Raw genomic sequence first — 72,089 nt, 5'->3', positions numbered from 1 at the left:
CACCCCTTTGAACTTTGCATAGAAACACGTCAAAAATTACTTCAAGCATCTTTTCTCATCACAATGGCATGAAACTAGAAATCAATCACAGAAAAAGAAATGACAAAAAGCCAATTACATGAAGACTAAACAACATGCTACTTAAAAAAAACCAGTGGGTCAGTGAGTAAATCAAATGGGAAATTAAAAAATACCTTGAGCCAAATGACAATGAAAACACAACCACACAAAATCTATGGGATGTAGCAAAATTAATCCTTAAAGGAAGTTCATAGTGATACAGCCCTTCCTCAAGAAAACAAGAAAAATCTCAAATAAACAACTTGACCTACCACTTAAAAGAAACAGAAAAAGAAGAACAAACAAAACGTAAAGTCAACAGAAGGGAGGAAATAATAAAGATCAGAGAGGAAATAAATAAAAATAGAGATTAAAAAACAATAGAGGGCGAGAGGGGGAAGATGGCGGAAGAGTAAGACGCGGAGATCACCTTCCTCCCCACAGATACATCCGAAATACATCTACACGTGGAACAACTCCTACAGAACACCCACTGAATGCTGGCAGAAGACCTCAGACCTCCCAAAAGGCAAGAAACTCCCCATGTACCTGGGTAGGGCAAAAGAAAAAACAGAGACAAAAGAATAGGGACGGGACCTGCACCAGTGGGAGGGAGCTGTGAAGAAGGAAAGGTTTCCACAAACTAGGAAGTCCCTTTGCGGGCGGAGACTGCAGGTGGCAGAAGGGGGAAGCTTTGGAGCTACGGAGGAGAGAGCAGCAAAGGGGTGCAGAGAGCACAGCGGAGAGATTCCCGCACAGAGGATAGGTGCTGACCAGCACTCACCAGTCCGAGAGGCTTGTCTGCTCACCCGCCGGGGTGGGCGGGGGCTGGGAGCTGAGGCTCGGGCTTCGGAAGTCACATCCCAGGGAGAGGAGTGGGGTTGGCGGAGTGAACACAGCCTGAAGGGGTTAGTGCGCCACGGCTGGCCGGGATGGAGTCCGGGGAAAAGTCTAGACCTGCCGAAGAAGCAAGAGAATTTTTCTTCCCTCTTTGTTTCCTGGTGCGTGAGGAGGGGGGATTAAGAGCGCTGCTTAAAGGAGCTCCAGAGACGGGCGCAAGCAGCGGCTAAAAGCAGGGACCACAGAGACGGGCATGAGACGCTAAGGCAGCTGCTGCTGCCACCAAGAAGCCTGTGTGCGAGCACAGGTCACTCTCCACACCTCCCCTCCCTGGAGCCTGTGCAGCCCAACACTGCCAGGGTCGCGTGATCCAGGGACAACTTCCCCGGGAGAACACAAGGTGCACCTCAGGCTGCTGCAATGTCATGCCAGCCTCTGCCGCCACAGGTTCGCCCCACATCCGTGCCCCTCCCTCCCCCCAGCCTGAGTGAGCCAGAGCCCCTGAATCAGCTGCCCCTTTAACCCCGTCCTGTCTGAGCGAAGAACAGACGCCCTCTGGCGACTTACACGCAGAGGCGGGGCCAAATCCAAAGCTGAGTCCCAGGAGCTGTGCTAACAAAGAACACAAAGGGAAATTTCTCCCAGCAGCCTCAGGAGCGGCGGATTAAATCTCCACAATCAACTTGATGTACCCTGCATCTGTGGAATACCTAAACAGACAAAGAATCATGTCAAATTGAGGAGGTGGACTTTGAGACCAAAATATATTTTTTCCCCTTTTCCTCTTTTTGTGAGTGTGTATGTGTATGCATCTGTGTAAGATTTTGTCTGTATAGCTTTGCTTTCACCATTTGTCCTAGGGTTCTGTCTGTCCATTTTTTTTATTGTTGTTTTTACTTAAAAATTTTTTTTCTTAATAATTATTTGTTATTTTAATAACTTTATTTTATTTTATCTTACTCTATTTTATTTTATCCTCTTTCTTTCTTTCTACTTTTCATCCCTTTTGTTCTGAGCTGTGTGGATGAAAGGCTCTTAGTGCTACAGCCAGGAGTCAGTGCTGTGCCTCTGAGATGGGAGAGCCAACTTCAGGACACTGGTCCACAAGAGACCTCCAGCTCCATGTAATATCAAACGGCGAAAACTTCCCAGAGATCTCCATCTCAACACCAACACCCAGCTTCACTCAACGACCAGCAAGCTACAGTGCTGGACACACTATGCCAAACAATTAACAAGACAGGAAAACAACCCCACCCATTACCAGAGAGGCAGCCTAAAATCATAATAACGCTACAGACACCCCGAAACACACGACCAGATGTGGACCTGCCCACCAGAAAGACAAGATCCAGCCTCACCCACCAGAACACAGGCAGTAGGCCCCTCCAACAGGAAGCCTATACAACCCACTGAAACAAATTTAGCCACTGGGGACAGACACCAAAAACAAGGGGAAGTACGAACCTGCAGCCTGCAAAAAGGAGACCCCAAACACAGTAAGATTATCAAAATGAGAAGACAGAAAAACACATAGCAGATAAAGGAGCAAGATAAAAACCCATCAGACCTAACAAATGAAGAGGAAATAGGCAGTCTACCTGAAAAAGAATTCAAAATAATGATAATAAAGATGATCCAAAATCTTGGAAATAGAATAGAGAAAATGCAAGAAACATTTAACAAGGACCAGGAAGAACTAAAGAGGAAACAAGCAACGAAGAACAACACAATAAATGAAAATAAAAATACTCTAGAAGGGATCAACAGCAGAATAACTGAGGCAGAAGAACGGATAAGTGACCTGGAAGATAAAATAGTGGAAATAACTATTGCAGAGAAGAATAAATAAAAAAGAATGAAAAGAACTGAGGACAGTCTCAGAGACCTCTGGGACAACATTAAACACACCAACATTAGAGTTAGAGGGGTCCCAGAAGAAGAAGAGAAAAAGAAAGGGACTGAGAAAATATTTGAAGAGATTATAGTTCAAAAATTCCTTAATATGGGAAAGGAAATAGTTAATCAAGTCCAGGAAGCAAAGAGAGTCCCATACAGAATAAATCCAAGGAGAAACATGCCAAAACACAAATTAATCAAACTGTCAAAAGTTAAATTCTAAGAAAACATATTAAAAGAAGCAAGGGAAAAACAATAAATAACACACAAAGGAATCCCCATAAGGTTAACAGCTGATCTTTCAGCAGAAACTCTGCAAGCCAGAAGGGACTGGCAGGACATATTTAAAGTGATGAAGGAGAAAAACCTACAACCAAGATTACTCTACCCAGCAAGGATCTCATTCAGATTTGATGGAGAAATTAAAACCTTTACAGACAAGCAAAAGCTGAGAGAGTTCAGCACCACCAAACAAGCTTTACAACAAAGGCTAAAGGAACTTCTCTAGGCAAGAAACACAACAGAAGGAAAAGACCTACAATAACGAACCCAAAACAATTAAGAAAATGGGAATAGGAACGTACATATCGATAATTACCTTAAATGTAAATGGATTAAATGCTCCCACCAAAAGACACAGACTGGCTGAACAGATACAAAAACAAGACCCATATATATGCTGACTACGAGTGACCCACTTCAGACCTAGGGACACATACAGACTGAAAGTGAGGGGATGGAAAAAGATATTCCATGCAAATGGAAACCAAAAGAAAGCTGGAGTAGCAATTCTCATATCAGACAAAATAGACTTTAAAATAAAGACTACTAGAAGAGACAAAGAAGGACACTACATAATGATCAAGGGATCAATCCAAGAAGAAGATATAACAATTGTAAATATTTATGCACCCAAAATAGGAGCACCTCAATACATAAGGCAAATACTAACAGCCATAAAAGGGGAAATCGATAGTAACACATTCATAGTAGGGGACTTTAACACACCACTTTCACCAATGCACAGATCATCCAAAATGAAAATAAATAAGGAAACACAAGCTTTAAATGATACATTAAACAAGACGGACTTAATTGATATCTATAGGACATTCCATCCAAAAACAAAAGAATATACAATTTTCTCAAGTGCTCACGGAACATTCTCCAGGATAGATCATATCCTGGGTCACAAGTCAAGCCTTGGTAAATTTAAGAAAATTGAAATTGTTTCAAGTATCTTTTCCGACCACAATGCTATGAGACTAGATATCAATTACAGGAAAAGGTCTGTAAAAAATACAAAAACATGGAGGCTAAACAATACACTACTTAATAACTAAGTGATCACTGAAGAAATTAAAGAGGAAATTAAAAAATACCTAGAAACAAATGACGATGGAGACACGACGACCCAAAATCTATGGGATGCAGCAAAAGCAGTTCTAAGAGGGAAGTTTATAGCAATACAATCCTACTTTAAAAAACAGGAAACATCTCAAATAAACAAGCTAACCTTGCACCTAAAGCAATTAGAGAAAGAAGAACAAAAAAAAACACAAAGTTAGCAGAAGGAAAGAAATCATAAAAATCAGATCAGAAATAAATGAAAAAGAAATGAAGGAAATGATAGCAAAGATCAATAAAACTATAGGCTGGTTCTTTGAGAAGATAAAAAAAATTGATAAACCATTAGCCAGACTCATCAAGAAAAGAAGGGAAAAGACTCAAATCAACAGAATTTGAAATGAAAAAGGAGAAGTAACAAGTGACACTGCAGATACAAAAGATCATGAGAGATTACTACAAGCAACTCTGTGCCAATAAAATAGACAACCTGGAAGAAATGGACAAATTATTAGAAATGCACAACCTTCCAAGACTAAATCAGGAAGAAACATCAAATATGAACAGACCAATCAAAAGCACTGAAATTGAAACTGTGACTAAAAATCTTCCAACAAACAAAAGCCCAGGACCAGACGGCTTCACAGGCGAATTCTATTAAACATTTAGAGAAGAGCTAACACCTATCCTTCTCAAACTCTTCCAAAATATAGCAGAGGGAGGAACACTCCAAACTCATTCTACAAGGCCACCATCACCCTGATACCAAAACCAGACAAGGATGTCACAAAGAAAGAAAACTACAGGCCAATATCACTGATGAACATAGATGCAAAAATCCTCAACAAAATACTCAGAAACAGAATCCAACAGCACATTAAAAGGATCATGCACCATGAAAAAGTGGAGTTTATTCCAGGAATGCAAGGATTCTTCAATATATGCAAATCAATCAACATAATACACCATATTAACAAATTGAAGGAGAAAAACCATATGATCATGTCAATAGATGCAGAGAAAGCTTTTGACACAATTCAACACCCATTTATAATAAAAACCCTGCAGAAAGTAGGCATAGAGGGAACTTTTCTCAACATAATAAAAGCCATATATGACAAACCCACAGCCAAGATCATCCTCAATGGTGAAAATCTGAAAGCATTTCCACTAAGATCAGGAACAAGACAAGGTTGCCCACTTTCACCACTCTTATTCAACATAGTTTTGGAAGTTTTAGCTACAGCAATCAGAGAAGAAAAGGAAATAAAAGGAATCCAAATCGGAAAAGAAGAAGTAAAGCTGTCACTGTTCGCAGATGACATGATACTATACATAGAGAACCCTAAAGATGCTACCAGAAAACTACTAGAGCTAATCAATGAATTTGGTAAAGTAGCAGGATACAAAATTAATGCACAGAAATCTCTGGCATTCCTATACACGAATGATGAAAAATCTGAAAGATAAATTAAGAAAACACTCCCACTTACCATTGCAACAAAAAGAATAAAATATCCAGGAATAAACATACCTAAGGAAACAAAAGACCTGTGTGCAGAAAATTATAAGACACTGATGAAAGAAATTAAAGATGATACAAATAGATGGAGAGATATACCATGTTCTTGGATTGGAAGAATCAACATTGTGAAAATGACCCTACTACCCAAAGCAACTACAGATTCAATGCAATCCCTATCAAACTACCACTGGCATTTTTCACAGAACTAGAACAAAAAATTTCACAATTTGTATGGAAACACAAAAGACCCCGAATAGCCAAAGCAATCTTGAGAACGAAAAATGGAGCTGGAGGAAGCAGGCTCCCTGACTTCAGACTATACTACAAAGCTACAGTAATCAAGACAGTATGGTACTGGCACAAAAACAGAAAGATAGATCAATGGAACAGGATAGAAAGCCCAGAGATAAACCCACGCACATATGGTCACCTTATCTTTGATTAAGGAGGCAGGAATATATAGTGGAGAAAGGACAGCCTCTTCAGTAAGTGGTTCTGGGAAAACTGGACAGCTACATGTAAAAGTATGAGATTAGATCACTCCCTAACACCATACAAAAAAATAAGCTCAAAATGGATTAAAGACCTAAATATAAGGCCAGAAACTATCAAACTCTTAGAGGAAAACATAGGCCGAACACTCTATGACATAAATCACAGCAAGATCCTTTTTGACCCACCTCCTAGAGAAATGGAAATAAAAATAAACAAATGGGACCTGACGAAACTTAAAATCTTTTGCACAGCAAAGGAAACCATAAACAAGACCAAAAGACAACCCTCTGAATGGGAGAAAATATTTGCAAGTGAAGCAACTGACAAAGGATTAATCTCCAAAATTTATAAGCAGCTCATGCAGCTCAATAACAAAAAAACAAACAACCCAATCCAAAAATGGGCAGAAGACCTAAATAGACATTTCTCTAAAGAAGATATACAGATTGCCAACAAACACATGAAAGTATGGTCAACATCATTAATCATTAGAGAAATGAAAATCAATACTACAATGAGATACCATCTCACACCAGTCAGAATGGCCATCATCAAAAAATCTAGAAACAATAAATGCTGGAAAGGGTGTGGAGAAAAGGGAACACTCTTGCACTGCTGGTGGGAATGTGAATTGGTTCAGCCACTATGGAGAACAGTATGGAGGTTCCTTAAAAAACTACAAATAGAACTACCACATGACCCAGCAATCCCACTACTGGGCATACACCCTGAGAAAACCAAAATTCAAAAAGAGTCATGTACCAAAATGTTCATTGCAGCTCTATTTACAATAGCCCGGAGATGGAAATAACCTAAGTGCCCATCACCGGATGAATGGATAAAGAAGATGTGGCACATATATACAATGGAATATTACTCAGACATAAAAAGAAACGAAATTGAGTTATTTGTAATGAGGTGGATAGACCTAGAGTCTGTCATACAGAGTAAGTCAGAAAGAGAAAGACAAATACCGTATGCTAACACATATATATGGCATTGAAGAAAAAAAAATGTCATGAAGAACCTAGGGGTAAGACAGGAATAAAGACACAGACCTACTAGAGAATGGACTTGAGGATACGGGGAGTGGGAAGGGTGAGCTGTGACAAAGCGAGAGAGAGGCATGGACATTTATATACTACCAAACGTAAGGTAGATAGCTAGTGGGAAGCAGCCACATAGCACAGGGAGATCAGCTCGGTGCTTTGTGACCTCCTTGAGCGGTGGGATAGGGAGGGTGGGAGGGAGCGAGACGCAAGAGGGAAGAGATATGGGAACATATGTCTATGTATAACTGATTCACTTTGTTATAAAGCAGAAACTAACACACCATTGTAAAGCAATTATACTCCAATAAAGATGTAAAAAAAAAAAAAAAAAATACCACAAAAACCAAATGTTGGCGAGGATGTGGAGAAGAGAACACTTGTACACTGTTGGTGGGAATGTAAACTGGTGCAGTCACTATGGAAAACAGTATGAAGGTCCCTAAAATAACTAAAAATAGAACTACCATATGACCCAGCAATTCCACTCCTGGGTATATATATGAAAAGAAAAACGTGAACTTGAAAAGACATATGCACCCCAATGTCCATAGCAGCATTATTTACAATATCCAAGATATGGAAGCAACCTAAGGGTCCATCAACAGATGAATGGATAAAGAAAATATGAGATATATATATATATATATATGTAATGGAGTACAACTTAGCCATAAAAAAGAATGAATTTTTGCCAATTGCAACGACATGGATGGACTTGGAGGTTATTATGCTTAGTGAAGAAAGTCAGACAAAGACAAATACTGTATGATATCACTTATATGTGGAATCTAAAAAATACAACAAACTAGTGAATATAACAAAAAAAAGAAGCAAACACAGATACAGAGAACAGTAGTGGTTACCTGTGTGGAGAGGGAAGAGGGGAGAGACAAGATAGGAGTAGGGAGTTAAGAGGAACGAACTACTATATATAAAATAAATAATTTGCAAGGATATATTGTATAGCATATGGAATACAGCTAGTATTTTAGAATAGCTATAAAGGGAGTATAATCTTTAAAAACGGTGAATCACTATGTTATACATCTGAAACTTATATAATATTGTAAATCAAGTATACCTCAACTTAAAAAAAAAAGAAAAAGAGCATTTTAGAAAAGAAAAAAAAGTAAAAAGGACAAGGTTAGAGGACTTGCACCACCCAATCTCAAGATTCATTATAAATCTACAGTAATCAAAACAATGTGGTATTGGTAAAAGGACAGACATACAAATCAATAGAAAAGAATAGAGAGTCCAGGAATAGACCCATACAAACATGGTCGATTGATTATTGCTAGGGAGCTCCCTGGTTGCCTAGTGGTTAGGATTCCAGGCTTTCACTGTCATGGCCCAGGTTCAATCTCTGGTTGGGGAACTGAGACCCTGTAAGCTGCATGGCGCAGCCAAAGGAAAAAAAAAATGATTACTGCCAAAGGTACAAATGCAGTTCAATGGAGAAAGGGTAGTCTTTTCAGCAAATGATGCAAAAAAAAATGTATCTTGATACATACCTCACATCTTATATAAAAACTTAAAATGTACCACAGACATAAATATAAATACAAAACTCTAAAACTTTTAAAAGAAAACATAGGAGAAAAATTTATGACCTTGGGTTTGGCAAAGAGCTTTTAAATATGACACCAAAAGCATGTTCCAATTATAGATTGGACTTTATCAAAATTAAAAATTTTTATTCTGTGAAAGACACTCTTAAGAGAATAAAAAGATAAGCCACAGATTGGGAGAAAATATTTGCAAATAAAGGACCTGTGTCCAGAATACATAAAGAATTTGCATAATTCAACAATAAGAAAACAAACAACCCAAATTTTTAATGAAAACAGATATTCAGATGGAAAATGAATATGGAAAATGATATTTCAGATGGAAAAAGCATATGAAAAGATGTTCAACATCATTAGACTTTCGGGAAATACAAATTAAAACTACAGCAATATACCACTTTATACCTATTAGAATGGCTAAAATCTTAAAAACTGATAATACCAAGTACTGAAAAAAATGTGAAGCAACTGGAACCCTCATGCACTACTGGTGGGAATGCAAAATAGTACAGTCGCTTTGGAAAAAGTTTGGCAGTTTCTTATAAAGTTAAACATATACTTATTGTGCAACCCAAGAATGCCACTCCCAGGTACTGACTCAGGTGAAATAAAATTTATATTCACATAAAATCCCATACATAAATGTTTATAGCAGCTTTATTCATAATCACTAAAACGTACCAAAATGCCTCTCAACAGGTAAATGAATAAACAAACTGTAACTACATCCATACAATGTAATACTTAGCAATAAAAAGGAACAATCTATTGACTTATGCAACTACATGGATGAAGCTTAAATACATTTTGCTAAGTGAAAGAAGCCAGACCCCAAAGGCTACAAAGAATATATTTACACTTATATGACATTTTGGAAAAGACAAAACTATAGAAGCAGAAAACAGGTCCACTGTTTCCAGGCTTTGGAAGTAGAGAGAGGGGTTGACTACAAAGGGTCAACACTAGGGAACTCTAGGGGTGATGGAACTGTTCTGTATGGTTCTGTAATGCTGGATATATGAAACTCTATTTGTTAAAACCTGCACATCACTGCACACCACAAAGAAGTTTTACTTCTTAAAAATCAATCAGGAATTCAGATAAACTCAAGATGAAATGCAGATGACCACAAATGAATCTGACTGCTTTATAAATGAGTGACATAATCACAATCAAGGGGGTAGGGAAGACAGGAGCTATCCTAAGTAACTTTGGAAAACAGTGTTTTGACTGGATACTCTAATACTATATACTATATAATAGGCTAGAAAATATCTCCCCAAAGATACCCAGGTCCTATCCCCTGGAACCTCTGAATGTTACTTTATATGACAAGAAAAAGGGGGAGGGTCTTTCAGATGTTATTAAGATTTTGAAATGAGAAGATTATCTGAATTATCCAGGTGGACTCTAATGCAACGACGTGTTCTTATAAAAGAAAGGCAGAGGGAGATTTCACACACACAGAGAAAGCCTTGCGAAGGCAGAGCAGAGAGAGATTTGAAGATGCTGGCTGTGATGGTTAATTGCATGTGTCAACTTGGCTAGGATTTAGTATCCAGTTGTTAGGTCAAACACCATTCTAGATATTGTTGTGAAGGTATTTTTTAATGTGATTAACATTTAAATCAGTAGACTTTTCAGCAAAGCAGATTACTCTGGCTATGGCTTTATCCAATCAGCTGAAGGCCTTAGGAGCAATGACAGGTTTCCCAAAGAAGTTTTGGCCTCAAGACTGTAACATCGAAACCCTGCCTGAGTTTCTAGCCAGCCAGGTCTCCCTGCAGATTTCAGACCCAAATTGCAAAATCAACCCTTACCTAAATTTCCAGCCTGCCAACTTGTCCTACAGATTTCAGAAGTGCAACCTGAATAATCATGAAAACCAGTTCCTTAAAATAAATCAAGATGATAGATGAGAGACAGAAAAGGGAGGAAGGGAGGAAGGAAGAGGGGGAGGGAGGAAAAAGGATGGTGCTATTGGTTCTGTTTCTCTGAAAACCTAACATAATGACCTTGGAAAATTGGAGTGATGTGGACACAAGCCAAGGAATATCAGTAGCCACCAGAAGCTGAAATATGCAAGGAATGGATTCTCCCATAGCCTCAGGAGAAAGCATGGTCTTGCCTCGATTGTGGCCCAGTAAAACCGATTTTGGACTTCCAACTGTAAGAGAATAAATTCCTGTTGTTTCAAATCCACCAAGTTTGTGGTAATTTGCTACAGCAGCCATAGAAAACTATTATGACCTATAATAAATTTCTCACAAGGTCTGAGTTCACAATCCTGAAACTACATGTATCCTAGGGTTGAACAGAAAATAAATAAGTTGTAGATAATAAAAGCCAGATTTCTCACTGCCAGAGAAAGGAGTTATACAAATAAGCAAAAGGGTAATACTAAAATGAGCCTCATGTTGCTGAAGTTATCCGTATAAGCTCATGTTTGTTTTGTTTTGTTCTGAGCATTTAGTCAGTTAGATAGACACATGTATGTACAGATAGATTAGTAAACATTCATCTGTTTCCTAGCTCTGTCTACTGAGAGATCCTGGCTTTGTCCACTGAGTAGTGATACCCCAGTAATTATTGTGTGCTCCTTTGAGGATAAATCAGAGTCTTGACTGATTTTGGAATATTCCTCTCATCTACTGAGAATACCTTTCATAATTGTAGAGAAAAAATTATTCTAAACATATTAAAATAGCTTTTTTCTTAAACATGATAAGATATGCAGTGTTAGTTGTTAACTAAATGAGAGAGGGTTCTGGAACTGGACCTCATATTTCTGAAATTTTGTTGAGTAGAAGTAGAGACAAATTGCTGTTCTGAAGATTACAGCAGATTTCATCTATCTTTAGGAGAATACCGCTCTTTAAAAAATTACCTTTAGGGCTTCCCTGGTGGGGCAGTGGTTGAGAGTCCGCCTGCTGTTGCAGGGGACACGGGTTCGCGCCCCGGTCCGGGAAGATCCCACATGCCACGGAGCGGCTGGGCCCGTGAGCCATGGCCGCTGAGCCTGTGCATCCGGAGCCTGTGCTCCGCAACGGGAGAGGCCACAACAGTGAGAGGCCCGCGTACCGCAAAAAAAAAAAAAAAAAAAAAAAATTACCTTTAGAAGGCTATTTGATCATACAAAGTTATTTTTGTGATCTGTATTAGAAACACTGTACTTGCCTTCACCAGTTGGAGGACCTGTGACATTCAAACACAACCAAATAACTGATTCCTTCCTCCTCTTACCTTATACCTAGATGGTATTCAATCAAATGTACTTAAGGTATACTTTTCCAATTTTAGGTGTTAGGAGTATCAAACAACAAGACAATGTTATTATCACCTGGAACTTAACACTGCATAATGCCTCCTAATTGGTTTAACTCTAATTTCTCCCAACTCTAACTGTATTGTCTGTTTAATCTTTCTTAGCCATTTCTTTTTTCTTGCAACTCTGGCATTTAAGATTAAGTTCCTTATTGGCCTCAGAAATCAAGTCAAAACACTTGAAGATCCTCTACAAATCAGTACCATATCTATTAAACTCAATTTCCTACTACGTATTATTCTCCACTCCAATTAGGCCTATTCTTGAATTTCTTCCACATACATTAAATTTGTGATTGCATTTTTCTTCTGCTCATCATATTGTCTCCGTTACGTAGAAAGTGCTCCCTGCCTCCTTTACCAATTCAGTTCAACTCTATAAATTCAACAAGCATTTAATGAAATCCTACTAAACACTAGCCAGTGAAGTTAAGCAATAAAAAATGTAAACTAGAAAAGGCATCAACCTTATACGCAAGACTTTTATCATCTACATACTTTTAAAGTCCTAATTCAAGTCCTACCTCTTCAATGAATCCTTCCTAGGCTTTCCAGTCCATGATGGACTTTCTTTTCTAATTCTTAAAGCACTCAATCTCTTCTCTAGCAGAAACCAAGTTATAAGCTGTAGAATCTGATTATCAACTATTTTATTCGCATGTGCTTTTGTTTCCTAAGTTTTGTCTCCTCAACTAAATTATAAGTTCCTTGGGTATAAGACTGTATCTTTTGGCTCTTTTATATGCCCTCAAAATGTCACACACACTACAGATACTTTAAAAGCACTTATTTTATTTTACTTCTTTTATTGATACATGATAAATCTAACCATACTGGTTTGCTAGACATTTCTCTATTTAAGGTAAAAATAAACCATGGAATCAGTGGGTTTTCCAAGGCTAAAACCAGTTTTGAACCTCTTACTAAATAATAAGCCAGTTACAACATTTTTATCCTTTCTCATATATAGTAAATGTCTTTATTACATCAAAACTACCAATTAATTAAACCATAGGAACAATAAAATTAATAGTTGGTATAAGAAGAAAAATTCCAGGTTTTTAACTGAAATTTTCATCTTTCAACCAGCTGTTGAAGGTTTTTTAAAACACAATCCAAAGTTTCCTTAAATTCTTCCTATCATTAGTTACATTGACTTCTAAAAAGTTTGGGAAGGTTTACTTTAATACAATTGTGATATGTTATGGATACCCTGAAGAAGCAAGATTGATTCTCACCCAAAATTTGGTTTGAATATTGAGACTGATGACACCACACATTCCAATAGGGTATGAAAAAGTTATTACTCATATAATAACATTTTCTGGGGAGAGCAGACCAGGCCTCACAAGCTGGTCTGAAAATGGCTTGATAGAGCAGAGAAGGGAGACTGGCTTTGGGTTTTTATGGTGGTTAGGGGTGAGCCATGGCAAAAGTTCCTATACATGGTTTGAACTTCCCACTGATGCCAAAGAAGGAAACACCTGTGCTTTCTTACCAGCTTGACCAGATGTGGGGCAGAAGGGGAAGAAAACAGGGTGAGGCTCAAAATCTTTCAGCAGTCACACATCAAGATATGGATCAGACTCTTTATTTCTTGATAACTCAATACAACTAATTTTAAAAAGCACAAATACAAAGATATTGAGCAATTATGTTTATATAATTTCATCAAATTTTAATTATCTTCATTTAAGCTATATAATTGACAAGCAAATACTACATATAAAACATAAAGGTGAATTTTTTGTTGAAGACAGGAAACAAAATTTTAAATGTTCTTCAAAAAAGTTTAAGCAAAAATATTAATGGTATCACAATTAATGCAACCAACCAATTTTCAGAAATTACTCTAGCCTTTCACATTTAATTTCCTTCTACTAAAGCTATTAGAATAAATGATAATATTTTAATTTTTGTTGTATTAGAAGAAAATAACACATTTTATTCACTATCAATAACATAAATTCTTTGAGATCATTATTAAAGTACCACTCTTTTACTGCAGCAGTGAAGCATAGGTTCTGTATGAATATAACTTGCAAAATCAAAACCAAAATAAATAATGATAGTTAATGCTGCAAATAAAAACAAAAGTAGATGACACAGTCTTAATTTCCTTCAATATTTAAATAAATATAATCAAATAATGTTACTATGGTAACCATTTCTTTAATCAACAAAAGAAAGTGGTCTTCATAGTTTAAGTAATAATGTAAATTTCTGCCCTAGATGATTACAGAGTAGTAAAATAATTCAATAAATTAGTAACTAGTTCAAAATAAAGTAAATTGTGTGGTATTTTGTGAGGAGGATGAAAACTCTTTTTCAGAAGAAGGTGTTGAGTTTTGATCCTGTTCAAATGGAAACGCAAAACTAAAATCATCTCTTCCAGCTCCCAATGTATGAGTTGAAGAGTCCAATGGAAAAGAAAAAGTAAAGGTATCTTCTCCTTCTGGTTTCCCAAATAAGTTTCCTGAGGAAGATAAATATTACAATATCATGCTATTCATGTTACATAATATGATTAATTTGGTTATAATCTACCAAATTACAGTATACTGCACACAATAAATAGGGTAACATTGAATCACATACTTAACTGTTTTTCTCTTATGTGTAAAGCATTGTCCTTTGTACTGTGGAAGGTTAAACAGGTCCAAACTTAAACCCCACTTACATGCAATTTGAATTCAAGTATATAAAGAACTAGTATATAAGGTAGATAGAGGAGTAATAAATGTCAAAAGGAGAGAATAACACAGAGGAACAGAAATAGGTGTACATAGGAAATATAAGGGTAACAGAAGTCAATTCAGCTTATCAGAACCATTGAGAAATAACGAAGAGTTATTAAAATGGAATTAATAAAGATGAGCTTGTAAAGACTGCTGAACTTCCAGCTATAGGATCTGGACTTTATTTGATAGATAAGATGAACTCATTAAAAGTTTAAAAGCAGAAGGGCTTCCCTGGCGGCGCAGTGGTTGAGAGTACACCTGCCGATGCAGGGGACACGGGTTCGTGCCCTGGTCCGGGAAGATCCCACATGCCGTGGAGCGGCTGGGCCCGTGAGCCATGGCCGCTGAGCCTGCGCGTCCAGAGCCTGTGCTCCGCACGGAAGAGGCCAACAGTGAAAGGCCCGCATACCGCAAAAAAAAAAAAAAAAGTTTACAAGCAGAGATATGACAAGATTTGAACTGCTTTATAAGGATTACTCAGGAGAGAATGTGTAGAAAGCCTGGAACAGGAAAATGTTTAGAAATGGGGCTAACAGGAAAGAGATGATGAAAGCTTGGCATTACCTACAATCATAGAAAAGGGAATGGAGAAAGAAATGCTAGATTTGAGACATACTGTATAAGTCAAATTTATTCAACTATTACTTATTGCATAACTACAACATACTGTTTATGGCATTGTTCAAGGAAATTGACAGAACAGTGAAAAGGATTTCACAGTTTTAAAAGGAATTTTTGAAATCAACTTTACATAAAGAATTACTTGGTTAATGATCCCCAGAATTGCCTTTAAGGAAAAATATTGTTTTTCATTCATTATATTATTTAAGACTACAATTATAAAAATATATTTTCAACATCTTAATTAGAATTTTTAATTACTATTAAACAATTTCAAATGTACGGTAATCCAAAGACTTACTTGAAATAAGTCTTTTAAAGCATCTATATTTTTTCCACAGAGAACCAATTCAATTAATATGTTAAGCAAAACAATTTACTTTGTGCCACTTTGAAATTTCATATATTTTCAAATATCTCAGTTATTTTACCCTAAATAAAGCTGAGCCAACCAGCAATAGGGTGGGTGGGTAGATGGATGGCTGGAGGGATGGACAGATCAGGATGGACTGATCCTTGGGTTCTTCCTCTCTCCCTTTCTCACTTCAGTACATATCCATAAGACTTAAACAAAGGAAAACAGCTATAACATAGCTATAGATCCAGAAAGAACTAAAAATCTTGAATCTCCCTTTGAAAAATGAATTTGACATTATTTTAATTTCAGAACAAAAGAAGTTCATATGAAGTCTTCATAAAACTCCTGTGATCACCTTAAATAAAATAATAGATTACTGTACAAGATTACTGTGTAGTCTAGGTGCTGTGGAGAATTCAAAGGTAAACAAAACAAGAGTCCCTGTCCTCAAAGAACCTATGATTAGAAAAGATTTTATATATATTCATAAATAATGACAGTATAATAATGGTATAGATACAAAAAAGTATTTTAAAAAAGACATTCAGGAAAGTGAAAGAGCTTTTTTTTTCAAAATAGAAAATAAATTTTATTTCTATGATAACGATGACTAAAAATTCAGAAAAATATCTTAAAAATTTATAATTTGTGATAGTATGTGCAGAAGTCATATACCTAGAAATAACCTAATTAAATATGGCTACTTTACTTTTACCATGTTTTAAAAATGACTAACGGAAAGTCAATTCCAATTGCTGTCTGTCTGTTGTTGATCTGGGAAGTTTTCATAGACTCAGTTACTTAGTCTTCAGATAATATCCTCTTTACTTTCTGTTAGGCAACCAGAGCCCCAAGTTGTACAGCTTGGGGAATAGTCTTCATCTAGGCCCTTTTAGGGAGAGACCTTTTTGGAATGGAATGTCAAAGGGGAAAAATAAAAGGTTCTGTGGAAGAGAACTTGGTCTTGAAAAGATGGTTAGAAAGTGATAGAAGTTGAGGATTTCAGGAAGAAAAAGTGGGTAAGAAAGTGTGGGCAGATTTGGGATGCAGTGAGTTCTTCAGTATGGCTAAAGCACAGATTATTTTTATAGGAGAAAAGGTTTAGGAGCTAGGTGAGAAAACTGGGAGCATAATTTGCTACTCCAGGGGAGCCACTAAAGGTATTTATTTAACCAGGGCAATGAGATGGCCAACATTATGCATAAGGAGAGTAACTGGGGTATGATCTATAAGTAAGCTAAAAGGATGAAAAGACCAATCACAATGTTACTGCAATAGCCCAGGTGAATGGTAATAAGACTTTGAAATATAATGATTTCCATATAATGAAAATAGAAAAGAAAATAAATATTTCAGAGAGAGAACTGATAAAACTTAATGACTAGCTGAATGTAGTCACAGGCACAGAAAGAAGTTAAAATTAACCCTGAAGTTCTGAGTCTTGGCAACTAGAATAATGGAGAGACCATTAGGTATATCAGAAAGAGAACAAGTTTGATTTCAGATATACTGAGTTTTTAATGTCAACAGATGCCTTAGATATAAAGAGATATCAATTATACAATTATAAATAAGGTCCTACCAGACGACTTCACTGGTGAATTTTACCAAACATTTAAAGAAGAATTAATTGTCAATCTTTCTCAAGCTCTTCAAAGAAATCAAAGAGGGAACATTTCCAAACTCATTTTATGAGGCCAGCATTACCTTCGTACCAAAGCCAGAAAAGGACACCACCAGAAAAAAAACTACAGACCAATATCTCTGATGAATATAGATGCAAAAATTCTCACTAAAATACTTGCAAACTGAATTAAGCAGCATGTTAAAAGGATCATTCATCATGCTCAAGTGGGATTTATACCTGGGATGCAAGGATGGTTTGATGTATGCAAATCAATCAACATGATACATCACATTAATAGAATGAAAGAAAAAATCATATGATCATCTCAATAGTTGCAGAGACAGCATTTGACAAATTCAACTCATTCATGATAAAACTCTTAAAAAATTACGTATAGAAGAAACTCACCTCAACATAATAAGCATAATAAAGGCTATATGCGATAAGCCCATAGCTAACATGATACACAATAATAAAAGATTGAAAGCTTTTCCTCTAAGATCAGGAGCAAGACAAGAGTGTCCACTCCCATTCAACATAGTATTGAGAGTCCATGTCAGAGCATTCAGGCAAGAAAAAGAAATAAAAAGCCTCAAAACTGGAAAGTATGAGGTAAAATTATTTCTATTTGCAGATGGCATGATTTTATATATAGAAAATCCTAAAGACTCCACCAAAAACTTGTTACATCTAAACAACAAATTCACTAAAGTTGCAAGATACATAATAAACATCCAAAAATCAGCAGCATTTCTGTACGCTAAAAAGGAATAAAGGAAATGATCCCATTTACACCAAAACAATTAAATACTTAGGAATAAACTTAACCAGAGAGGTAAAAGACCTCTACTCAGAAAACTACAAGACACTGGTGAAAAAAACTGAAGACAGAAATAAATGGAAAGGTATCCCATGTTCACAGAAAAAAATTGAAGACAGAAATAAATGGAAAGGTATCCCATGTTCACAGATTGGAAGAATTAATATTGCTAAAATGCCAATACTACCAAAAGCCATCTATAGATTCAGGATGATCTCTATCAAGATTCTAATGACATTTTTTACAGAAGTAGAAAAAAAATCCAAAAATTTATATGGAACCACAAAAGAAAAGCCAAAGCAATCCTGAGAAAGAACAAGGAGGGAGGCATCACACTCCTGATTTCAAGCTATAGTAATCAAAACAGAATGGTACTGATATAAAAACAGACAAATAGATCAATGGACCCGAACTGAGAGCCCAGAAATAAACCCAAGCACACACAATTAACTGATATTTGACAGGGGAGCCAAGAATACTCAATGGAGAAAAGATAGTCTCTTCAATAAATGGTGCTGGGAAAATAGGATATTCATATGTAAAAGAACGAAACTAGACTCACTACCTTACATCACTCACAAAAATTAACTCAAAACAGAGTAAAGACTTAAATGTAAGACCTGACACCATGAAACTCCTAGAAGAAACTATAAGAAAAAAGATCCTTGATATGAGAGTCTTGGCAACAATATTGGATATGACACCTAAAGCACAAGCAACAGAATGAAAAATAAATGGGATTGCATCAAACTAAGAAGCTTCTGCACAACAAAAGAAACAATCAACAATGTGAAAAGACAACTTACAAAATGGGAAAATATATTTGTAAACCATATATCCAATAAAGGGTTAACATCCAAAATATATAAAGAACTTATACAACACAACAGCAAACAAACAAATAATTCAATTAAAAAATGGGCAGGGCTTCCCTGGTGGCACAGTGGTTGAGAGTCCGCCTGCCGATGCAGGGGACACGGGTTCGTGCCCCGGTCCGGGAAGATCCCACATGCCACGGAGAGGCTGGGCCCGTGAGCCATGGCCGCTGAGCCTGTGTGTCTGGAGCCTGTTGCTCTGCAACGGGAGAGGCCACAACAGTGAGAGGCTCGCGTACCACAAAAAAAAAAAAAAAAAAAAAAAGGGCAAACAATCTGAATGGGCATTTTTCCAAAGAAGATATACAAATGGCCAACAGGTACATGAAAAGATGCTCAATGTCACTAGTCACTAGGAAAATGCAAATTAAAAACACAATGAGGGACTTCCCTGGTGGTCCAGTGGTTAAGAATCCGCCTGTCAATGCAGGGGACATGGGTTCGATCCCTTGTCCAGGAAGATCTCACATGCTGTGGGGCAACTAAGCCTGTTCACCACAACTACCGAAGCCCATGCACTCTAGAGCCCACGCACCACAACTACTGAGCCCATGGGCCACAACTACTGAATCCCGCGCACCTAGAGCCCATGTTCCACAACAAGAAAAGCCACTGCAATGAGAAGCCCGCACACCGCAACAAATAGTCCCCGCTTGCCACAACTAGAGAAAGCCTGCGTGCTTTCTCTGCGGTCTTTCTTCAACGAAGACCTGGTGCAGCCAAAAAGAAAAAAACAACAACAGAAACACAATGAGATATCTTCTCATACCTGTTAGAATGACCATCATCAAAAAGACAAGAAATAAAAAATGTTGGAGAGGATGTACAGAAAAAGGAACTCTTGGGCTTCCCTGGTGGCACAGTGGTTGCGAGTCTGCCTGCAGGTGTGGGGGACACGGGTTCAAGCCCTGGTCTGGGAAGGGCCCACATGTTGCGGAGCAACTATGCCCATGAGCCACAACTACTGAGCCTGCGCGTCTGGAGCTTGTGCTCTGCAACAAGAGAGGCCGCGACAGTGAGAGGCCCACGCACTGCGATAAAGAGTGGCCCCCACTTGCCGCAACTAGAGAAAGCCCTCGCACAGAAACGAAGACCCAACACAGCCAAAAATAAATAAATAAATAAATAAAATTTAAAAAAAGAAAAAGAAAAAGGAACTCTTGTGCACTATTGGTGGGATTATAGACTGCTAAAGCCACTATGGAAAACAGTATGGAAGTTCCTCAAAAAATTAAAAATAGAACCACTATATGATCCAGCAATTCCACTTCTGGGAATATATCCAAAAGAAATGAAACACTAACTTGAAAAGATATCTGCGCCCCTATGTTCACAGCAGCATTATTTATAATAACCAAGATATGGAAATAACCTGTGTGTGAAATGATGGATGAATGGATAAAGAAGTTGTGAGATATCTAAATATGTATACATGCATATACAAATATTATTCAGCCATAAAAAAGGAGAAAATCCTGTCATTTACAACCACATGGATGGACCTTGAGGGCATTATGCTAAGTGAAATAAGTCAGACCTGTATGATCTCACTTATAAGTAGAAACTAAAAAATTAGAAAAGAAAGAAACCAAACTCCCAGAAAAAGAGATCAGATTTGTGGTTACCAGAGGTGAGGGTATGGAGAGGGGAAATTGGGAGAAGGTGGTCAAAAGGTACAAACTTCCAGTTATAAGATAAATAAGTACTAGGGATGTAATGTAAAACATGATGCCACAGTTAACATTACTGTGTTATACATATGAAAATTGTTAAGGGATTAAATCCTAAAAGTTCTCATAACAAAGAAGAAAAAAATTTTTTAATTGTATCTATATTTGATGATAGATGCTAACTAAACTTACTGCAGGAATCATTTCACAATATAAGTACTTCAAACCATTATGTAACGCACCTTAAATTTATACAGTGGTGTATGACAATTTTATCTCAGTAAAACGTGGGGGGAGACTAAGAAAAGTAAGGTCCAGGAGTTTAAGAGAGTTAGGAGAAGTCAGGGAGGGAAGATATGTATTATAATATTTGAAAATGCTGAAGTGAATGAGTGTCAAATGAGAGTGTCAAAGGGGAGAATGTAAATAGATTTAATATTTTAGATAGTCGCATTTAAAGAATGTCTACAATTGCTGGATTCATTCTGGTCTTATGGCATTTAATAACCATTTATGACAATTCCAAAATTTATGTCTCACCCCAATGAATTCCAGGTTCATATATAAAATTTCCTACTTACTTTCACTCAGATATCTAATATAGGCTTTTCAGTGATAACACTTCTAAAATTAAACTCCTGTCAATCTCAAATCAACTTCTACAGCCTTCTATATTTCAACAGATGTTAATTCCATTCTTAAAATTATTCAGGTCAAAATCTTGGCATCATCCTTCTTTCTCTTAATCCTTACATCCAGTCCATAAGCAGATCCTTACAACTCTACCTTCAGAAAACTTAATAACCAAAATCTGATCTTTCTCACCACTTCCACTGACATCATCCGCACTATTATCAGTTCTCACCTGTACTATTTCAATAGCTCCCTGATCAATCTCCCTGATCTCCCCCACGTTTCCATATGGTCTGTTCTCCGTATAGGAGCCAAACAATTCTTTTAAAACCTGTCAGATCATTTCAGTCCTTGCTGAAAACTCTCCAATAGCTTCCCATCTCAAACAGAGAAAAAACACCCCAAAGTCCTTAAATGGTCTAAGTGTCCCCTATAGTTTGCTCTCCCTCCAACTTCTCTGATTTAATTTCTTACCAGTTTTTCCTTCCTTATTTTATTCCAATCATATCAATTAAGCTGCTGTTCAATGAACACGCTGAGCACACTCCCATCTCAAGGCCTTTGAACCCTCTGCCTAGAACAGTTATCCCAGTAGCTTGTACCTGCACCTCCTTCAGGTCTCTGCTCAAATGCTGCCTTTTAGTGATGCCTTCTCTGATTCCCTTGGAACACAGCAACTATCTTCCCAATCCAAATACTCCCTATTTCCCTTACTCTGCTTTAGTTTTCTTCATAATATTTAACCCCACAAGTGAGTAGAGTTAACATCAGGCCTGTGCTGATCCAGGCCCACCTGGAAGAATGACCTTGGAGTCTGACTCCTCACAGCACTGTTTTCTTAGAAAATAAGAATTAAGGTAAATGTATAATGATGTATTTGACTAGTCTACTGGGTGGGACTACACCTGAATTAGAGGACCTGTGACTCGGTATATAGTCCTTCCTAGCTTTCAGGTGGGAAACCAAGCCTGCAGCTTTTGTGTGTCAAGGTGATTTACCTGCATCATGCCTTTTGTCCTAGCAGCTTTACATATCCCATGTAGACGAGGTAGCAAAAGAAAGCTTATTATTTGGGTTGCCGGTGGGCCTCTCAATAAGATAAAGACGCTGTACATGCTGTTATCTCCTATCCTGTATCTTTCTATAAAGTTAAGTAAATCTAAGACTAGAAATTGTGACAGTGAGTCTGACTGCCAATTCAAATCCATATCAACTGTTTTTTAGTGCATTACCTTACATATAATCATTGTCTATTTTCAGTTTATCCCACTAGAACATAAACCCTATGAGAATTTTGCATTCTTGTCCACTATTCTATCACCAGAGCCAGAAGTGGTACCTGATATAAAATATACTATATATAAATACATTTATTTTTATATGTTGAATAAATGAACTAATCAACGGATAAATGAAGAAAGAAGGTCCAATAAAAAGTAAGCCCCAGCGAGACAAGACAAAATCCAAAAACTCCAGAAGGGAGATGGGAATAGTCAACAATATCAAATGCTGCAAAGTGACCGAATATGATAATAAAAATAAAATACTCATAATGTTTGATAATTAGTAAGTCATTAGTAATATTGGAAAAAGCAAGTTTTGGTAGAGTAGTGAGAGAAGAAGCTAAATTGCTAAAAAATAATAATTAGTGAATGGTGCAGAAGTAACGGATATTTTTAAAGAATAAACTGAGTGCCTAAGAAAATCAGAGACAAACTAAACACAAATGGTGAAAGTTAACATGGTTTTATATATAGCAAACTTCAAATCACTTACCAATTTCTTGTTGTGATGAGAGAAGATTTAAATTTCCTGCAGAATAATGTTCATGAAACTGAAAAAAATTTCCATTAAATATTACTCATGAAATCAGTAGAACAGTAGGTATAGCATTTATATTAGACTCTAAAGCCTAGTTTGTCTAATAAGCATAATTAGAGTAGACAAAATTGCAACATTCTTTATAGCGCATTATTGTAATTAAAAAGAGATCTATCTTCAAAACTATCATTGACTTATATTAAAATAAGGTTTATTGATTTGACTCTGGCAATAGATAAAATATTAATAGGCTATATATATATATATTATACCAAGGATACTTCCTACTTTGGAATATTAATATAACCTAAAATTCTAATTAACTTTGTTTTATTCTGAAGGCCTTTTACAAATCAGGTTGTTGTTACTGCTTTCCTGACTATAAAAATAATACAAAGTATTACAGCTTCATGTCAGTTCAAATAAAGTTTTGCTGCCAAAAGAGTCCATTTTCTCTGTAAAACAGGGTTTTCAAAAAATGGGATCATGAAACATAGTTTTCTGTCCTCTTTTTTTTCCTCTTAACATTGCTTTATGAGCATTTTTCCACATAACTATTCTTCCAAAACCTTATTTTATGGCATTTTATTATTCCTCTAATATGGACATACAATATAGTTTCAATCATGCTTTTGTTTAAAACATTTAGGTTGTTTCTATTTTTTTCTAATATAAATCACACTTGAATATATACTATTATGCACAGATTTATACTTCTTTGACAATTAATAAGGAAAGCTGATTTTCCCAGAGATTTTATAAGGCACTTGAATTTCTTTTTTGGTGAATTATCTATTCACCAAATAGACTCTGTCCATAACTCTATTGAGGCAGTAATTTTCTTGCTGGTACATATAAGCTCTTTATACAATAAAGACCTTAACTGTTTGTGATATTATTGCAAATATTTTATAACACATTATCATTTTGCCTTTAAATTTTTTTAACATATAAAATTTTGTATGTAACCAAACCAAAACCCTCTTTATTTTCTTTTGGCTCTTCTTCCACTGTTTTCATGCTTAGAGAATACTTCCTTCTCTTAAGATCTGGTAAATATTCATGTATATTTCTTCTGAAATATTTTATGGTTAACATTTTAAAATGTAATACATCTATAGTATCTATTGGTGTACAGTGTAAGACAAATGCCTAATTTATCCCCACTAATTTGTGGTCCTATCTATATTGCATTCTAAATTCTTTTGTTTCAAGGCATTTCCCATGCCATTGATCAATCAATCAATCCTTGTACCTTTACCACACTATTTTGATTGCTCTAGGCTTATAGGATATTTTAATATGTAGAAGTGAAGTTCCCCCTTATCAGTCTTCTATTTCATACTATTCTCTTATTATTAAAATCAGTAGGAGCCATAATAATATCCTCTCTTTCATTCCTAATACAGGTAAATCTTATCTTTTTATCTGTCAATCTAGTAAGTTTATAAATTTTGTCAATTTTTTTCAACCAACCAACTCTGGCTTTGCTAATTTTCTCTATTGTTTGTTTTCTATTTCATTGACTTCTTATTCTTCGTAGTTTTTCATTCTACTTACTTTGGGTTTACTTTCTTCTTTTTTTAGCTTTTCAAGGTGGAACTTTAGGTCACCGATTACAGACCTTTCTTCTTTTCTATTAATTTAATTATTTAAATGGTTAATTAAATTATTTAAAGTTATTTTGCTCTCGTTTTGGCAGCAACCTACAGTTTCTGATATGCTGAATTTTCATAACCATTCATTTCAAAATCTTTTCTAATTTCTTCTTTGATCCATGGCCTAAATATTTAGGACTTTCCTAATATCTTATTGATTTCTAATTTAATTCCATTATGATCAGATAACATACTCCGTATAATTTCTATCCTTTTAAATTTATTAGGAACCATTTAATGGCCCAGAATATGGTCTATCTTGGTGAAAGTACCATCAGTGCTTGAAAAGAATAAATATGCTGCAGTTGTTAGATGTGGTATTCTATAAATGTCTGTTAGGTCAAGGGGGTCGATGGGGTTGTTCAGATTTTATATGAGATCTTTCTTGATTGTGTTGCCTAATTCTATCAATTGCTGAGAAAGGAGTATTAAAAACTTCCAACTAAGTTTGTGTTTTTGTCTATTTCTCCCTTTAATCCTGTCAATTTTTGTTTCTACATACACATGTAGTTGAAAAGACCAACTACCTACCTGAAAATTTTTTCACACTGAGAATATATGAAGTTTGTTTAGAATTACAAAGCCAAATTAATTTTTAAACTGCCTTTAACTGCAATTTAAATCATTGCTATCCTGAGATTCTGTTTTATGAACTGATGTCAATTTGAGCCACCTGAGGTTGAAAACATAAAGATAATGGGGGGAACGTTGTTATGCTATCAATACTCAGAATCTTTTAAAAACTGCCTCTGCAAGTGGTATTGGGAAAGTTGGAGAACTACATGTAAATCAACGAAGTTAGAACACACCTTCATGCCATACACAAAAATAAACTCAAAATGGCTTAAAGACTTAAATATAAAACAAAACACCATAAAACTCCTAGAAGAGAACATAGGCAAAACATTCTCTGACATAAATCATACCAATGTTTTCTTAGGTCAGTCTCCCAATGTAATAGAAATAAAAGCAAAAATAAACAAATAGAACCTAATCAAACTTACAAGCTTTTGCACAGCAAAAGAAACCTTAAACAAAACGAAAAGACAACCTACAGACTGGGAGAAAATATTTGCAAATGATGTGACCAACAGGGCTTAATTTCCAAAACATACAAACAGCTCATACAACTCAACAACAACAACAAAACAAAAAAGCCAATCAAAAAATGGGCGGAAGAATTAAACAGACATTTCTCCAAAGAAGACATACAGATGGCCAATAGGCACACGAAAAGATGCTTAATATCGCTAATCATTAGAGAAATGCAAATCAAAAGTACAATGAGATACCACCTCACACCAGTCAGAGTGGCCATAATTTAAAAGTTGACAAATTACAAATGCTGGAGAGGCTGTGGAGAAAAGGGAACCCTCCCACACTGTTGGTGGGAATGTAAATTGGTGTAGCCACAATGGAAAACAGTATGGAGGTTCCTCAAAAAACTAAAAATAGAGTTGTCATACGATCCAGCAATCCCAGTCCTGGACATATATCCAGACAAAATTGTAATTCTAAAAAATACATACACCCCTGTGTTCACAGCAGCACTACTTATAATAGCCAAGACGTGGAAACAACCTAAATGTCTACCAACAGATGAATGGATAAAGAAGATGCGGCATATATATATATACAATGGAATACTACTCAGTCATTAAAAAGAATGAAATGATGCCATGTTGCAGCAACATGGATGAACCTAGAAATTATCATACTAAGCGAAGTAAGTCAGAAAGAGAAATACAAATACCATATGGTATCACTTACATGTGGAATCTAAAATATGACACAAGTCAACATACCTACAAAACAAAAACAGACTCACAGATATAGAGAACGGACTTGTGGTTGCCAAGGAGGCGGGAGGGGAGGGAAGGATTGGGAGTCTAGGATTAGCAAAGGCAGACTTTGTATATAGGATGGATAAACAACAAGTTCTGACTGTCCAGCACAGGCAACTATATTCAATATCCTGTGGCGAACCATAATGGAAAAGAATATGAAAAAGAATATATATATATATATAACTGACTCACTTTGCTGTACAGCAGAAATAAACACAACACTGTGAATCAAATATACATCAATAAAAAATTTTTTAAATAAAATAAATTGCCTCTGTTTTGTACTGTGCTCCAAGGAAGTTTAGTATTAAAGAATTAAACTTTTTGAGGTTTCAGCATACAATTTTTTTAGAAATAAAACTTTAGCTTCTCGTATTACCTGATGTGATGAGATTTCTGAATCAAATACAGAAGAATCAAATAAATTCAATCCAGGAGATCTAGAAGTATAACTCATAAGAAAAGAAAATCCAGGGGATTCCTTTTGTGTTTGACATTCAGTAGCTGTATTTCTATTTCTGATACAGAGAAATAAATCATCAAAATGTTAAATACATATTATTAAATATTGCAGACTGGTAAGCACCATAGGCAATGGCATAGAGGTAAGAATTAGCATAGCAGGAAAAGGGAGGAAGTAGTTATTGAAGTGACAAACCTATGGAGAAAAAAACAAACCTATGGTTTTGGGTGGAGAATAATATTAACTAAAGTAGAATAATCAATTATGAAATGATAATAAAGAATTCCTACTAAGAATATACTGTCAGGCTCTATTCTATGTATTTTCATTATCATTAATTTACTTATTCCTCACAATAACCCTATGAGATATCTACCATTATTATCATCTCCATTTCAGAGAAGAGGATTTTGAAGCATAGGAAGATTAAATGATTTGCTCAAAAGAATGTAAGTGCCAGAGTTGGGATTTGAATGTAGCAACAAAGATTCAAAGTCTAAGCTCTTAAGCCTGATGCTATACTGTCCCCAAGATCTTGAAAGCAGTCACAAAATTTTAGTCTTAATGAGAAGCCAGCCATGACAGATTGCTTCATAAGGGAGTTAAGTTATAAAATGATTTGGGAAAAATAATTAGACAAGACAGTATATAACACGTGGTTAAAACATGAATTCTGGAGGCAGAACTGCCTCGGTTTAAATCTCAACTCTGCCACCAATGCGTTGTATCACCTGTGATTCTATTTCCTCATCTATAAAATAAGGATAATAATGTACTTGCATCTCATAAAGCCGTTGTGAATATGAAAGGAGCAATATTTATTAAATGCTTACACATAGTGTTATTAAGTGCGTGTTAAATAATAGAAGTCTGAAGATACTTCTATAACTCTCTCCATGACCATTAATGAGTCACTTTACAGATTGGTTTTCTCATCCATAAAGAGAGGTTTTAGTATACGATTGCCACATACTTTTACAGTTCTCAGATTTGATGATGAGTTCCACTTTGAACATGCTGTGTTTGAGTCAACAGCATGACATTCATATATAAAAATCTTAGTAGCAATTTAAAAAACAGAGTAGAACACAGGTGAGAGATTCCTGATGAAGTGAAATCTGTTTAACATACATTTTAGAAGAATCTCAGGGTTCAGATTTAAGAAAAGATTGAACTAAACAGAGAGCTTGAATGCAGCACTATTTTCTTGGCTGTAAACTACAAATCTGTATTTTCCAAAGTTAAATAATGATGTTACAGATATTTATGCCTACTAAGGTTACTTAAAAGAATGGTAACTCTTGTTTTAGACACTATAACATTAAGGAAAAATGACTGCTGGAACATTATTCAATGATGTACACAACCTACCAAATGTGATAGTAACTTTTTAGCTCGACGTTTAAAATTTTTCCATACATTTTTTTATTCTTCCGAAAATCTTAAATCTTATACTATTGAACTTGATAAGTACTCATGATCTAGTCCACCTTCAGCTAAATGTTTCAGGGAAAATGGGGAAGAGGATCTATGAAACGAGATGGCAGAATGTTTATAACTGTTCCAACAGAGTGATAGGTACATGAGAGTTCATTATACTTACTCTCTCTCTCTCCTTTGTATATTTGAAATATTCCATAATAAAAATTTTTAAAAGTTACAGGTATTAGGCATTTTACTATTCCTATCAATTACTTACATAACTCAATATGTAGATTCTTTCATTATAATTACTAATTAAAATCTTACATTTCAAATGAGGGGGTTTTAGGTAATTTCTCCACAGAGTCAGGTGTTCTCACAGCTTCAGGAGTCCTTAAAAATAAAGGAATTTCAGGAGTTCGTGGAAAAATCTCAGCCCTTTCTTCTACTTCATCACTATTACTTTCAATTGGCTTTCCCAAATGTTTGGCATATGTAACCTGCAAATTCAAAGTAACAGAAAACTATAAAAATGAATGTTATTGCATTAATAAACTCATATATGTAAAAATATGAGGTTAAAAACATCCTATTAACATACGATGTTATCATTTCATAGACAAAATAAGTAAAATAATAATAATTGGTGAAAGTGATATCAAAATATATCTGTTCAAAAAACAGGAAAATAATTATTTTTGATTTTCCAATTTTTCTTTTCTTCCCAGCTCTATCTCACCTACCCCTACCTGAAAAAGTAACTCATAACCAGGACATACTCAGATTGATGAAGAAAAATGGTTAGGAATGATTTTTCTTTTAAAATTTCCACATCATGCTCTGGGTCAAGATTTGTATACGATATCCCCTTGAAAGAAAAGAGCAATCTTGCTCTCACTTCTTATGTTCTTTGCACTTTTTGCCCTAATAAATTCATTATACTACTTTCCCTGCAAAGATTGAGAACTTGAATACTAATTTTCCTTTATATCATTTTGTAGGCTTAGGAATATGATTTCTCAAATGTTTTGTTAACAAATCCCATTACGGAAACAGTTTGGGTCCCTCCAGCAAAAAAATGAAAATGTGCTTTTTACCTGTATTTCTTTACAGCAGAATACTACTCTTGTTTCTCCTGTCTTATCCCTTAGTAGCTACGGTACATTGCCTACACCTATCATCACTAAAGCTTTCCACTATTAAAAAATATTTTGAAGATACTTTTGTGGCAGCCTGGGCAAATAATTCAATCTTACCAAACAAAATTGTTTTCTTTAGTTATGATTTAGTTGTTGTGGTATCAATTATATATAGTCAATTATTAATGACAATTTTTTGTGTAAATTTTCATGTAAACTTTTTGTGGCTTCATTTTTAAATCTATAACTCCTCCAAGGGATAGAATCTGTAACATCACAGCAACTTGATTACCAAACTAATAAGATCTAGACCTCACATAAATAATCTTCATTATACCAAATTGAAATTAAAATGGAAACAGAATACTTTAAATTGTAATATTTTGCTTAGAAATTAGAAACCAAACATTTGACTTACTTGTGAAGTACATTTTGATTCTCTCAATTGTTTTACCGTCTCTTTATCTCCACACTCAGCATCTGTTTGTTATATGAGAACAAAATATATTTTCTGTTTGTAATTTAATTGTAAATAAAACATATTAGCCAAACCATATGAAATTGCCAATATTTAACTATTCTGGGTCTATAAAAATGGAAATTTTAGGGCTTCCCTGGTGGCGCAGTGATTGAGACTCTGCCTGCCAATGCAGGGTACACGGGTTTGAGCCCTGGTCTGGGAAGGTCCCACATGCCGCGGAGCAACTAGGCCCGTGAGCCACAACTACTGAGCCTGCGCATCTGGAGCTTGTGCTCCGCAACAAGAGAGGCCGCGACAGTGAGAGGCCCGTGCACCGCGATGAAGAGTGGCCCCCGCTCGCCACAACTAGAGAAAGCCCTCGCACAGAAACGAAGACCCAACACAGCCAAAAATAAAATAAATAAAATTTTTTTAAAAATGGAGATTTTAGATAGTTCAACCCAATACATAAAGAGAATAAAACCTATATGAACAGTTTAACGAACGAAATTATAAAGAGAACACCCCATGTAACCACCACCTAGGTAAAGAAATAGAACATTATGAATTCTCCATAAGGCCCCATATTCCACATATCTTCCTCCTCATCGGTAAACACTAACCTGACTTCTGTAATAATCAATACTCTGATTTGCTTTATACAGTTTTATCACCTAAGCAATATAGTTTTTTTTCCTGTTTTAAAATGTTATATGATGAAATAATAATACATTTGTCGTGCTTTTTTGTTTAGTATACACTTATGAGATTCGTTATGTATTGTTGCATATAGACATAGTTTGCTTCCTTTTACGGATGTATTCCATTGTACAAACACAATATATCTATCTATCCATTCTATTGCAAATGGACATTTGGGGTGTTTCTGCTTTGAGGCTATTACAAACAATGTTGTTAACATTCTTCTATATATATACTTGTATATATGTACTTGTATTTCTCTAGGTATATACCTAGGAATGGAATTACAAAATATAGGGTAGTGTATCTTTCATTTTACCAGATGTTAAACTATTTTCTAAACTTTAGTTTTGAAACTATTCACCAATTTTTGTTGTGGCAGCTAGCCATCCTGAGCTATCCTAGGAAATCATTCGATTTCACCAGACAAAATTACTAGTTCCAATTATAATTTAGTTATATGACAATATATTTCATTTATAAATGACAGTCCCTACCAATAGTTATGAGAGTTCTAACTGTCCTACATTCTCATCAACATCTACTATTGTCAGACTTTCCGAATTTTGCTCATCTGATGGGTGTATAATATTTCACTGTGGGTTTATTTTTCAGTTTCCTGATTTGTTGAACATCTTTTCATGTTTATCTGCCACAAAAGTTTCTCTATTTGAAGTGCCTATTCATTTATTTTGCACATATTTCTTACTGGGTTGTCCATATTTTTATTCTTGGTTTGTAGAAGTTTTTTATACATTTTTGGAAACTAGTCCTTTGACAGTTTTATGTATTGGAAATATATTCTCTTGCCTCCCATTCTTTTCATAGTGTCTTTTGATGAACAGAAATTCTTAATTTTAATATAGCCAAATTTATCAATTTTTCTTTTATGATTTGGCTTTTTAATTCTTTTTAAGAAATTCTTTCCTATCTTGAATAAATGTTTCCCTATTTGGTCATCTGAATGTTTTATAGTTTTGTCTCTTGAGTTCAGTCACAGTACTATTTTCACAACATATTAACTTCTTCAAAAGATAGGGTTGGAGATTGTTGAAGAGTCTTTTCTTCTTGGAAGATAATTATATGCCTTCTTGGGTGTGAAGCCTCACCATACATGCTCAATGGCAACTAGGACTATGCCAGATACATGCATTTCCCCATATATCTGTATTAGGGGGTATATTGTTCCTAGAGATTATCTGTTCCTCCCTTGTCTAACACTCTGTCAGCTTAGCATATATAGAGGATTATAAACAGGTGAAATATATCACCTGGGCAGATAAGATATAATTCTTTTCTCCAGAAGAAAGCAGGAAGACTATCCATCTGCATTAAATAAGCATATTGTCTTGGTTGAATCCTATATTGAGAGTGAGAGGAATAGACTCATAGTATATTATATGACCATTCTGAATGTGCATATATTTGCAGAAAACTACACTGTCAGAATGAGCCATTTTTTAAATTTCAAAATAAGTCAGTAATCCACATGCTATAGACAAGAAGAGGTAAAGACTTTTATATAGCCTAATGAATAGAATAATTACTATGCGTTATTGGGCTACCAAAAAAATATATATATATATACATATCTATGTGTCTCTATGATATATTATATATTTTATATATACATATACATACATGTATACATATACATATACATATATACATAGAGACAGAGAATGAGTCTCTGTCTCTCAAGGGTGCATCAAAGTTCCAATAGCTAGTTGATTCTAGGATAAAAAACTCATACATATATATTCTGTGACCTTTCTATGATTTTATTCAAAGAAAATAATCCAAGATAATAAAATATTTATATAAAAGAATATAGTAGCGTTATTTATAACAGCAAAAAACCTGGAAATAACAAAATATTCACTGTGAGAGAATGGCTAAATAAATTACAGCATACCGATGCAAAGACCTATTATAAGTCATCACAAATAAAATCTATTTAATGGCATGGAAAAATATCCTTAACAGTACATCAAGTGGAAAGAAAAGGATACACAATAATATACATAGTATGCTTCAAATTTGGAGGAATAAACTAAAAGAACAAAACACAGATATGCATAGAAAAAAATATAAGAATATACAACAGTATTATGTAGTGTCAGTTATATCTGGGTGGTCATATTTTTGTTTCTTTTATATTTTTCTCCATTTTCCAAATTTTCTACAATAAAATGTATTTGTTTTATATTTAAGAAAAATGTATTTAAAAACCAGGCATGCATGGTCAGTTAACCAGAGATGCAACCAATACAAATAATTTATTTGACTAGTATAAAAACCTGATATAACTTGTTACTACCATTTCTTAGGAAAAATATAAACAGCAAATACCTGTATCTCCCTTTTCCAACCATTGATTGCAATCTGATTGTTTCGGTGGAGTTAATCTAAAATACAATAAACAAAATTTTTATATTATTTACTGAGCGATAAATTATTTCAGAAATTAAAGCATTTTCTTATTTTTAAAGGTTACCTGAACTGCATAAAATTTTGTGAACTTTTAGAAGCCGTAACATGTGAACACTTTGAATGGTTATTCACAGCAGAGTCATTCAATACCTGAACAAAAGAAATTAAGCATTAGAATTGACTACACAAAACAACAGAATGTTTTGCTTGCCATGGATACTCAGGGCTCTCCAAGAACACTGTCATCTTCCTCATCCTCACTGTTATTATCAACATCAACAACAACTACAAACAAAACATTAAATTAAATGAAACAACTACATACAAAACATTAAGTCAAACACTGGGAAACAAAAAAGGTTTAACTCTCAAGGAATTTGATGTTTTTGAAAAGTATAATAACTATGCCTGATAGTATTTCTTCATTTAAGGTAAACTTTAAAATTTTTCTTCCTTATTCATGATTAATCAAGTGAATCTTACCATTTTCTCAACTAATAACCTGATGTCTGTGTCTCTCCATCCCCTATAATCTCACAAATTGACTATAGGAAAGGAAAGCAGTAGGTTAAAAGATTAAAGCCTGAAACTTTCTTTTTAAAATATGTATGACAAAGCTAATATTTCATTTTTAACTTTATTTAATACTAACATTATTTATTTATTTTAACATCTTTATTGCAGTATAATTGCTTTACAATGGTGTGTTAGTTTCTGCTTTATAACAAAGTGAATCAGTTATACATATACATATGTTCCCATATCTCTTCCCTCTTGCGTCTCCCTCCCTCCCACCCTTCCTATCCCACCCCTCTAGGTAGTCACAAAGCACTAATACTAATATTTAAATCGCTACTTTACTAATGTTTGTATTGTCTGTTTCAAGTCTTTCATTCTCCCTGAGTCACTCATTTTGAAGAGTCACTGATTTTTCTTATTTGACCTGAAATTAAAATACCTTTAATAGGAAAGTTTATCCATTTATATTTGTTATAACAGCCACTGGTCTTAACTCTGTCATCTTATGTGCCTTTAGATCATAAGAAAAAGACCTTGTCCCTCAAAGAACACTTGGCCCTTAAAGAACAAGTGTTGTTACAGTTTTGATGTATGTTTTTTTGTTTGTTTTTTTTTTTTTTTGCTGTACGCGGGCCTCTTGTGGCCTCTTCTGTTGTGGAGCACAGGCTCCGGACACGCAGGCTCAGCGGCCGTGGCTCTCGGGTCCAGCCGCTCCGCGACATGTGGGATCTTCCCGGACCGGGGCACAAACCCATGTCCCCTGCATCGGCAGGCGGACTCTCAACCACTGCGTCACCAGGGAAGCCCTTGATGTATGTTTTAAACAATATACATGTTTGTATATTCCTCCTGGTACAAGTATTTGTACAAGTATTTCAAGTAATTGTTTAGAGTAGGTGCCAAGAAGTGAAATTGCTGAGTATGTGCATTTTTATTTTTAATGAGTACTGTGAACCAGTCCTCTAAAGCAGTTGTCCCAAATTATACTCCCACTGGTGTTGACTTCACTAGACATTATCAAATGTTTTAATGTGTGCAAATCTGACAGGTGAAACCAGGTATCTCATTGGTTTAATTTGCATTTCCCTGTTCTCCTGAGGTCAGGCATCTTGTTATGTTTAGTGACCCTTAGTCTTTCCTTTTATGTAAGCTGACTTATCCTCTGACCATTTTTATAGTTTTTTAAATTAATTTTTAAGAATTATTATGTATTTCTTTGTATATTATACATTACAGATACCAATCCCCTAAGTGACAATTCTGTCGCTCTTTTAACTCTGTTAGTGTCTTTCACCATACAAAAGCTTTTTTATTTTGATATACTCCATTGATCAATTTGTCTTTTATTGTACCACACTGTTATAATAACTGCATTTTGATAATGTTTAAAAATGTTTGGGAATGATGAAAATGTTCTGAAATTACAGTGATGATGGTTACACTATCTTGTGAATATACTAAAAACCACTGAATCGTACACTTTAAAACAATCAATTTTATATGTGAATTATATCTCAGTAATGAAAGTTTAAAAATAAACATTTTAGGACTTCCCTGGTGGCGCAGTGGTTAAGAATCTGCCTGCCAATGCAGGGGACACGGGTTCAAGCCCTGGTCCGGGAACATCCCACATGCCGCGAAGCAACTAAGCCCGTGTGCCACAACTACTGAGCTTGTGCTCTAGAGCCCGCGAGCCACAACTACTGAGCCCACATGCCACAACTACTGAAGCCTGTGTGCCTAGAGCCCGTGCTCCACAACAAGAGAAGCCACTGCAACGAGAAGCCTGCGCACCGCAACGAAGAGTAGCCCCCGCTCGCCCCAACTAGAGAAAGCCCTCGCGCAGCAACGAAGACCCAATGCAGCCAAAAATAAATAAGTTATTTAAAAATTAATTAATTAAAAAATAAAAAAAAACCTTTTAATATCTGGTAGTAAGAGTCTCCCTAACATTCTTTTAAAAATCTTTATTTAAAATCATTTATTAATCTATTAATATAGGAAATCATATTGTTAGATTTTTCTTAATGCTAAACAATCATTGTATTCTTTGGGAAAACCAAGGTTAGTCACAATATATTACTCTTTCAATGTTACATTGCAAAATTTGGTTTGCTAGTAACTTATTTAGGATTTTTACATCTATGTTCATTCTTGAGACTTACATACCATAATTTTTCTTTTCTTTCACTATCCTTGTCCTTGCTATCTAATGGATTATTCATTTATCATTTGTTGGATAGTTTCCGACTCTTTTTATACTCTGGAATTGTTTGTATAAAAAGATTATTTAATCCAATGGTTCTCAGCTGGGGGCAATTTTGCCTCTTAGGAGACATTTGACAATGTCTGGAGATATTTTTGATTGTCATAATTTGGGGATGAGGTGCTACTGGACTCTAGTGGGTCACAAGACGACCCCACAACAAAGAATTATCTGACCCAAAATGTCAACAGTGCCACTATTGAGAAACTCTGATCTAATCCTTAACAGTTTGGTAGAATTCAGCTGAAAAATTGAGTCTGGCGTGTTCTGAAGGGCATGTGTGGTGGAGGGAAAAGGGAGGGAAATAAGGGAGAAAAGAGGGAAATAGGTATTTATATACACTTCCATTTCACTTACATCAGTTTCTTCTAAGTTATTGATCTATTCATGTTTTTCTTTTTCAGTCTATTTAGCAATTTATATTGTGCTAAAAACCTGTCCATCTTACCTAAATTTTCAAATTTATGGGTATTTGGTTTTATAGTATCCTTTTAGGACTTAGAAAAGATGTCTTACATAAGTGTAGAGATATGCACCTTTCCCCCTTTTTATTATTTTCTTTTGTTGGGGGATATTCTCTTTTTTCTCTACACTTGCTGAAACTTATTAGCTTTTGGCTATATTAATTAACCCAACTTTTAAATTTCATTAATTTCTACTTTCTTTGCATTTATTATTTTATTTCTGTATTTTGAGTTAAGCTTTTCATACTTTGAGTGCAACTTTTCATACTTAAAGTTCAGCTAATTTTAATCTTTCTTATTTTCTAGTATATTTGTTTTCAAATATAAATGTCTCTCTGAGGACCAATTTGGCTACTTTTCACAGGTTTGGGTTTATAGTATTCTTTTAAGTAGTTTTTAAATTCTATTTTGATTTCTTCTATAACCCAAAAGTAATTTCAAAGTATGTGAATTTCTTTATTCTCAGCCAAATAGTTTTTTGAGGAGAGGGCTATGTTTTCGTTTAACTTGTATTTTTTTATGCTGTGGTTAGTGAAGAGAGCAGCTTTTTAGAATTGGTTGAGATATCCTTTTTGTTCTAGTAAATAGTCAATTTTGGTGAATACTGCAAACAAAATTTAACTGAATTTTGTGTATGTTGGGTAAAAAGTTTGCTAATTGTGCTACTCAGATCCTCTACATCCTTACTTATTTTTCATCTATTTGATTTGTTCTTATGACAGAAGCTGCCAGTTTTCTATCCTATCCAATATCTACATTTCCTTTGTGTTGTGATTTTAAAAGCAAACAAACAAAAAACCCATCATATTTCTCAACCTTTCTGCAGATAGAGGTAGCCATGTTACAAAGTTCTGGCCAATGAAACATTAACATAAATTGTTTAAGAAGCTTCCATAAAAGATCCCTAAAATGAGGCTGACTCAACTAGCCTTTCTTCCCTTCTTCTTTCCTGCCTAGAAGGAAGATATGATGACAAGTTGTAATGGTTAGCTTCTGACCATGAAATAACCTTGAGGTGAAAGCTTAGCATTAAGGATAGCAGGGAAAGAAAACACCAATGGAGCTTGAGAAATGATGACATTGTGGAGATGGTGCCACAATTTCCCTCTTCAACACAATTCCTTTAGAAATGTCTTACCGTTTTTGGTCTACTGGGTACAGAGATTGGTATTTTCAAGTATCTTTTATTTTTAGAAGTAAGGGAGAAGGCTACAGTATGTGCTCAGGCTGCCATATTGAAACTCTTTTAAGTCTTTTAGATCCTGAGATTGAACTAATGGCTACTTTAATATATTTATAACACACACACACACACACACGTCCTAAATGCAATACATTCACTATCTCATTTAATGCAAGCACTTAATTTGTACTATTAAAAAAGAAATACCTACCTGAGTATCACTTTCTTTTTGTCTGAAGTCAATACTGGCAAGTTTTGACTGCTTCACAGAACTTTCTTCTTTTTTATCTAGGTTATTAAATGGTACTACTTCAAATCAATTCCAGAAATAGAATCAAATAGCATGCCCAATATTTAACCTAATCTTGTAATTTTAAAAAATCAAGTTACATTAATATTTAATTTAAATTAAAATAAAGAATTATGAATCACTACATATTCTTAATTCCTCAATATATATAATAGCTATTACAATAACCATGAACGTAAAATGAAAAACAGCTGACAAAAATAAATAAATTAAATTTAAAAAAACAGCTGACAGGGCTTCCCTGGTTGCGCAGTGGTTGAGAGTCCGCCTGCCGATGCAGGGGACGCGGATTCGTGCCCCGGGCCGGGAAGATCCCACATGCCGCGGAGCGGCTAGGCCCGTGAGCCACGGCCGCTAAGCCTGCGCATCCGGAGCCTGTGCTCCTCAACGGGAGAGGCCACAACAGTGAGAGGCCCGCGTACCGCAAAAAAAAAAAAAAAAAAAAGGGAAAAAAAATAAAATAAAAAAACAGCTGACAAAACTACATCTTTATAATGGGACTACATCTTTATAATGGGGAACCAAAGAACAAAGAGTGGTGATATTAATGACTGGGGGACTAAAACAGCCAATACAGTTAACCTAACACAATGTAGTTAATCTATCCATTGAATGAAACATTCAAATATCTCAGTGACTAAGTCATAAATATCATTATCACAAGTCTGCCACTCACTTTAATCATACATACTGATAATACAACCTCTCAAATGAAAAATATATAATTATTCATCCTCCCCTGACAGCTGGAAACCAGGCTGAAACACTTTTTAAAAAAATATCGAAAAAAAAAAAAGAAAAAAAAAATACCGTATGAGTGATTTCTTTCTCAAAGAGAAAAATGTTATGTATAGAAGGCACATCTTGTTTGCTCTCAGAAAAAATCAAAGTGGCACTTTACTGAGTCTATAGGTCTCCAGTATTGTTTGCTCTTGCTTACACCAAATGATAACTAAAGTTGCTCCTTTCTATTTCTTCTTTTAAGTGTTTTCAAAGAAAACTAAGTTTTTGAATAATAAACAGATACTGTACCTTTAACTCTTGGTTCTGAAGGATGCATCTTTATTGGTTTGACTAATTTCTGAGATTCATATGGAAGAAATAATTGACTGCTTTGAGGGGTTTTATTCAACACAAGTACATGCTGTTCATCTTTTTCAAAAATTCTAAAGAGTGAATTATAAATATTAGCTAAGTGAAAAATTAACATATTTTAAAGCTAGAAGAGATACTTAGATATTATATAGTTAAAACTCCTCAATTTGCAGATAATGAAAAGAAGTTCCAGAGAATTTAACAAACCTGCCCAATATTATTAAATTACTTACTAGTGTCACAACTAAAATACACGTTTCCTGATTAAGTCCAGTGCTCTTCTCAATGTACCACACCCTCATTTTTAAAACATAATCATTTTAAAAGACTTTCTAAACCTGTGAAAAACATTTTAAACCAAAACTGTATTTGCAAATAGCATGCTTTAGATTTTGAAGTACTACTTCAAACTTTAAAAAGATTTATTCAGAAAAAAATCAACTAGCATGAACACAGACATCATTAAAGCAATATTACAATCATAAATGGATCTCTTAAGTATTTTACTGGAAGAATAATTCCATTGAATTTTTCCTAAATTAGAGAAATAATTTATATTATTGATAGTTAAATAATAATGTAAATACTGGTATTATTTGATAATAACTAGGAAAATATAAGTAAAAATAACTAAAGTTATATAAGTTTCTCTCAACAGAGAATTTTTATATTAAAAAGTTATCAATAAAGTGAAATTCTGTACATTTCTGTATTTTTCTAATCAATTTCATTATAAAATTAAAGACACATTACCATGGATGTGAGACGTGGGAGTGGGGAAATCAATAAAAATAACAGATCCAACGAAATAAGATAAGGGAAATTAACTTGGGAGAAGAGTGTGTTGAAAAATCAGATTAAGAGCAATATAGCCTGAGAAGAGGAATTTAAGATTTTAAAAGGGTATAGGCAGAAAGAGAAAAAGTAGAAAGTTTATCAAAAACAGCAACAGTAATACATCTATTTTTCTGTCACACAATAACAGACAAAATCAATCTTTTCTTTTTAAGTGCCTCCACCACTGATGTCTATTTTATCACCATTAGGATGAAAGACAAGGAAACATATGATGCCACAGATTCAGTAACATTTTGTTTTTGATTTTGTTTTTGCAGTATGCGGGCCTCTCACTGTTGTGGCCTCTCTCGTTGCAGAGCACAGGCTCCGGACGCGCAGGCCCAGCGGCCATGGCTCACGGGCCCAGCCGCTCCGCGGCATGTGGGATCTTCCCAGACCGGGGCACGAACCCGTGTCCCCTGCATCGGCAGGCGGACTCTCAACCGCTGCGCTACCAGGGAAGCCCTCAGTAACATTTTGATTCATCTTCACTCTCTGTGGCAAAGGAGAACTGGTCAAGCTGGTGACAGGATGATAAAAAGGCAAATACATTGCTGTTCCCATCATTTTTCCTCTTGTTTTACTCCTTTTGGTGACCCATAATGGAAAACTGGATGAAATGTACAACTGACAGGTTACAGAACAGCAAATGGGCTGCTGCTACCCTATTTCTCTCTACACATTATCCTTTACCTTACTAAATAATAAGCAATTTTGAATATTAGTCCATAATATTTAAAGGTATAAATTAATATTTTTTGTAAGAAATGAATAGAAAACAGCCTGCACAATAAATGTTTATAGATACTATGTAAATATTAGTGGCTTGGGCTAGAATATGTAATCAAATTTTAAATGCAGAATAACTGTTCATATAAAATCCCATTTTAAAGTTTACTTATACCTTTCTTTCGATTCCTTTCTCTTTTCTATATTTTTATTTTTTTCTTCCCGAGTTTCTGAAAGATTCTTCATTTCATAAAGTCTTGTAATCTGCTAAAAGGAAAAATGATAAAGCAAAACAAAATAATTACCTGCAAAGCATTAAGGATAAACATATGGTTTATCCTAACTAATGAATATGATTTTTTCTACATAATCACAAGACATATTTTTGGTAGTATTAGCAATCTTTTAGTGAAAAGAGTCAAAATTAACAATAAATCATACTCCTTTTTTCTTACAACTCCATTAGCAAACCTATTAGATTTCAATGAACTTTCATCTTCTTTTTTAAAAAGGACAGTCAGAAGCAAAGTAGACATTGATTACCTACATAGAGATGTAGTTACCATATATTTTAAAGAAAGTAGCATCCACTTTCTTCTCATTACTAAAATGATATTAATACTACTTGGAACCTCATGCCTATGAATGATAAATATACCATCTTTACACACTTTTCAGAAAATTTAGAAAATCAGCTATTCAACTTTTTTTCAAGATTTGGAAGTGACTTTGATGGGTTCTCATATCCATCAATGAAAGCCACATTTCAATACAATACTAAAAATGTATTCATGAAGATATCATGCACCATCAATCTTAAAGGCTAAACTAGCTTTATAAAGATTATAGTCATAAATTTTCTAGATTAAGTCTTTTAAATTATTTACTGCCTTGTTCTCTTTTTTGACAACACTGTTGTAAGCTCTGCTAATGCCTTTAAATACCTATTATTAAGCTCCATCTTGTTCCTTCCTATCTTCTTTCCTTAGCACCCAAAGAAAGTTAAACTATTTCCCAAAACTCAGAGCTGAATACACTCAATACCTAAAACACATTTTGGCTTCAATGGTAATCTGAGGCAAATAAATTATTATAAGCTCTTCTCCATATCGAGGCTCTTTAGAAACAGCTCTTCTTAGACATTCATCTAACACACCATTACACTTATACATTAACACATATATTAGAAACATATAACAAAATTAATACCTGGTTTAAATAATTAATTTCTATTTCCACATCATCTACTTCTTTCTTCAATTCATATGATCTTTTGGAAAATTTGTTGGCATGTTTAAGAGTATCTTGTGTCTTACATCTCAAATTAACCCTTTTATGTTAAGGAACTATGTTATACAAGTAACTTTCACACTTACATACACTATATAAAAATAATTAGTATTATGTAACATTATTTGTATATGTACCATATAAGCAATATTAATAACAATATCTGAAAATAGCTGTAAGACTAGTACAAACATTTGGCAAACTGACAAAGACAATTTATTGTTCATCTATGTTATATATTTAGCTTAAAAATAACATTTCTTCAAAAATATGTGTCAGGATTTTTTCTTTCAGTTAAATATTTCCACAGGGTGGTTTTTTTACTTTTGGTTTTTACCCAACTTTATCATGTCCTTTGGCATGATGAACATAATCAATTCAGGTCCAAACTTAACATCTTGTGTTTCTATAATTTATTTGTTCCAAAGTTAACATTAAAAATCCACTCAATTTTCCTTTTCTTGCTGTTTAAGGCCCATCAGTGCACCCTGCAGAACTCAAAAGAGAGCTGCATCTTCTATCTGAACTTTCTGCTTGAACTGGATTTATACCCAATTTCAAGTAGAGAATTTCTCAGCTGTTAATAGACACCCTGCATGGTTATTAGCTACTACCATTTCCTAAGTTACTCTACAATCCATTTAGGAGAATTTAAAAATGAATAAAACAGTGTCAATGAACAAGAATTCCAGAGAAAATCTTTATCAGACCTTTCCTATTTCGCTAAAACTTATGATTTATATGCTAGCACATGAAATTTCAGATGAACATTATTTATAATGCTATGCTGTTATCAAAAGTATCAATTTAAAATTTCAGATATAGACATTTAAATCCTAATCTTCAATTCTCCCTACCTCCATCACCTCTTCATGTCATGTAATCTTATGTCTCATCCGTTTCTACATCCAACTCCCTAAACCCCTGCTGTGCCTTATGCATCTACCAACCTCTGCCTCTTCCTAAACACAGAAGGGCAGCAAATGAACAACTAAGTACAGAATAAGCTAAAACCCAAACATGGAGAGAGCAAGCAGCAAAGGAGTTAAAAGGATGATTTGGGATGAAGTAGAATGAAGCAAGGTAGAATGCAGGGATAAAGAAGACTTAGTACAAACAGTGGAGTTATAATCTGATAGGAAAGCATATGAAGGATTGTGGAGGTTGGAAGAGGATTAAAGTTCCAAGTTCATCATCAGGGAAGGTCTCCTTGACAAACAGATGAGACTTAGACCAATTAAGAATTACTTAAGCATCTAATACAATGTCACTGTATTACTTGTTTACATGTCTGTTTCCTCTACTAAACTGTGAGCTCCTTATAAGAAAGTTCTGTATCTTCTTGAGTATTGCCTGGCACAAAGTAGGTACCCAATGAATTGTGACTCACCTCCTTACCATCTTCCATCTTAACAAGTAATAATCAATTGATTTAATTGGAACTCTTTGGTAAGACAGAGCAAGATGACTTTTTCATTGGTTTGGGTGATAAGATATGCCACTTAAAGACAGATACATATACCACTTATTGGCATTAAAATTTCTTGCTTCTGATGACATGCACATGTATGAAAACTAATCCCAAATGATCTTTAAAGTAATCTCTAAATTTTTTAATTAAACAAAATACCAAATCAATGTGATTCTCACAAGGAAATGCAATAACAATTAAAATACAGAAATAATACTTATCAAATAAAAATTCTAAGTAGAAATACTACTGTGGATACATATGTAATGTCCAACTGGTAAGTGATGGAAAGGGAGCAGGCACTGAAAAACAAAGTCATATTTTAGACTAATTTATTATATTTTTATTACAAAAGTAATGTTATTAAAACAGTATGTAACAAAACCATTAATACCTAAAAATTCCATAAAAATAGTTTCATTCATTTTTAGTTGTTCAGTACATGCCAACACTCTGTTTTGAATTTCTTCATGTTCTCTTTTCTTCTCATAATATTCATGTGAAAGAGGTGTTTCTGAGTATTTTTGTTGGTATTGCTTTAAAACATCTTTATACTGACATATATAACTGTGGTACATTTTTCTGTTAAAATTAAAAGAAATGATGTCAATATAACAAAAGTATATCTAAAATCACTTGTTAAAGTCTACTAAATTAAGCATAACAGACAAGTTAAAAATCTACTTATTCTGCTTCCCTCAATACTGTCTGTCCTTCAAACTTTTTTCTTAACTCTATTACACTTTTCAATTCTCTACTCTTTTTCTCCACTACCTGAGTTACTCACTCCTTAATCATTTTCAATTAAACTTCCACTTCCACCAGTTTAATGAAACTACCCTTCCCAAGGTTATCAATGATCTAATTTGTCCACCTTAGTGATCTCTTTTCACTTTTCATCCTAAATGACACTGCAGAACCTGGTTCTTTTGATGACTTCTTGAATCTCTATCCTCCCTGAGTTCTGAATCTCTATTCTTCCCAGTTCAGCTACCTCTATAACTATGCTATTAAATCTCTTCAGTTTTCTAAGCTAAAGTTATCATGTTCTAGGTGATAGAACTCTGGGGTCACAAACATTCTTGTATACTCCAGAACTATTTTATAAGAAAATTTCAGCACCGTTTGGAGGAACTCCTTCAAGTACAACTAAGGTAGAGGTGCCTGGTCATCTATTTCGGAACCAGTCTTGAATGAGATGGTCAATTCTTGCAAAAGGATATTAACTCTTCCTTCTCATTTGAATTTTGCTTGATCTACAATAGGGGTCAGTTACTATGATCAATGGGCCAAATCTAATCTGCCACCTGTTTTTGTACAGCCTATGAGCTAAGAACAATTTTTATATTTTTAAATGATTAAAAAAACAAAAGAATAATAATGGCATATTAAAATTATATGAAAATCAAACTGTAATGTCCATAAATAAAGTTTTATTAGAACACAGTCAATCACTTATGTACTGCCTAAAGTTGCTCTTGTACCACAGTATCAGACTTGAGTAGCTGTGACAAAGACTGTATATTCCCACAAAGCCTGGAACGTTTACTATATGGCCCTTCACAAAAAAAAGTTTGTCAGTCCTCATCTACAACACTGAACATGTTCAATCCAGGTTCATTGCAAAAAACATATTCTTGGGAGGAGAAAAAGATGGCAGAGTAGAGGGACGTGGAGCTTACCTCCTCCACAAACACATCAAAACTACATCTACAAGTGGAACAATTCTCACAGAATACCTACTGAAAACTTGCAGAAGATCTCACACAACCAAAGCTACAAGAAAAATTCCCATGTAACCACTGCTCCTGCAGAAGGGCTGAAATCTGAGCCAATTACCTGCACTTCCGCTTTGGCATGGGGGTGAGGCTCGGGCAGGTTCTTGTGCAGGCAGATTTGCGAGCACACGTGCATGCCTAAAGGACCTCTGAGCTCATTATGAGCACTTCGGCAGTGGATGTGGCCCCTCGAGGGCAGCGCTAACAACAGATTTCTTTGTGGGCGTGCACACCAAGTAGCAGGTGGCATCACAGAGTTGCATGTCCCAGTGGACAGCTCCTATGGAAGAACACGCAGTGCCTCCTTTCTCAGAGGGAGAGCTCCCAGTCCCACCTACCTCACATCACAGCTTAGAACCGGATCTGGGGGCTTCTATTCCAACAACTGGGGAGCAGGCCCTGACCCTGACAGGGCTGTGACAACCACCAGAGCAAAGAGGAGGCCCCACCGAACATCCAGTGCAGGCTCTGGTCACCACAACACCAAACACATCCCCTATCAAGGGGACAAGGGCCAGCACAACCTGAGGAAAGTCTTGGCAAGCATCCATACCACAAACAGCCCTCGCACTGAAAATACTGCACTCACACAGTCTACACAAGGGTCACTCCCACATAAAAACAGACCTTCAAGACCACAGTAGATAACTGTTTCTCCAAAATTCATAGAGTTGGAGAAATATAAGTAAAATGAAAAAAGCAGAGGAACTACTCTGAATTAAAAGAACCAGAGAAATTCCCTGAAAGAACAATGAAACAGACCTCTCCAATCTACCAGACGCTGAGTTCAAAACGGAGGTAATAAAAATGTTGAAGGAACTACGAAAGACTATCAATAGAAATGCAGATCACTGTAACAAGGAATTAGAAACTATAAAAAGAAGCCAATCGAAATTAGACAACTCAATTTCCAAAATGAAAACTGAGCAAAAGGCATAAATAGTAAACTAAATAATGCAGAATAAGAAGTGATCTGGAAGACAGAATAACTGAAATCACCCAAGCAAAACAGCAGACAGAAAGACAAATGAAAAAATGAAACAAAGCAACATACGAGATCTATGGAATAATAAGAGCAAGCCAATCTACACATAATAGGAATCCCAGGAAAAAAAGAAGAGAAAGGGGGATCAAAAATGTTTTCAAAGAAATTATGGCTGAAAACTTCCCAAACCTAAAGAAGGAAACAGCAATACAGGTACAGGAAGCACAGAGGTTCCCAAACAAGATGAACCCAAACAGTCCAAATCCAAGACATATCATAATTAAAATGGCAAAAGTGAAAGATAAAGAGAGGATTCTAAAGGCAGCAAAAGAAAAAACAAAGAGTCAGTTACAAGGGAACCCCCATAAGGCTACCAGCTAATTTCTCTAAAGAAACTTTGCAGGCCATAAAGGAGGGGCAAGATATATCCAAAGTCCTGAAGAACAACAACCTGCAACCTAGGATACTCTACCCGGCCAGACTGTCATTTAGAATAGAAGGCGAGATAAACAATTTCTCAGACAAGCAAAAACTAAAAGAAGACAGCAATACTAAAGCTATCCTAAAAGAAATATTGAGAGATCTTCTCTAAATAGAAAAGAAGCAGGAATCAATAAAAAAGGTAAACTCACAATAGTTAAGGCAAATATATAAAAGGATTGAATATCACTTAAATAAGCCAGTACATGGATTAAAAAACAATCAAAAAAATTCTGTGAAAGCAATTATAAATACAATGAAGAGCAAAAAGATAAACATGAAGGTGTAAAACAGGACATTAAAATCACAAAATGTGGGGGAGGGGAGTAAGAAAATGCAAATCTTTTAGAATGTGTTTGAGCTTATATGACTATGATTCTAAAGGAAGTAGATACAGTTATGAGATAACATACTTGAAAACCAGGATAATCACAAATCAAAAACATAAAATAGATTCACAAAAAACAAAAATAAAGGAACTCAAGCATAATACAAACCACAAATGGAAAAACAGAAAGGGGAGAAAGGAACAAAGATGTGCAAAATGAACCGGAAAACAAGGTTTAAAATGGCAATAAATACATACTATCAGTAATTACTTTATATATAAATGGACTAAATGCACCAATCAAATACATAGAGTGGCAGGTTAGATAATAAAACAAGAATCTACAATATGCTGCCTACAAGAGACCCACTTCTGGGTGAAAGACACATATAGATTGAAAGTGAGGGGATGGAAAAAGATATTTCATGCAAAAGGAAATGACAAGAAAGTGGGGGTAGCAATACTCACATCAGACAAAATAGACTTTAAAACGAAGGCCACAAAGAAAGACAATGAAGGTCAACATATAATAAGATGATCAATACAAGAAGAGGATATCACACTCATTAACACATATGCACCCAATACAGGAGGACCAAAATACATAAAACAAATATCAAGAGACAAAAAGGGAGAAATTGATGGGAATACAACAATAGTAGGAGAGTTTAACACCCTACTGACATCAATTGACAGATCTTCCAGACAGAAAATCAATAAGGCAACAGAGGTCCTAAATGACACAATAGAACAGACTTAATTGATATCTACAGGACATTACATCCAAAAAAAAAAACAAAATACACATTCTTTTCAAGAGCACATGGAACATTCCCTAGGATAGACCACATACCAGGACACAAAACAAGCCTCAACAAATTTAAGAGGACAGAAATTATTTCAAGCAACTTTTCTGAGTGCAACGGTATGAAACTAGATATCAACCACAGAAAGAGAAATGAGAAAAAAATGATTACATGGAGACTAAACAACATGCCACTAAAAAACCAAGGGTCAGTGATGAAATCAAAGAGGAAATTTAAAAATACCTCGAAACAAACGACAATGAAAACACAACCATACAACATCTATGGGATGCAGAAAAAGCAGTTCTAAGAGAGAAGTTCATAGTAATACAGGCCTTCTTCCAAAAACAAGAAAAATCTTTTTTTTTTTTTTTTTTGCGGTACACGGGCCTCTCACTGCTGTGGCCTCTCCCGTTGCGGAGCACAGGCTCCGGACGCGCAGGCTCAGCGGCCATGGCTCACGGGCCCAGCCGCTCCGCGGCATGTGGGATCCCCCCAGACCGGGTCACAAACCCGTGTCCTCTGCATCGGCAGGCAGACCCTCAACCACTGCGCCACCAGGGAAGCCCCAAGAAAAATCTTAAATAAACAACCTAACCTACCACCTAAAAGAATTAGAAAAAAAAAACAACAAATAAAACCTAAATTCAGCAGAAAGAAGGAAATAATAAAGACCAGAGAGGAAATAAATAAATGGAGATTTAAAAAAGAAAAAAATCAATAAAACCAAGAGATAGTTGAAAGGATAAATGAAATTGACAAGCCTCTAGCCAAGCTCACCAAGAAGAAAAGAGACAGGATACAAATAAATAAGAAATGGAAGAGGAGAAATAACCAATATTGTTACGGGGATGAACAAATCTGACTACATGTTGGATCTGTTTCTCTTACTTTAACCTTTGCTTCCTGCTGCTTTTGTTCACTAAAAGGTTACTGTCTATACATAATGGTCTGCTTCAGGGAACCTGCCCCTCTGCCTGAATGTTAAACCAAAGTGCCTTTGTTCAGGGAAACATCCTGACCCTGTCCACCTATTAATGGCTGCAAGAAAGAAGAAATTAACACATCCCCTTCCCAAGGCTGGCTATTCCAGGAGATATCTGCAAGACTTATGGCCTTTTTACTTTACTTCCTCACCTCTGTCCCCTCTCTGTTCTATAGAAGAAACTGGCATCCAGACCCCAATAAGATGGTTCTTCTAAGACACTAGTCTGCCATCTTCTTGGTCTGCTGGCTTTCCGAATAAAGTCACTATTCCTTGCCTCAACACCTCTTCTCCCGATTTACTGGCCTGCCATGTGGCAAGCAGAGTGAGCTTGGACTCAGTAACAACACCATAGAAATACAAAAAATTACTAAGAAAATATTGTGAACAGTTATATGCCAACAAATTTGACAACCTAGAAGAAATGGACAAGTTGCTAGAAACATACAGCCTGCCAAAACTGAATCAAGAAGATAGATAAGTTGAACAGACTGATCACTAGAAGTGAAATTGAATCTGTAATAAAAAAGGCTCCCTGCAAACAAAAGTCCAGTACTGGATGGCTTCACTGGGTTATTCTACCAAACATACAAAGAACTTATATCTATCCTTCTCAAACTCTTCCAAAAGACTGAAGAGGAGAGAACACTCCCAAAGTCATTCTATGAAGTCACCATCACCCTGATACCAAAACCAGAAAAAGACACTACCAAAAAAGAAAATTACAGGCCAATATCTTTGATGAATGTAGACACAAAAATCCTCAACAAAATATTAGCAAACCAAGTCCAACAACACATAAAAAGGGCCATACACCATAATCAAATCGGATTCATCCCAGAGTCACAAGGATGGTTCAACAAACACAAATCAATCAATGTGATACACCACAACAACAAAAGAAAATACAAAAACCACATGATCATCTCAACAGAGGCAGAAAAAGCATTTGATAAAATTCAACATTTATTCATGATAAAAACTCTCACCAAAGTGGGTATAAAGGGAACATAACATAATAAAAGCCATTTATGACAAATCCACAGCTTACATGATACTAAATGGTGGAAAGCTGAAAGTCTTCCTGCTAAGTGCTGGAATAAGACAAGGATGCCCACTCTCATCACTTTAATTCAACATACTATTGGAAGTCCTAGGCACAGCAATCAGGCAAGAAAAAGAAATGAAAGGCATCCAGATTAGAAGGGAAGAGGTAAAATTGTCATTATATGCAGATAACATGATACTCTACAGAAAACCCTTAAGACTCCAAACAGAAACTACCAGAACTGATAAACGAATTCAGCAAGGTATCAGGATACAAGATTAATATACAGAAATCTGTTGCACTTCTTTACACTAACAATGAAGTATCAGAAAGAGAAAGTAAAAAAGCAATCCTGTTTAAAATCACATTGCATCAAAAAAAAAAAAAAAACTAGGAATAAACCTAACCAAGGAAGTGAAAGATTTATATGCTGAGAACTATAAAACACTGATGAAGGAAACTGAAGATGATTCAAAGAAATGAAAAGATATCCCATGGTCTTGGGTTGGAAGAATTAATATAGTGAAAATTGCCATACTACCCAAACAAATCTACAGATTTAATGCAATCCCTATCAAATTACCCATGACATTTTTCACAGAACTAGAACAAATAATTCTAAAATTTATATGGAACCACAAAAGACCCAGAATTGCCAAAGCAATCCTGAGGGAAAAGAACAAAGCTGGGGGCATAACCCTTCTAGACTTCAGGCAATATTACAAAGCTACAGTAATCAAAACAGGGTGGTACTGGCACAAAAACAGACATATAGAGATGGAACAGAATAGAGGACCCAGAAATAAACTCCCACACCTATGGCCAATTAATCTTCGACCAAGGAGGCAAGAATATACAATAGAGAAAAGACAGTCTCTTCAGCAAGTGGTGTTGGGAAAGCTGGACAGACTCATGTAAATCAATGAAGTCAGAACACTCCCTCATACCACACACAAAAATAAATTCAAAATGGCTTAAAGACTTAAATATAAAACATGACACCATAAAACTCCTAGAAGAGAACATAGGTAAAACATTCTCTGACATAAATCGTACCAATGTTTCCTTGGGTCAGTCTCTCAAGGCAAAATAAAAGCAAAAATAAACAAATGGGACCTAATCAAACTTAACAGCTTTCACACAGTAAAGGAAACCATAAACAAAACAAAAAGACAACCCACGGACTGGGAGAAGATATTTGCAAAGAATGCAGCTGACAGGGGCTTAATTTCCAAAACATACAAAGAGCTCATACAACTCAATATCAGAGAAACAAACAACCCAATCAAAAAATGGGCAGAAGACTAATAGACATTTCTCGAAAGAAGACATACAGATGGCCAACAGACACATGAAAAGATGCTCAACACTGCTAATTATTAGAGAAATGCAAAGCAAAACTACAAGGAGGTATCACCTCACAGTCTACAAATAATAAATGCTGGATAGGGGATGGAGAAAAGGGTACCCTCCTACACTGTTGGTGGGAATGTAAATTAGTGCAGCCACTATGGAAAACAATATGGAGGTTCCTTAAAAAACTAAAAATGGAGTTACCACTACTGGGCGTATATCTGTAAAAGATGAAAACTCTAATTTGAAAAGATACATGCACTCCAATGATCATAGCAGCACTGTTTACAATAGGCAAGATATAGAAGCAATCTAAGTGTCCATCAACAGATGAATGGATAAAGAAGACGTGGCATATATATATAATAGAATATTACTCCGACATAAAAAACAATGAAATAATGCCTTTTGCGGCAATAGGGATGGACCTAGAGATTATCATGCTAAGTGAAGTAGGTCAGACAGAGAAAGACAAATACCATATGATATCACTTGTATGTGGAATCTAAAAAAAAAAATAGTACAAATGAATTTATTTACAAAACAGAAACAGACTCATAGACATAGAAAGCAAACTTATGGTTACCAAAGAGGGGGAGGAATAAATAAGAAGTATGGGATTAACAGATATGCACTACCATATATAAAACAGATAAACAACAAGGCTTTACTGTATAGCACAGAGAACTGTATTCAATATCTTATAATAACCTATAATGGAAAACAATCAGAAAATGTGTATATATATATATATATATAAATATATGTATTTATATATATAAAACTGATCACTTTGCTGTACACTGAAACTAACACAATATTGTAAATATTGTAAATCAACCATACTTCAATTTAAAAAAAGAAAATATATTCTTGGATCCTTTTTTTACCCAGTTATTAACAAATACATACTTTCAAAAAATAACATTCATAGAAAATTTTCTAAAAATATATAGTCCTTATATTCCTCAAAAGTTTATAAATTTTCTAAATCAAGCCATACTATATGGGGGAATTTCTTAAAAGATACTTCAATGATTATCTTGCCTTAGCAGATGAGAAAAGAAGTATTCATAAACTGCTTGTATAGTAAGAAGAAAAGGATAACAGCCTTCTACTGGTCAGCAGGTCTGAATCTTAAGAATGTTTTAATTTCTTAATATTACTAAACTCTGTCCCCTTATGCAAAATAAAGTAGTTTAGCCTAAAACAAGTTTCTTCCTATTCTTCTAAATGCATATTTGCTAATTAAGCCTTCACTTTTTGGGAAAATAGTCCAAAAGGAGGGAAATACCTATAAGAAAACTGAGTCTGGGACACCAGTTTCAGATGAGATTAGCACACCCCATCTACCCTGTTCAGACTGCATATTCACGGCAATTCTTCTAATATACTCCATACAAGAACCTTGCTAGCCCAAGCCATGATTCAAGAAGAGCCATTACTATCTCATCTCTTGCCAGCAATGCCAGTCTTCGTGAATGCCTGGGACAGGGATGGGAGATTAGGAGAAATAAGTAGCTGGTGCCTCTACTTCCTTCATTACCCATGATACCAACAAATGGACTCTTTTCCTCTTATAAATACATAGTATTGAGTCATCAAGTCAATCAACCTATGTGGCTGGTTTAAGAAAGAAAGAGATAGCTGTCTTCACTTCCATACCTCTGGCTAGCTAAGAGAAGTCATCCACAACAAACACTATCAGAGAGGTACTTATTGGACTGGTTTGCTTTAGCCCCTCATAGAATCATTTTAAATAATATTTTATAGCTATAGCTTGCACTGAGAGATGTTATAAAAAGCAGTAATACATATTGTGTTTATTTGAGGGAGGCCACTGAAGATACTGACTACCATATCGCACAATTTCCCCTTTATGAGAATCCAGGGAACAAATTTCTTTCAAGTCTGAGTACTAGGGAAAAAACCTCTGCTTATCCTAAGCAACTGAACTGTTTTTTTGTTTGTTTGTTTTTGCGGTACGTGGGCCTCTCACTGTTGTGGCCTCTCCCGCTGCGGAGCACAGGCTCCAGATGCGCAGGCTCAGTGGCCATGGCTCACAGGCCCAGCCGCTCCATGGCATGTGGGATCTTCCCGGACCGGGGCACGAACCCGTGTCCCCTGCATCAGCAGGCGGACTCTCAACCACTGCGCCACCAGGGAAGCCCTGAACTGTTTTTTAAACGAATATTCTGAATTCCAAATTGATCACACTTCCTCAATGCTTTGACTACTATTAGGAATTTCAAAGCCTAATTTTGCCTATATCTAACAAATGTGTAAGACCATATCGTATGAATTTCTATCCAGATCAAAGGCTTCATCTTCCTATATTACCCTAACTTCCCTATAGCCTCAATTTGTATGTCTAACTTTATTTTAACACTATGGTATTATTTATATAAATCATTTCAAATTCTTTTTGAATTGAAGTGGGGCCTATAAATAACAAAGTAAGTCTCCTTTGTTAATTCTACCCTCTGCCTATTTCTTGGATGATCATGTACTCCAGCCTTCTCTTCTTTTTGCTTTATACTTTCCCTGGGCAATCTCATCTATTTTTATGATTTCAAATGCCAATGAAGTCCAAATCTATACCTCAGTCCCTACCTTAAGACACAGTTTTTAATATGAAATGTACTGCATTCTAGATTTTGTGTGGGTGTTTTTAATTAGAATATTAGAATAGGAGTGACATCGGCAAGATGGCAGAATAAAATGCCCCTTGCGCATATCACCCCCCTCAGCAATAAAAGTTTGCCATCAAACCATGGACAAAAGTGCCTTTGTGGAAGCTTTGGAATCCAGGTAGGAGACTGTGAAATCCTGGTGCAGTCCAAGACTGAGGAAAGCCATTTTGATAAAACGGACTCACATCTTGGTGGTTTAACTTGCTGACTGTGGTCCTGGCTACAGACCCAGAAAACATCTCTGTACCCCTGAGAACTCAGCTACAGGCCTATCTAGCATTGGGTCTGTAACCAGCCCCATAAACCAAGGGACCTGGGAGAAGTCACACCTACCTGTGTGTCAGGCAATAGGCATACAGACCCTGGTCCTGGCTGTGGTCTCAGAAGTAGCAGGTGAACCAGTTCCAGCCCTTCATGGCCACAGTCTGGGAATACCAGGAGATAAACCTGCCAAGATCAGTGAGACTGTAGATTCTGAAAGGGCCCTGTAACTAGATTCCAACCTGTCCCAGCCACAGTCACTGAAGAATCCTACTGGCACACAGACCCAGCAGGAGACACTCCTGTCTATGCCCCTAAAGATCCTAAAGCACCCTACAGTTGGTTCCAGCCCTCTCACAGCACAGTTTTTCCACAGTACTGCGGGTCCAGGGTTCAAGCAAGAGACACTCCTGTCTGCACCCCATAGATCATGAAAGGACCCATACTTGATTCTAGATCTCAAGCAGTCTAGCACTAACAGAACTTCTGGCCCAGGGACCCAAAGAGATACTGCTATATGCTCCCCTGGAGATCTTGAAAGGGCCCTATACTTGGCTCCAGCCCCTCTAGCCACAATCAGGGAGCAGTCCAGCCCACGGAGGGAGCTGGTTGGAGACATGCCTATCTGTGCCTTGAGAACCAGGACTGTAGACCTCAGTTTTGTTTGCAAAATCTGAAACAGCCCTGAGACTCAGTTCTAGCCCCTCTCAGCCACAGTCCAGGGCCAGTCCTGACCACCCATGAATCCATTCAGTGACTAGGCATGAACTCTCCCAGGGACTTGCTGGGAGACAAACTTGTCTACACACTTGGTAATATGCCTGCTGACTAAGGACCCAACTGTGGAACCTGAATCAGACCTTTGTCCCAGTACTATTCGACTGAACAAAGTACTGGAGGAAGTCTCACCCACCCAGGGACCAGACAGGATCCATACCTGCCTGAGCCCCTGGTAACAAGCACACCAACCATGGATCCCACTACAAACTCAATGACAGCTTCAAAATCAGCTCCAACCCAGCACAACTGCAGTTCTATAGGTAACCCCATCAGCCCAGGAAACCAACAAGAGAAGGTCTTTACCTCCCAAAACCAGACTGTAAAGACTGGAAGAAGTGTTTGTTCGTTCAAGTGCACAGACACCAATGCAAGGCTAAGCATATCACAAAGAATTAGGCAAACATGACACCATCAAAAGAAAAGTAATAAATCTTCAGTAACTGACCCCAAAGAAATGGAGATCTACAGTTTGCCTTGAAAAGAATTCAAAGTAATCATCTTAAAGAAACTCAATAAAATACAAGAGAACACAGACAACTAAACGAAATCAGGAAAACAATGCATGTACAAAATGAGAAGTTTAATAAAGAAATAGAAACCATAAAATAGAACCAAACAGAAACTGTGGAGCTAAAGAACACAATAGCAGGACTGAAATATTCAACAGAGAGCATCAATAATAGACTTGATCATATAAAAGAAAGAATCGGCAAACTCAAAGACTATTCATTTGAAATTAGCTACTTAGAGGAACAAAAAGAAAAAGAATGAAAAACAGTGAAGAAAATCTACATAAATTATGGAACACTGCAAAGCAAACAAATATTTGCATCACGGAAGTCCCAGAAGGAGAAAAGAGAGACAGAAAGAGGCAGAAAGCTTATTTAAAGAAATAATAGCTGATTACTCAGCTATAAAAAAGAACAAAATAATGCCATTTGCAGCAACATGGATGGACCTAGAGATTCTCATACTGAGTCAAGTAAGTCATACAGAGAAAGACAAATATCATATGATATCACTTATATGTGGAATCTTAAAAAAGGCTACAAATGAACTTATCTACAAAACAGAAATAGAGTTACAGATGTAGAAAATAAACTTATGTTACCAGAGGTTGGGGTAGGAGAGATAAAGTGGAAGATTGGAATTGACACATACACACTACTATATATAAAACAGATAACTAGGGCTTCCCTGGGGGCACGGTGGTTAAGAATCCACCTGCACGGGGACATGGGTTCGAGCCCTGGTCCGGGAAGATCTCACATGCCACAGAGCAACTAAGCCCATGCACCACAACTACTGAGAGCGCACTCTAGAGCCCACAAGCCACAACTGCTGAGCCCATGTGCCACAATTACTGAAGCCCACACGCCTAGAGTTTATGCTCCACAACAAGAGAAGCCACCACAATAAGAAGCCCGCACACCACAACGAAGAGTAGCCCCTGCTCGCTGCAACTAGAGAAAGCCTGTGCGCAGCAACGAAGACCCAACGCAGCCAAAGATAAACATATAAATAAATAAATTTATTTTTAAAAAAACAGATAACTAATAAGGACCTACTGTATAGTACAAGGAACTCTACTCAATACTCTGTAATGGCCTATATGGGAAAAGAATCTAAAAAAGAGTGGATATCTGTATTTGTATAACAGATTCACTTTGCTGTGTACCTGAAACTAACACAACATTGTCAATTGATTATACCCCAACAAGAATTTTTAAAAAAGAAAAGAAATAATAGCTGAAAACTTCCCAAATATTAGGAAAGAGATAGACATCTGGGTACAGGAAGCCCAAAAGACCCCAAGCAAGATCAACCCAAAGAAAATGCAAAGACAAAAAGAATTTTGAAAGCATCAAGAGAAAAATAACTCATCACTAGGGAACCCCTGTAATGTCATCAGGAGATTTCTCTGCACAAACCTTCCAGGCCAGAAGAGAATGGGATCACATATTCAAAGTACTGAAAGAAAAAACTGCCAACCAAAAATACTACACCCAGCAAAACTGTCCTTTAGAAATGAAGGAAAAATAAGGACATTCCCAGACAGACAAAAGCTAAGAGAGTTCATTACCACTAAAGGAGTTCATTACTATTGCCTTTTAGAAAATATTAAGGGGAGTTTTTCAAGCTGAAATAAAAGGATGCTAAGTAACAACATGAAAACATATAAAAGAATAAAACTTAATGGTAAAGGTGAATATATACTCAAATTCAGAATACCATAATACTGTAATGATAGTATGCAAATCACTTTAATCTCTAGTATGAAAGTTTAAAATATTATTAAAATTATAGCTACAATAATTTGTTAATGGATGCACAATATAAAGTATGACATCAATAGCATTAAATGTGGGGGGAGGAGAAGTAAAAGTGCAGTCTTCGTATGCAATTGAAGGTTACTTGTTATCAATAAGTCTGTTATATCTATAAGATGTTTTATGTAAGCGTCACGGTAACCACAGAGAAAAAATTTATAGTAGATACACAAAAAAGAAAGAGAAAGGAATTAAAGCATACCACTACAAAAAAAAAATCGCAAAGGAAGACAGCAAGAGAGGAAGAAAGGAACAAAGGGACTAAAAATACACTCAGAAAACGATTAATTAAATGGCAATAGTAAGTCCATACCTATCAATAATTACTTTAAATGTAAATAGACTAAATTCAAAAGACAAAGAGTGGCTGAGTGGATTAAAAAAAACAAGACCCAACAATATGCTGCCTGCAAGAAACTTACTTTAGCTTTAATGAAACACATGAGGTGAAAGTGAAGGGATAGAAAAAGATATTCCATACAAATGTAACCAAAGGAAATCAGAAGTGCTTATACTTATATCAGATAAGATAGACTTTCAGTCAAAATCAGTCACAAGAGACAAAGAAGGTCACTTCCCAAGGAATTAGAAAAAGAAGAACAATCTAACCATAAAGATAGCAGAAAGAAGGAAATAACAAAGGTTAGAGCAGAAATAAATGGACTAGAGACATGAAAGACAACAGGAAAACATCAATGAAACAAAAAGTTGCTTTTTTTTTAAAAAAAAAGATGCTTTTTTGAAAAGATAAACAAAATTTACAAACCTTTTGCTAGACTAGCCAAGGGAAAGAGAGAGGACTCAAAGTTATAAATGAAAGAGGAGATAATATACCTGACACCAAAGAAATACAAAAGCTCTTAAGAGGCTACTATTAACAATTATAGGACAACAAATTAGATAACCTAAAAGAAATGGATAAATTTCTAGAAACATACAACCTACCAAGATTGAATTATGAAAAAAATTTAAAAATCTGAACAGGTCAATTCCTAGTAAGGAGATAGAAGCAGTAATCAAAACCCTCCCAACAGAGAAAAGCCCAGGACCAGATGGTTTCACTGGTAAACTGTACCAAACATTTAAAGAAGAATTAACATCAATCCTTCTCAAACTCTTCCCAAAAAATGGAAGAGGAGAAAACACTCTCCAATTCATTTTATGAGGCCAGCATTACCCTGATAAAAAGCCAAATAAGGACACTACAAGAAAAGAAAACTAGAAGCCAATATTCCTGATGAATATGGATGAAAAAATTCTCAAAAAAAAATACTAGCAAACAAATTCAACAGCACTCTAAAAGAATCATACACGAATACGAAATGGGATTTATCCTGGGATGCAAGGATGGTTCAATATACACAAATAATTAAACATGAAATACCACATTAATAGAGTGAAGGATAAAAATTATATGATCTCAGTAGATGCAGAAAAAGTATTTGGCAAAATCAGACACCCTTTCATGATAAAAACTTTCAATAAATTGGGTATACCTCAACATAATAAAGGCTATATATGACAAGTCCATAACTAATATCATACTCAATGGTAAATAGCTAAAAGCTTTTCCTCCAAAATCAGAAACAAGACAAAGGTGCCATTCTCACCACTCTTATTCAATATAATACTGGAAGAGCTAGTTAAAGCAATTAGGCAAGAAAAAGAAATAAAAGGCATCCAAATAGGAAAGGAAAAAGTGAAATGGTCTGTTTGTAAATAGTATATCCTTATATCAATATATAGAAAATTCTAAGACTCCACCAAAAACCTATTAGAACTAATCAACAAATTCAATAAAGTTTCAGGATACAAAATCAACAGACAAAAATCAGTTGCACTTCTATACACAAACAACGAACTACCTGAAAAAAAAATAAAGAAAACAATCCCATTTACAGTAGCATCAAACACATTTAAAAACTTAGGAATAAATTTAACCAAGAAGGTGAAAGATTTGTACACTGAGAACTATAAGACACTATGAAAGAAACTGAAGAAGACATAAATATGGAAAGATATTCTGTGCTCACAGATCATAAGAATTAATACTGTTATAATATCCATACTACCCAAAGCTATCTAAAAATTCAATGCAATCTCATCAAAATTACAATGGCATTTTTCACAGAAATAGAAAAAAAATCCCAAAATTTGTATGGAACCACAAAAGGCCCCAAATAGTCAATTTCTGGAAATCTCAAAAAAAAACAAAGGTGGAAGCATCACACTTCCTCATTTCAAACTATGCTACAAAGATATAGTAATCAAAATAGCATCGGGCTTCCCTGGTGGCCCAGTGGTTGAGAGTCCGCCTGCCGATGCAGGGGACATGGGTTCGTGCCCCGGTCTGGGAAGATCACACATGCCGTGGAGCGGCTGGGCCCGTGAGCCATGGCCGCTGAGCCTGCGCATCCGGAGCCTGTGCTCCGCAGCGGGAGAGGCCACAACAGTGAGAGGCCGGCGTACCGCCAAAACAAACAAACAAACAAACGAAAAAAGCATAGTATTGGCATAAAAACAGACAGATAAACCAATGGAACAGAATCAAGAGTCCAGAAATAAATCCATGCATATACAGTCAATCAATATTTGGAAAGGAAGCCAAAAATACTCAATGGGGAAAGGATAGTCTGCAATAAACAATGCTGGGAAAACTGGATAGCCACATGCAAAAGAATGGAACTGGACCCCTATCTTATACCACTCATAAAGATGAACTCAAAATGGATTAAAGACTTAAATTAAATGTAAGACCTGAAATCATAAAACTCCTAGGGAAAAAATCTCCTTGATGTTGGTTTTGACAATGATTTTTGGGGATATGATACCAAAAGGACAAGCAACAAAAGCAAAAATAAACAAGTGGGACTACATCAAACTATAAAAGCTTCTGCACAGCAAAAGAATCAATCAACAAAATGAAGAGGCAGACTATAGAATGGGAGAAAATGTTTGCAAACCATATATCCAATAAGGGGTTAATATCCAAAATACATAAGGAACTCACACAACTGAATAGCAAAAAGACTAATAATCCAAGTTAAAAATGGGCAAAGGGCTGAGAGACATTTTTCCAAAGAAGACAAATAGTCAACAGGTACATGAAAAGATGCTCAATACCACCAATTATCAGAGAAATGCAAATCAAAACCACAATGAGATAGTACCTCATATGCGTAGAATGGCTATTACCGAAAGACAAAAGATAGGTGTTGGCAAGGATGTAGAGAAAAGGGAACCCTTGTATACCGGTGGTGGGAATGTAAATTGATACAGCCACCATGGAAAACAGTATGGAGGCACCTCAAAAAATTAAAAATAGAAAAGCCATATGATCCAGTAATCCCACTTCTAGTTACAAATTCAAAGGAAATAAAATCACTATCCCAAAGAGATATCTGCACCATGTTCATTGAAGCATTATTCACAATGGCCAAGACATGGAAACAACCTAAGTGTCCACTGACAGATGAATAGATTTTTTGAATGTGATATATATAAAAATGGAATGTTATTTAGCCACTAAAAAAGAAGGAAATCCTGCCATTTGTGACAACACAGATGGACCTTGAGAGTGTTATGCTAACTGAATAAGTCAGACAAAGACAAATACTGTTATGATCTCACTTATATGTAAAATCTTTTAAAAAAGCTGAATTCATAGAAGCAGAGAGTATAATGGTGGTTTCCAGGGGCTGACGGGTAGAGGAAATGAAAAGATGTTGGTCAGAGAGTACAAGCTTCCAGTTAAAAGCTGAATAAGTTCTGGGGATCTAATATAATGCATGGTGAATATAATAATACGGTATTATATACTTGAAAGTTGTTAAAAGAGTAAATCTTAAATATTCTCACTACAAAAAATATAATAGAGTGATAGATGTGTTACCTAACCTTATTGTGTAATCATGTCACAATACACACATGTATTAAATCATGTTTTACACCTCAGACTTACTGCTATGTGTCAATTATACCTCAATAAAGCTAGGGGGAAAGTAGTAAGATAAATAAATAAAAATTAAATCAACACTGCTCTTGTCCAATTATGTTAAAAATAAAAACATTTCAATTTTTTAAATTAAGCGAAATTATAATGCTATATAATGTGTTCAAAGTTCCTCACCTTGTTTCATTATATTCATTAATTACATTTACTCCCCCAAACCAGGTGATTTAACACATAATAAAATAAGCCCACACAAATATTATTGGGTTGGCCAAAAAGTTCATTCGGATTTCTCCGTAACATCTTAATTTTTGGCCAACCCAATAGTATTTCTCTGTCAGAATATAACACCCCACTAAATCAGCACTCCGAAAAACAAGTTCAATATAAATATACCCTTCAAAAGTCAACACTCCAAATTTTTCATAAGCTAATTATACAGCTAACTACTCCCCCAGATGTTTGACTATAGCAATTCAGTCATAAAAAATATTAATTGAAGCACTCTGCCTTATAACTGCTACTGATAAATAGTTTCTAAGGATATATTTAAATATATCAAAGGTTGGGTAGAGCTTTATAACAAATAGGTAGGCCAACAGTGACAACCAGAGTCCAAAACACTGAATTTGCTTTAAAAATAAATAAACTAAAAAAATTTTTCAATTAATATTTTTGCAAAGAATATTTTATTAATACTAAGTTATAGAATTGATAAGCTTAAATTAATATATGTACTGTACCTGTCTTTTTCAACAGTTTCTTGATAAATAGTAAACTGGTCCTTCATATAGTCTTCATGTTTATGAAATATATCACATGTTGGCCTCCAGCTATGGAAAAAAAATACTGTAATTAGCATCTCAGAATGATAAACTAATTTAAGAAATAATAAAAATGAATGTAACCATTTAAAGATAAACAAATCTTTCCTTTCCTGGAAAAAACAAGCTTACATCAAGAAAAACATTCCCATCTCCGATCACCACCACTATGACCATTCATGCAATCATACATATGCTCAAATATCAATATCGATTAATTTTTACATAAAGCTTGTTTGGAACCATGACTAGGGAAGGAACAAATGTGACATGGATGGACTGTGTATTACTATGGCATTTCTGGAATATACTCTGCAACGCTCCAACATCAGGCTTTGTTCCTCATCATACTTCTAAGATCTTAGCTAAGAAATTCTTTTGGAGTAAACATTTAAAGAGCTAGGATAAGGGATAAAGAGAGGCTTTTTTCTCCTTTGAAATTTAGAAAGTCAGGTTTTATACCCTCCTGAACTTGAAAGAAAGAAACTAGACCATAATGAATTATAAAATCAGATAGTAAGAATAAAATGAATATTCAACTTATACATTTGTTTTCTTACATGACTCAAAAAATGTTGCCAGTGTGAAAAATCTAAAATTAAGTATACACCATGGCAGCTTACATTCTAAGTATTGTTCAAATATTTCCTCTAGCTCTTTTTTCTAATCTTTTTTATTTTTTCAGATTCAAAAAGTATGCATACCCATTTTGGAAGAACAGAAAAGTATACATAAGAAAATAATTATCATCTATATTCTCAACACTGAATAATAACTACTAATATTGATATTATTTTAATAAATTATTTCCAGATTTTACCAGAAGTATATAGTTTAACATCTTTGAGATCATATTCACATATACAACATATCATCCTTTATCACTTACTTTTAAACTATCAATATATACATTTTCTTTGTCACTAAGAATTCATTGTAAAAGTTTTAATAAATACAACATATTACACAATTTATCTAACCATTCCAATATTGTTGGCCATTTTGGTTAGTCTAAGTTTCTCTTAAAAACTTGTACTTAAACACTTGTCTGAGTTTGCAACCATTTCCTTAGGCAATATTCCCCAAAATAGAATTATAAGGTCAAAGGTTATATATACACACATTCTGAATATTTTTTAAATTCCATAAGAAATACATGTTCACTAAAAAGATATTCACTGTAACCATTTTGATGTACATATTTCTAAACTTTTTAAATTACACATAAATACACAATTACTAAATTGAGTTTATTCTATGAATGTTGTTTTAATGTTTTGTTCAATTTGTAATATACTGTTAACACCTTTCCATGTCAATATTCACTTATATCATAAACTAATGGGCTGCCTACTGTTCATTCATATGGATATACCAAAATTCATCTGAACAATCACCTAATGTTGAACATTTGAGTTGCTTGCAATGTTTTCCTATCGTAAAAAAGTTGAAATAAATACCTTGTTGTACATCTTTGAGAAAATGCCTAATTATTTCCTTATGAAAAATTATCAGAAATGGAACTGTTTAATCAAAAGTCATGCTTATTTTTAAAGCCTTTGAAGTATACTTATATGTCATCCAAAAGGTATATACCAGTGTACATTCCTACAGTGTATGAGAGGGGTGATTTTCTTATTTCCTGGCCAACATTGGGTATTATCCTTCTTTAAATTTCTGCAAAACTTAAAGGCAAAAGAATATATAGTATTTTATTATTGCTTTAATTTGGATGTCTTTGATTATTAGTAAGATTGAGCATTTGTTCACATTTATTAGACATACATTTCTTCATTTTGGTATTTACCTGTTTACCTTCTTTGCTTATTTTTCTAATGGGACTTTGGCTCTTTCTTATTAATTTCTACAAGCACTTTATATTTTAAAAATTAACCCTTCTTTAACATTTTCCTACCTTATCCTTTTGCTTTTTGTATCATTTTGAGGTGTTTTTCTTTTTAATTTGCATGTGTCATATTTATCCATTGTTTCCTATGTGGTTTCTACCTTTGATGACATACTTAGGAAGGTCTTCCTCTCTCAAAGATTATAGTCACCTATATTTTCTTCTAATACTTTCATGAATTCATATTTCACATTTAAACCTCTTAACCAGCATGCTGAAATCATGAACTAGAGGTATTCATGCATTAAAATCAACAGATCCTAAAATCAACAGATCCTACTAACTGCCCTCAGAACCCAGCAGAGAATAATCTTGTTTAAAGTAAAGTACATCTTGGACACAGTAGGTTCTGCGGGGAAACTACCAGTACTTTTCCAGCACCCTTTGCAGCTACTTGAGGGAAACCACTGGTAAAACTTAACTACCATAAACCTAAATCAAACTAAAAGAAAAAGTTCAACAATATGTAGTTTTTTCGTTGATCAGATTGCCAAAAAATTTAAACATTGATAATTTCAGTGTTAGCAAGGGTGTGAGGAATAGAAACTCTCATATATTGTTGGTGAAAGTATAAATTAGTATAATTATTTTGGGAGAGCAGTTTGGCATTACTTATCAAATATTTAAACATGCATACTCTTCAACCTGGCAATTTCACTTCCAGGAGGTCATTCTATAGCAACTGGTCTAGAAATATGGAAGGATACCTGTACATGTTGTTTATAATAGGAAATAACTGGAAATAACCTAAATGTCTATTAATAGGAGAATGGTTAAATAACTTAGGATACATCAATACTATAAAATACTATGGAGCTGTTAAAAAAAAAAGAATGAAATCCATACATAATCATTACATGTATAGTACCATTTACATTACATATTGTTAAATTTAAAAAACAAGTTGAAAAATAAGTATGGTATGATCGCATTTTTTAAAAAAGGAAGGCAAATATACAGGTAGATGTATATATAAACATATGTAATAGTGATGTTGAATATATATTTTAAAAGGTCTGGAAGGGTACTCACTGTTAAGAGTGATCACCTGTAAGGAAGAGGACAGGGTGGGGATGGGGACTACAGGCAGGGAAAACCTTTTTACTCCATACATTTGTATAGTCTTTGAATTTTTATACTAGGCATGTGTTACTTTCATAAAATTTTAAAACCAATATAAAAAAAGTAATGAGGGAAAACCAAAAAGTTTATGAAATTTTTAAATAACAAAATATTTTAAAACAAATATGATTCTTAATATAGTACTTATTACAAAGACAGTGATCAACATAAAATTAAATACAGAAAACTAAACATTTTATTTTTTAAGTACCTGTCCATACAATTAAGTTCCATTAACAAGTCTTTGTTTCAAGATGTTTGTCTTATAATAGATGTAACTACTAGAATCCAGAACCTGAAGCTATATTGAAAGAATTCTTAACTTACTAAATAGTTTTATTTTGAAAAGCTACTAATTTTAGGCTAGGTTCCCTTAGACAAAAATAACATCTTGAAAATTCGAAGATGGAAATTATTTCAAATTTATTTATCTAATCGGAATTTTCTATACTGAGCCTAGATTATTCAACATACTGTATTTAGACTAACTGGATCTGAATTAGATCTTACAGCTCTTCTATTTTTCTTTTGAAACTTCTGTGATCCCTTTTACAGTGGCATGTAACAAGGAAATTTAAGACTTGCTTCATCATTTTCCTAATATAAAATACTACTTTAAAGCAACAGTGTCTTCAACTATAAACTCAAAAACCTCGAATAAGAGAATCTAATGACAACTATTGAAAATTTCTTTAAAATACTCACTTACTACAGTTGTCTTCGATCTCCTTACTATGTTTACAGTAATGACCGATTTCCTCATCTGTTGTATTTATAGTTTCATGTATCTTACAAATGGTCGCTTTGTTTTCTTTAATATCTTCAAAGCATTCTGGAAATCATAAATTCAAAATAAATACAGTAGAAAAAAAGGTATGGCAACTGACCTAGAAAAGGAGAACCAGAGAATGGAGAGGAAGTGAAGCTTGAGATGGGAAGGGCCCTATGCTAAAAAGCACAGGACCAGAGTCAGGCTTGTTCCTAGACCCAGAAGCTAAGAATTTGTGTTTTAGACTGAAGAGAAATAAACGTCCCCTGTCCCACATCTTTAATGTAAGAGGGCTGGATTAAGTAATATCTAAGATCAATGGCATCTTATGATGCTATGAGTTCATGTAAACATTTACTCATATGATACTAACATAAGAGTTTTGTTTTTGACAAATGTGTAATTTCTATTCATCAGTTCCATGTCATTATTTAATGCACCTTCAACTCACTTATTTCTTTGTTATAGTGAGTAAACACAAGCTAAAAATAAAATGTAATTTCTTAAAAAGATTAAAATAAATTCTTAATATCCAATATCCTTTTTTGCTGCAGAAAAGATAATCAAATTCTATAATACCTTTCAGAACTATTAAGAAATTATTGAGTGTAGTTTCTTTTGATAGTTTTTATGTAGGATCTTAAAATACTATATTTATGTAATCTGCTTTGTCATTCCACTCATAATATTAATTTTCATAATTAGCATTCCTGAAAATGTGGCTTCCATTAATCCTGGCCACTGACTTTTGATGATTTCTAAAAATATTTTAAAATTTTCACTCTAATGTTTAAAATGACCTGTGTTACTTGAGAAAAATAACATTTTCAATTGTATTTCATTAAGGGTGATATCTACTTAAAACAAAATTCTTAAACACAAAATAATTAAACACTGAATACAGAAAATTATTGAAAAAATAGGGTAAATAGCTCATTATTAGTCACTAGATAGAACCAGGGGAAAAGTTCTAATGCCAACTATAAATTACCCTAAACAAGGCAACAGCATAATACCTTACATTCCATAAAAAAAAAAAATCTTTGTCATGCAAAACTACTTACTATTAATTCGTTGAATCATATCTTCTTTAGTACTTATATCTTGTTCATACTGGAAAACTAAAATAAATTACTCTTTTGTGACTTCATTTTATTGTTAAAATGTCCAATGATAATACAAATAGTTATCTACTTTTTACTTCCATTTTATACCTACCAAATTCTAGCAAAAGTCTGTCCAAACTGACAAATAGGCTGTCATTCATCTTGGATACTTTGCTAAAAAAAAATAATAATAAGGAAGGGTTTTCTAAAAACAACCTTTTGACATAGCATTATTACATAAAAATGTGGGTGGGGCACGAAGTGGGGAGGGAAGAGATACCTTCATCCCGGTACTGGGCAGAGCTCTAGCAGGTATTTAATAAATGAGTGTCGTTATATATATTAAAATAAATGTATACAGTTATCTATAATAAAATAAATTGAATGTCGTTGCATGACTGAAACTTCATAATTGTTTATACATGGTCGTGCCATAAGTTATTGGATATTCTGGAGTCCACGGACATCCAGATTTCTTAAAAGGATATGCCTTTAAAATAAATATCTCTGAATATGTCCTTTCTCGGCGTGCGTACTACTACACGCTGAAAAACTCTTAGAGAAAGTCAGTCACCAACAGCGAAGTAAAACCTACAGGAACCGTGCAATTTGACACTTGCGAATTTACCACCGAGAATCCAAAAGCGGAGGTATTCACTGGACTACCAAGACGCATTAAAAAAAAAAAAAAAAATACGCGTATGACGGGGTTTGGATCACTCGCTACCCGCAGAGTCGAGGAGCTACTCTTCCCGCGCGTTTTGAAGCGAGGAGTTCGCTCGCCGACTACCTTCACAGCCTACTCGCTTCTCCTCACCCGAGTCCGCCCCCGAAACTCCGGCCACACGGCGGCCCCCGAAGCCTCGGGCGGCAGTGTGGCCAAGGGCGAGGCCACGCGCTGGGAAGCCCCCAGAACGCGACCTCCGGTCGTACATCCGGGACAGGGCCCGCCAACCCCCCAAACCCCTCAGGGCCGCCTGCCTAAGGAATAACCGCCACACGCAGTTCTTTCCCCCCCACCTCAGCCGCCCCTCTGGGACCCGAACGCCCACCCTTCCTTCCCGGATCCCAGACTGTAGTCAGGGTCGCGAGCGCCGAGGACACTACAGCAGGTCGCGACACAGAACGACCCAAGCCCAACCTTGACCCCGCTCGGCCCCGCTCGGGCCCAACCAGCGCTACAAAGCCCACGGCCGGAGCTGCAGATCACGCTGAAGAGAAAGACGCAACTCCACGCGAGATCTGTGCGGCGGCGCCCCCTCCTCCCTCCCGCGGCGAAGCGAGAACCCAGCATCCCACCGCCCCAGAAGGGTGTGCTGGGGTCAGAAGCCCTAAAACCAGGCTAGGGAACCTGTCAGGGGCTGGTTCTTTTTTTTTTTTTTTTTAAGGCTATCGATTCCGCTTGTGAAATAACAGTTTAAAATATATTGTGGAGAACAGCACTAAAATTTATATTAACTTTTAACATGAAAACAAAAACCACTCCAATCGTCAAAATTCAATTTCGCATTCAGCATTCAAAACTTCTTGAAAAGCAAGTATAAGAATTCAAATACGTTTTCTTTCAACAAAATGTTTTGAGAGTGACTCATTTATTTAGTTTGAAATGAAATGCACATTAATATTTTCTGTCCAAAATGCTGTCTTTGGGTAATTTATGCTTAGACTTTGCATATACAAGGTGAAATAAAGAGTTCACTTTATTTATAATTTATAAATTATTTATGGTTTATAACTTGTTCACAATAATTAAACAAATAGTCCCCCAAACTGCCTTCATTATTGGTGTATTTCTGGTGAAAATATTCTTAATACTAAATGATGTAAATAGTTGCCTCAATTCCCAACAACCTGTTTCACAGATTATTAAAATGAAAAAGATACTTTCAGAGATTTGTTTGCTTAAGTACTTCAGATCATATATGCATAACCAATTTTATTATAATGTGATGTAATGCTGCTCATTAGTATTAATGATAGTCATCAAGGCTAATTTGATGACATAAGAGATTTAGAAGCTTTATTCTTATACTTGTTTATATTTATTAGCTATCCCTTTTTAGGAAGGTATGAGAGAATGGATATGAAGTCTCAGTTATCATTAGTCTTGCTAGCACTGCTTTGCTATGACTGTCAAGAAAATGTGACAGGTCAAAAGAGCTGATCCACTTCAACTTAATAGTAGATTCTTTTATGTAAAATTGTGGAAACCGAGAAACACCACCTTACTGAGACCTGAAAATCAATTTATTTGCATTTACATTCACATTTATGCATATCCTAATTACTCTCATAAAAATATACCTGAGTTCTACCAACTCCACTACCCCTTATTCCATTGTGAAAATTCCTTCTGGAAAAGCAATGAAGATGAAGATGTTCCATCTACTGGAGAGTTTTAAATAATAAATTTTATTCTCTCGTCTAAATCCCCTCAATGATATATAATGTTCTGTTTGAAAAATTGTAGAATGTTGACTCAGGTAAGCATTTATCCTAACAACTCATTAAAATCTCTCCCTACCTATTTTTAGCAACTTCCCCTCTTGCTCCACACATGTAAATCAGAATCTAACGAAATTCTTAGTTTAAAACTGCTGCCCATTCTAATTGCACTGTATCACTGTTACATTTACCGCTAAATTTATCAATAGAAAGCACGTCTCCTACCTACAATTCCTTTCCACTCCTTTCTTCATTGACTTTTTCAACTCAACCACTGTACCCCATCACATTTAACTGCTTTCTCAGATAATCAATAAAATACTTTTATTCCAAATATAATGGTCTTTTCTCAGTCTTATCCTTCCCTCTTTTTTTCCTAACTCTCTTCCATACTTGGTCCCATTAAAATTCTCTGCAACCCTAACCCTGGCTTCCAAGACACTACTTTCTTAAAGTTCTCCCACTTCTCTTACCTGCCCTTCTGATTTTGGCTTCTACTTCTTTCCCTCTCACCATCACTACACAACTATAGACTCTTATCTAAGCTTTTTCTTTAACTCTACTCCTTTCTATACATTCTTTGGATTATTCATTCAAAATGTGCTTAAAACTCCCAAATCTATATTCCCAGTTGTATTCTATTATCTGAGAGTTATCCAATATTTACATTTACATGCCTTTCCATCAATCTGGGTTCAATCTGATCCAAATCCAAAGTCATCTCTTCCTCTCCCTCTGACATACCTGTCTCAGTGGCAGAGTAATTTTCCACAAAATCAATACATGAAGAGTTGGTATCTTACATGACTCATTACTCCCTCTTATAAATAATTATTCACAAAATCCTGTTGATTTTTTTCTTTAATATATCCCTTGTATACATCCAATCAACTCTGTAAATAGTCTTTGTAGTTAGATATGGATTCAACTTCTGGTTCTGTTATTTGTTAAGTCAAAACTTTGGGCAAGTTTCTAACCTAAACTTCAGGTTTCCTCAAATGTAAAGTGAGAATTAATAATTCTACATCTTGGCTTCTAAGACACAGTATTTACTTGATTTTTCTTCTATCTCTAATAATTTTTCTATCTCCTCTTTCAGATTCATCCTCTTCTACTCAATCATTAACTGTCATAAATTTCATAGGCTCAGTCCTAGCCCTTTTCTCTCGTTCTGTTCTCTATGTTTAAGTAATCTCATCACTGTCTATAGCTTACCGCTATACATATGACTCACAAATGTGTATCTCTAGCACAGACCTCTAGTATCAATTCAAGTCCTTAGTGGCAAATAACAGAAGTTGATTCTGGCTGATTTAAGCTAATATCAAATTTGTTAAAGAGGATATTGTGTAACACACAATCCCCAGAATAGCTTGAGATCCAAGCTCTAGCAAGGAAGCAGCAGAGCAAGGATCAGTGCCCAAACTCATACTACAGAACTGGTGGTCAAGATACCCAATCACAACCAAGAGCTACAGGCTGCAGCTCACACCACTACTACCGGCACAAGATGCTTCAGTACCACAACCGCCCTAAAAACTTGATCTTATTTCAACTGCCTCCACTGCCAGAGGGGGTTCTTCCTAGGGCATACTTCTTTGTGTCATTTATTCCCAATCCAAAATTTTGGATGGATACATTTGATTAGAGAAGCCTAGGCCCATACTCCACTTCTTTGTCCTTTCAGACTGTTAAGGTATGAACTCCAAACATAAGAAGTGGATTTAAATGCTGGGAAGTCAAAAATAATAGGGACTTTCCATGATGTTTAACCTCTGAATTCTAAACCCACATATCTAACTGCCTACATGATAAGTCAAAACACAACTCGTGTGTTCCCCCCACTAATCCTGGACCTTTTTTATCATCTCTCTTTTCATGAATGTGATCAGTATCCAGCTGTACATACCAGAAACCTAGGCATCATCCTTGACAGCCTTCCTCTCCTATCATCCCCCATATCTAATCCATCACAAATCGTACCAAATTTACCTTTTAAATATCTTTCAAATCCACCCATTTCTCTCCATCTCAATTGCCACCATCTTAGGCCAAGTTACCACCAGTCTCTCATTTAGATTATTGTAATAGCTTCCAAAATGGTTTTAATGCATATCTACTCTGGCCCTCTTGTCCATTAATCATCCATCCTTCAACAGAGCAATTCTTAATTGCAAATTTTATACTCTCTCTGACTCTCTCTCTGTCTCTGTCTCTCTCCTTCTTTCTCTCTCTCTCTCACATACACACACACACACACATACACACACAACTTAAGACACATCAATGGCTTCCTATTCTTCTAAGAATAGGGGACAAAATTCTTATCATGGCTTACGAGGCCATTTATGATCCTGTCCCCATCTATCTCTGCTTCTTCATATTATACCAACTTTATCTTCCTCCTGAAATCCAGCATTAACATGCTTCTTTCCATCACAGGGACAATGCACTTGCTGGCTCCTCAGGCTGGAATGCTCTATCCTTCCTCATTTAATAACCTCCTACTCATTTTTCAAATCTCAACTAAAGTATCACAGCCTCAGCAATGCCATTATCAACTCTCAAAGT

At 35.3% G+C, this 72,089-nt stretch overlaps 1 protein-coding gene across 1 annotated transcript; it reads right to left on the bottom strand.

The window, feature by feature from the left end:
* Nucleotides 1–13,620: 13,620 nt before the first annotated feature.
* C2H14orf39 (chromosome 2 C14orf39 homolog) lies at nucleotides 13,621–67,735 on the bottom strand. Its single transcript, XM_073799922.1, has 16 exons — nucleotides 67,032–67,735; nucleotides 65,904–66,030; nucleotides 62,090–62,179; nucleotides 43,962–44,149; nucleotides 43,827–43,869; nucleotides 42,016–42,136; nucleotides 40,982–41,073; nucleotides 39,178–39,311; nucleotides 38,047–38,123; nucleotides 33,468–33,553; nucleotides 33,323–33,378; nucleotides 30,227–30,288; nucleotides 28,997–29,169; nucleotides 27,164–27,302; nucleotides 23,235–23,292; nucleotides 13,621–14,589 (listed from the first exon to the last, which is right to left on the bottom strand). Exons 1-16 carry the CDS (start codon nucleotides 67,048–67,050, stop codon nucleotides 14,390–14,392), a joined length of 1,665 nt encoding a protein of 554 aa, XP_073656023.1. The 5' UTR covers nucleotides 67,051–67,735; the 3' UTR covers nucleotides 13,621–14,389.
* Between the last annotated feature and the right edge of the window lie 4,354 nt (nucleotides 67,736–72,089).

This window comes from Tursiops truncatus, chromosome 2, assembly GCF_011762595.2.
Source record: "Tursiops truncatus isolate mTurTru1 chromosome 2, mTurTru1.mat.Y, whole genome shotgun sequence".
NCBI lineage: Eukaryota > Metazoa > Chordata > Mammalia > Artiodactyla > Delphinidae > Tursiops > Tursiops truncatus.
This window is presented reverse-complemented; position numbering and strand designations above follow the sequence as displayed.

Excerpts from the sequence above, each read along its gene's own strand:
- C2H14orf39 (XM_073799922.1), bottom strand. Across the intron at positions 43,870-43,961 it reads TATTTTTATGGAATTTTTAG|TGCCTGCTCCCTTTCCATCA; the intron begins GTATTAATGGTT and ends TTTGTTTTTCAG. Across the intron at positions 33,379-33,467 it reads CAAAATTTTATGCAGTTCAG|ATTAACTCCACCGAAACAAT; the intron begins GTAACCTTTAAA and ends ATTGTATTTTAG.